Here is a 60311-nt window from a genome sequence, read left to right on the forward strand (position 1 = left end):
GCTTTCGTGATAAGGATTAAATAAGATGAAAATGGAATCTGGGAATGAATTTGATATGCAGCAAGATAATTCCATTGATCAGATCTTTCCAATTAGATAAACTCTAAAGCATTGAAACTAACAAGGGATATGATTGGGTTTAGCATTAAGCTTTAACTGCTCAAAAACCATGAGTAATAAACACATCAGCTCCTCATATTCAAAGCATAGAGATAAGCCCAAATGAAAGTTAAAAGTTGATTGCAGGAGTGTTTCATTCATATCATCCGTTTCTAGGTGCATGACATGGTAATGCATTTAAAATTCATAGAGGTTATACCAGTTACGTCCATGGCCACTGTCATGGTTGCGTCTTCCACTATTGGAGCTACTGCCAAGCCCCACCCCTGCCATTTCAGGGCAGCAGTGGCGGTGCGTGTTGTTGCATTCCAGGCTGTTGCCTACATTAAAAATTACACCAAGTTCAACTTTAGCCAAGTCATACATATGCAAAAGAACCGTAAAAAGATAAAAATGGCAAGCTCAAGGGAAAAGGCATTATAATTTGCAAGCTAGAAATTAAGAAAGTGCAAAGTTTGAAAAAGAAAACAATAATAATTAACAAGCAGAAATGTTAACTAGGCATGCAACTCACAAGTTACAGATTTAACTATTATATGAAAGGGTGATAGGAAATGACATCATCATGCTAGATATGACCTCGCGATTGAAAATAAAGAAAAGCAACAAGTATAACTATTTTAAATACTGCAGCGGAAGTCAATGTGAGATGAGAAACAGAGGTTGGATGAGTAGTAAAGAAAGTCTAGAGAGCATTGAAATCATGATCCCATAAAACAGAGCCCAACTTTTGTCTACACGAGCTGATAAACCTCCTTTCAAGGCATACTAAAGCAAACAAATTACAACCAAAATGCTTTACATACAAGAGTTTTCATGGGGAGAAGGGTTACAAGATCAAGATTCATATACAATGAAATCTATAGGTAAATCATGTATACTATATAGCCCTTTCTTTTTAAACATGCAAGTAAATGCCATCTCTCTTGTAATAAGAAAAAAAACATACCTATGTATTGAGTGATAAAATCAAATAATGCAATGATTAAGATATGGAGAAAGGAGAAATGAAGGACAAATAACATGAGCTTTATGTGAACTCAAGGTTTCCAATGTTGCAACAAAACAAAAATGGGAGGATAGTGAGAAAATCCAGTAATGATCAAATGATGTATTGCCACTAAATTCATTATTCCACAGATAAAAAACAGATGCCATGGAATTATTTGGAACCTGAGAAGCAGCTAGGCATGTCCAAGGGACCAGCCACAGGGGCATTGCCCGCGCGGCATGTTCTGGGGAAAAAATATATAATATAGTGGGCTGGCTTGCCAAAGGCCCATGGAGGCATGGCCCAGAGAGCCTAGGCTGTGCCCTGGGCCAAACCATTCTGCGAGCTAGCATGGCAGGCCATGCCGAATTCGGCCCAGCACCATCAACGGATGTGTCTAGAAGCAGCAAAACAACATGCATTTCTAGGGTCAACCCAGCACACAGTTGGAGCATTATCGTCAAGCTTAAATTTGGGGTTAGACATTTTTAGTCTTAAGTATTCTGCACATGCATGATTATAATACTCAACAAAAGCAAATTTGCAATTCCAACAGAAATTTTGCAGGTCCTGTAAAGTAAAAGAACTTCAATCAATAGCACATACATGTGAGGAAATAAATTACAAACCACTACTATGAGCAGAGAGCAAAAGATTATAAATAAACAACAGCATAACAGACAACTGCAATAAACTACGTTATAATATTAGCAGAGGCACAATATTAAAGATTAAGATGGACATGCCTTCAACAACTCAATAAAAATGACTCCTGGCCCGATCTTTGTCGCAACCTTTCTCATATTCTCCTCACCCCAATTTCTGGGAACATTGCTAAATACCAATGAACAATTTTTGCTTCGCTTCAGCTGTTGAGCACTTTATCTTTTTCCCCCGCAAAAGAAGAAACTGGCTGTTAAAATTCAGAGGTATTTAGCTCCTCAATGGCATTAGAAGCCAACTCTTTAGTTTTGAAGGTCAGAAAAGCATAACCCTTCGCCACTCCTGAATTTTACTCCTCATTACCTGAGCCTGTCAAAAACATTTTGATCGACTAAACATAGAGCACAACAGACAGACTTTGATATAACCCATTGATCTAATCTCTGTGACTTCTCCTACTGATTCACAAAAGCCCCTCAATTCCGGCTGACATGACATGACTCATGGGCATGACCTCTCCATACACAGCCATGTGTCACCAAAAACTTAAACTTTGACTCAGAAATCACATTCAATCATGTTTATATCATATACTTATAAATAAATACTATTTCACCTTTTAAGACATATATGTGAGTGTTACATAGACAATATATGCAGAGAATTCTCAGATTTATATCAATTTGTAGCAACATGCTCTTTCATTTTCTTATCTTAAACAGTCTAGGCTGAATTTTATCATATGCTGATCGACAACATTCATAATTGCAACTAAAAATGGTTCAGTATGCTAATTTGTTGACGAAAGACCTAATTTGGGGTTAAAAATGAGAGGAAAATACAGTGTTTGATAAAAAAAATTTAAATCAAAAAACCCTCAAGCACAGAGTGCATAGAAATGAAAAAGTATAACGGGGTCTTATATATTAGTAAAAAGATTTAAGTTAAACACCTACGCACACATTATATATGGCCAAAAACTCAGAAAATACAACAAATGTTATATTGAGAGTTTCCAGTGCAATCGCTGTCAATTGGATGAATAGGGTCCAATGGGATTGCTGAACACGGTATCACAGATTTTGATGATAATTCCAGTATAGTTCTTTTCGTATTGAGTTTTTTTAATCACCTACTTGTCATTATTACACTGGAATTGAGACTATTAACAAATGTTGTAGCAGTAATGGTATTTGAAGCACTTAAACATGCAGGGATGAGAGACTTCATTAAATTTTTCTTGACCGTGATAGTCTGACTTTTAGCAATCTCATCCAGTATCACCTCCACATTGTTAGAGAAAATGTGCTTGAATAAAGAAAACGTTGGAAAGTTTTGATATATGCCACTTTTACCAATAACTGCAAGCTTCTTCATCTCAGGGGACTCCTTGTCCTGTCTCATTGTTAATGTAGGTATCAACGTGCTAAGGGAGTCAGCATCCATGGATGGGACACTGCAAAAGCTTATAAAATTTAATTAAATAATTAATCACTGGATTTTTTTCTAACACTGTAATAATTCAATTCTATCTATCTAAACAGCAAATTCTAAACTCAAGTTTAACTGCAGAGGAAATCTATGAGAAGATCGGAAGAGGAAGTTGGCAGGCAAATCCAAAATTATTAATTTAGCTTGCTTATGCTATGTAACCACCAAAAATACGGGTAATTGTCCATATGCAAACCCCAGTTATCTTATGAAACTGTAAAGTAGAACCGGATATGTTCATCAAGATTGCAGTGTATCATGAAATTTTCTGCAAAGGGTCCCCTGCTTTTCCACAAACATTTTTATGATATGACATAAACCATTCATAATTAACATAAATAAAGAGAAGCAGTTGTTCAAAAGTTGATAAGAATTGATGAAAAAGAAGACCAAAGTCTTTTACATTTATTCCATCAAAAGCGCATGGAAATGAAAAAGGAAACACAACACTTGATTAACATTTATTAAAAACATTTAAAAGAAAAAAAACTGCAGACATTAGAAAACACAAATTTCCTTGCTCCAGTTGAAGTTGATGTTCCCTCCACCAATTGTCTCTCCTTTCAAGCACTCTGGATCTCCCATAAGAGATAGTATTATAATTCAGGAGATCTCAATATCATCCTCTGAATCGAGTATTTTCGGGTTACTGTCAGTTTTGATCCGTCTGGTCCCAGACAAAGGCTCACTCATAAAGCTTGTGTTGTTGGAGACCTGGCCTTGAATAGTACCCTCTGAATCCTCATCCAATCTTCGCCTCTTTTCTGGTCTGGAACTAGGTTCCCGATCATTACAAGCTTGCACTGGAGGAATCTCGACTTGAGCTTCATGTTCTTGTGCTGGAGGAGGTTGTTCTTGCTCCGGAGTTGGAGGTTGTTCATTCGGAGCTCTTACTTTTTTTTTTAAGAACCTAGTGCAAAACGGACTCCCCTCAATATGCAGACTATCATTGTTGTTCCGAGGGCCAGAATACGCCCATCCCGTGGATCGCACTAGCAGTCCAATTTCACATCTCCTGTCATTGAGTGTGGCCATTTGGCTGCTTGTGCGGAATATTTTGGTTCTCAGATCGTCATTAACTGTAAGAACAGCTTTTCTTTTCCTAGATGTGGAAAAAGGAAAGCAGTTTTTCGAAGGTTCTTCGAACGTCTGAGTTCCAGCAATCTCATTCAGTATCTCCTCCACATCAGCAGCCAACACTTTGACATCGGCCACCAACACATCCCTGTCAGACTGGGGCTTTTTCTCGTTAATATTTTCGTCGATAGCTCTGATAAAAATCCTCAATTTGCCCTGCCATTGATGCATTGGTAAACCTGGGCAGTTTAGAACAGAAGCTTCGAGGAGATTCAACTTCGGGGACAGCTCGTTCAGTCGCTTCACTAACGTGCGCAGTGAATCAAGCAGCTTGCGTCGCTCCATGAATTTCGACCAGGTTGAGAACTGTCACACAAGAAATTTATGACACTGCAAAAGCTTATAAAATTTAATTAAATGATAAATCATAGGTTTTTTAGTGATTCAATTCTATATCTATCTAAACAGAAAATTCTAAACCCAAGTTTAACTACAAAGGAAATCTATGAGAAGATGGGAAGAGGAAGTTGGCAGGCAAATCCAAAATTATTAATTTGGCTTAGACTATGCTAATGTACCCAACAAAAAATATTAATAATAACAATATATATAAACCTAATTTGCATAGGCATGCAGCAAATAAGAAAATATTTTACATACGACAGACTCTCCACTGATTTCTGAAACGCACCCAACAAAATTTTACTTAAGATTCTGATAAATCGAAAAGAAAGTCTGAGAGTAGTGTAAGATTGAACAAGAGAAAAATGTTACATTTTTGTATTAATAACGTAATTCGACTTCAATTAAGAATTTAAACCGTGTGGACTTATTCTACATTAAGAAATAACACCCCCTGTATTTCTACGGGCGTAGCTGTGTCTTTCTGAGGGAAGGTCCGGCCATCCTTGAATTAGAAAAAATGGATGAAAAATTATTTAGACCTCTCCTCAAAGATAAGTTATTTATATCTACCTTTAATTATAAAAAAATTTGGACAAAAAAATTTATAAATATATTACTTGGTTCACCCTCAGATGGGCATGAAATTAGAATTAAAAGAATATACTTGATACAAAATAAAACTCTAAATTTTTTCCAGCATATAACAGCACTGTAATGAAAGCAGACAGAAAGGGCTCCAGAAAGGCATGGTTTTAGTCGTCTGGAAAGGATGATAGTGATTGGGAAGATACCGATTAATACAATTGTATTGGTACAAAATCCATTATTCATTTAATTCACATTATCTACTCTACTAAAGTGGATTATTAGCTTCTCTAAATGTGAATATAAAGCAACAAATCGATTAGAAAAGATAAAAGTTTATGCAAACACTTGTAATCTACATACCTCAACGCCAAGAGTCGATCAAGCTTGAGAGACTTCGGGAGAAATTTGGCGAGAGTATTTATGATAAAACAGGGAACTTAATATATTTTTATTGTATCAAAAGAAGGCCAAAGGACTATTTCCCACCCAAATTTAGGTGTGTTCTTAAAGTCACATCTGCAAAGTCTGAAAAACTCAAAGTCTCACATATCTGTTTAAAATCTAAGTAAGTAAGGGTTAAGAGAAAAATTATTATTTAACAAAAAAAATTTTAAAAACTAAAGTTTTATTACCTTTACCCCCCTCAATTTGAAAATCTCATAATTTTCCCTCACCTAAAGTTTGAAAAATTAGTATTTCCCCCTAGGGTTTGCAAATCATCATTAGAGACTGCAAACTTCGTCGTCTCCGACTTTGTTGGCTCTCCCTTCTAGATTATCTCTCCCTGCCAATCAAATTCCAAGCATTGACAAAATTGATTTCTTTCAATAAAGATAAAATCATTTTTGTTAGAGTATTTTCTTCTTAGACAAAGACGATTTCATTTTTTTAGATGAAGACAACTGTCGGAGGTCTTAAACGACCATGTCATCTTCATCTGAGACACTCCAACGAATATGATTTCGTTTTCTTCAGAAGAAATTGGTTTCGCCGATGCTTGATATTTAATTGGCAAGAAGAGATAAGTAGAGAGGGAGAGCCAATGCAATCGAAGACAACATCTCCGATGACTATTTGCGAACCCTAGGGAGAAAATATTGATTTTTCAAACTTTAGTAAAAAAATTGTGAGATTTCTAAATTGTGAGAGACAAACATAATGAAACTTTAGTTTTTAAAATTTTTCTATTAAATGATAGTTTTACCTCTAACTCTAACTAAAATTTGAAATAAATAAATGAAACTTTATATTTTTCAAATCCTATTGATGTAACTTTGAGAGTGTACCTAAACTTGAGTGGGAAATAGTCTTTTAGCCATCAAAAGAAAGTTGGGCATCAGGAAACGACTCCATTTTTATTTAATGTTCCTTTTACTGTTTCCATTTGGACTGAGTCAACTGCCGATATAAAAGAGGATGAATTCACTTGATTATATGCTATATCTCGCACAGTAGAGGCCATTAGGGCCTGAGCCGGCCCTACAGTAATACGCGGAAACTAACTATAGCGGATAATTCATTAATTTTAATAAAAAATAATTTTTATATTATAATTATTAATTAATTAATTATAAAAACAGTAATACACCAGACTAATTCACAGGTTTTGTGTTTAGGTTCAAGACCCAATTCGATTTATTATAAGAGTGGATCAGACCCTTATGAATTGGGTCATAGATCAATCTAACCCATTTAATACCTCAAGTCATTAAGAAAAAATTGAATAAAAAAATATTTAAACCAACCCTTAAATTAGAAAAAATTAAAAATAAATTACTTAAGTCCACGGACAAAAAACTTTGACCGTAAAACTTGTCCAATAATTGTCATTAATATTAAATTCATTTTAAACATATTTAATATTTAATATTGTTTTACGCCCTTCTATCTTTTCAATTGACATTACCAATAAAAAAACCTAATCTAGATATCATCTCTACTGCACTAGGGTGTCGAAAGTTGTCACCTCTCTGGCATTGAAACTTGTTTGCTCTCCGACGCGCAAAATCTAGATAGCGACGATTGTTTCGACATCCCCCCCAAGTTCTTATCAATCCATACAAACAAACACAATCAAATTGATATCGATATTATGATATGAATTCGAATTGGGAAGGAGGAAGAGATACAACATCGTTGATTAAAAATCAGGAGGTTGATCGAAACACACAATTTCAATAAACTAGATGACATCGTTTTGTAGCTATCAGTTTTGTATTGTCATTTTGCATTTTGTTTGAATTTGCTTTTAATTCAGTTTTAAGCAAATTGTTACTACAGTAGAAAAGATAGCTCACCACGTGGCTGTTAGTTATGAGAAAGAACCCTTTAAAAGTTGCATGTAACGATTTGGAAATGATGAGAAATATACCGTTTATTATCTTCCTTATTAATTCTCTTTGTTCTCTGTTGGTCCTGTATTAATTTTGTATAAGAATTTATTAAGTGGTATCAGATTAGCGATCCAGAGTATGGCTGAAGGTACCTAAACTTAGGAGTTTTGCGGAGAATCAATACAACTCATACAAGAAATAGAGCTTTGCCAGCAACGACTATTGAAGGATTCCATTGATGAGATCAAGAGCTTGATCGGTGGATTAAGTATGCAACAGTCTAGAGACGATAATGGGCAGGGTTAGGCCTACCCATTAAAACAAATTTTCTATTTTTTAGTGTTTTATTTAAAAAATTAAATAAAAAATATTTTTTAATTATTAAAACCAATTACAGTACCTCGATATTTTATTAATACTTCCTCACTTGTGATGGAGAAATACTATGATTATAAAATAAAAAACATTATAACATATTATAAATAAATTTATTTACTTAATGTTTAATTACAAATATAAGTATGATATATGTACCATTATCTACTCATCCTCAACATTAAGATTATTGAATTCTTTAAAGGTATCTTCTGTGACCTGATTCTATAGTTTGAAATTAACTTTCGCCCAATCTTTCATACACATGATTGCATCAATCGTGTTTGGATTTAAATTAAATCATTTATCATCCAGTATGCATCCACCTACACTAAAAGTGAACTCTGATGCTACAGTCAACACCAAAAGGGTTAGTAGGTCTCGAACTATAATGGCAAGCACAAGAAAACTTTCTTGATTTGTTTTCCACCATGTCAAAACATCTAATATCTTATCATCGTACCGTTTAACAATTTCTGAATAATGATCAATATTAATATAATTATAAAACTCATCATAATTTGAACTCTAACCCATAGGCTGCTTACCTTTGTGCAAGAGCTATTATATACATGAATTTATTCTATCTGAACTATTAAAACGTATCTTGGGTTCTGAACTTTTTGTTATCCTTACGTATTTATTTTCATAAATACTATACATTTCCAATATAAATTCTTTAACATCATATAAACAGTGTTGATAATAATAAATTATCATTAACAACATCTAATAAAAGTTTTACTCAACGATATAAAGTAAAGAAATTTCGTTATAATATTTTTAAAATTTTTGTTTCATTTGTTTAGATTTAATTTGGAAAGTATTATTATATCTAAATCTTTAAAAATATGATTGATTTCTAACAAACTATACAAAATTAAACAAATAGTTAAATAGTACACATTTGAGCATTGGTTTACAGTTGTTTTCAATGGCTCTAATATTAGATGTGTATATTATATGCTTACATCCATGATAGAGATGATGAAATTCATGCAATAATACGTCTAATTGTTTATATCTCATCTTTAGTCATATTCAAATCATCTTGAGCTATTAAATTAATAATATAATATACACATCTAATATTAAATGATATTCTATTAAATGAAACAAATATATGATTCAACAGTAATTCAATAACTTTGTCATTATTTTTTATAGTATCAAAAATCATTGTAAAAATAAAATTATTAATTTTATATTCATAAAAAAATATTTATTGGTGCTTGGTAAATTGTAAGATCACTATACAAATATTCTAAATTACTAATTGTAATTACTTTTTTATACAATTGCTAATTAGAATCAATGTAATGGGTAGTTACCTATAGGTATTCTATGTTTTAATTTGTGGTTGTCCATAAGTCTGACGTTATTGAAGTAACACCATTAAAATTACAAAATTTTCTAATAATTTTTAATTTTATTAATTTATTATTTCTAAGAATGATTGACTTAATAGTAGATCTAGAAATTCTTTTAAATGCAGATTGAATACTATTTTACATCATCTATTTTAATATTTTATTTTTAAAGTAAGAAAAAAGTGACAACATACCTACCCATATAGTCTCGCATTTTTATTTGATCGTACATGATAAAACGGATAGGTTACCCTAATTACCATAGGTGCCCACCCATAAAATGGATATGGGTTATAGTTTTTTAAATCCATATCTGTATAAACTTGTACCCATATAACTTTGTATGTTGCAGGCCAGTCGAGTAGACCTGCAAATACCCACAAATCCACTAGAAAAAATTTTAAAAAATTGGGATTGTTGGACTGAAAAAAATTAAAAAAAAAAAAGTGAAATTCTTTCGGTAAAAGTACAAGATTTCCTTATCTTTCAATTGTACTTTTTTAATTTTTAATTTTAAAAAAGAATTACACTCTTATTTCCAATCTCAAGTATAATTATTAATATCTTATGATATATAATATGATATGATATATGTATAAAATGATACGTATTATAAAATATATTGATTTAATATGATATAGTGAATGCATCACTCGATACGATACGACGATATGGATTAATTTACTTTTTTATAGAAAATGATAATGTAGTAGGGGTATAAATGAGAAATTTTAATTTTTTAAGGATAGTTGTGATATTTTCTAAATGATGACATGTCAATTAGAATTTTTTTATTTTATTAATATTTATTATTTTATTTTTTAAAAAACATATTATAGGATACGATACGATATATGATGCAAAAAACTAGGTTTTTGATACACGATATGATACACAATTTGAATACCATGATCTCAAGACTCTTATTTTTCTTTTCATATTTTCAAACAACACTTTCCATCTTGTATTTCTCTTTTCTTGCATCTCCAACTCTTAATTGCAATTTGGAACAAAATTAGATATGTATTTTACAATTTTGTTTATATATATTTTTCATTTTTCTACAAGTATATCTCTATTGTTAAGAATATTAGATGCTTTTAGTGCCATTTGATTTTCAGGTAAGCAATTTTCTGTGTTAAAACAGGACTAATTTTGTTGTGTAGTTTTGTTTAAGTGGCTTTTAAAAAAACATCTCTTTCTCTTTTGTCTATCATTAGATTGCTCTCAATTTTTTATAGTATTTTAGGCACGTTTGATCTCATATTTTGGTCAGTAGAGATTTGTTTGTTATACTTGTAACATGAGATATAGGCTTTCGAGTTTACTATAATATTTATTATTTTTCTGTAGTTATATTATTTCTTTGTTTTGTTGCTTTGGAGAGTTGTATACTCATTCGTGGACTGAAAACAATGTACTATGTTTTTGATATAGTAGATTGGTTTATTTGAGCAAAACCCTGTGATTTTACTTTTCTCATTAAAGACATTTTCACGTTAAATTATAGTGTTTTTTTACTATATTTATTTTTTATTATTTAATGTAATAAAATCATACTTTTGCTAATTGTTTGTTGTCATATATTTTAATCAAGTGGGGAAGAGTTTGATTTTGATATTTCTAGTTTACTTATTTTCTTCCCAACAAATAGTGGCAACAAGAGAAATTCGGTTTTCCTTCTTCTAACATGCATACAAAATGGTTACTTTAACTTTTGATGAAATTTTTAGAATATTTGAAAGGGAACATAGGCGGGAACTATGGGATTTTGGTATGTTGCATATTTTAGATTAAAAAATTAAAAAAAAAAAAAACACAACTAAAATTGGATTTTTATAGCCATTGGATCCATCTCTCTTGCATATCTAAACTTTTCACTTCCACACATTGGTTTTACTGATTTTGCAAACAAGCAGTAACTTAGGCTGGTAGAGGTGTTGACCCTTGTGATTATGGGAATTAAGAGAGACAATTAAGAAAATTTTGTCCTTTGTGGAAAAATTTCACCAAATGCATATTTATTTATTCTGATTATAAAACAATATAATCATTTTAAATATGAAATGTAACCTCATTTCATTTTAAGAATAGTGTCAATTTTGCTTGATATTAGTCTCATACTTAAAAGGAGACAAGCCAAGAAATTGATTTGGAGTCAAAGATTTATTCTGAAAACACAGTTAATGTGTATTAATTTCCGATTAAGAATCCAATCAAACATTAATATATTCTGTATTATTAGTTTACTTATTATTTAAGTTGATTAGGTTGTGACTGAACAATTTGGGAATAACAAATCTATTTGCCATCCATACTAGCTACTAGAAAACAGTGCAACTCAAACAACCCCACACTGGTTACCCCCTCGCATTTTGTATAAAAATTGTCACGACAATCTTACCCAAAAACAAAAAAAAAAAAGGCTTAAAGTACAAGAATGACATTTTGGAGATAATTTTCTCACCAAATCCAGAGAACGCAACCCATCTCTCACTATGCATTATTGTCATTAAACCTTGATCTTTTCCAACAGAGGATATATAAATGCACTTCATTATGTGCTGTTTTTATTGGGTTCATGTTTAGGTATAAGCAAGTGCAGACAATAGTCCGTACAAATAGAAAAGAAATACAGGTTTTACATTATTAGACATCACTCGTTGCCCTCCTCCAATTGATCATTGTCTGTCCCCTTCTCAAAGAAGGCATGGCATTTTTTCAATCCTCAAGTGCTTTTAATTATTGTAAGAACAAAAATGAGATGACTTTGTAAACTTTAATTAATCTAGACAAGAAAAAAAAAAAAGAGACTTCAACTGTTAATAAAATTGATAAAATATTAAAATTTTTAAAATAAAAATTTAAAAACTTTAACTTATATAGTATAATAACAGTGAATCTGGTCACCGATTGAGAGAGAGAGAGACTGAAGAGTCTGGAAACTGAAGAGAGATAGTGTAGTTTATCAAAATGAGAAATTGTTAAAAAATTACAGATATTTTGCCCAGTTATGTAGTCGGGAGACATAATTCAGTACGTCCCTATTTTGTTTTCAACTGAACTGAGACACGGCACATTTCAAAAGCTACCAGTCTCACCCACACATATACTAACACTCCCCGGAGAGAAATTCAACAGAGGATAAAATCCAGTGTCAATTCCAGTCCAACGCTTTTCGTATTGAGTTTTTTCAATCGGCTACTTGTCATTATTACTCTAGAATTCAGACTACTAACAAATGTTGTGGCTGCAATTGCAATTGAACCACTTAAACATGCAGGGATGAGAGACCTTATTAATCTTTGTTTGACCCTGATAGTCTGACTTTTAGCAATCTCATCCAGTATCCCCTCCACATCGCCAGCCAACTGCTTCCCTTCATCCACCCATGTTTTCTCTTCCATGTCCCACTGCCTGTTATTCCATTCATCGATAACTCCCAAAAAAATATTCAATATTTCTTTCCACTGATATACCTTTACATATATATGCCCTTTTTAACAATAACTGCAAGCTTCTTCATCTCAGGGTCTCCTTTTCCAGTCTCACCATTAATGTACGTAGCAACGTGCTAAGGGAGTCTCCATCCATGGATGGGACACTGCAAAACACACAGAAATCAGAAAATCAGAAAATATTTTAAATACTTACCAACCTTAACACACAGAAATCAAATCAGGGACTCTTCAGTGATTCCTGAAACGAAGATTCTGATAAATCCAAGCTAAAAGAGAAAAAAGCAAATTTAAATATTCAGAGTACCTCAACAAAAAACGAAGTTAGAGGGTAGTGTAAGAGTGCCCAAGAGAAAAATTGCGATGAGATTACAATTTTATCATCATGAAATAATCTGTAAGTCAATTCTTAATAATGCAGTTTGACTTCAATCATAAGATTAAAACCGTGCCCCCGGCACCTCCACTAAGTGGTTTAAGTATACCATTTTATAGTTAAGCCTCTATTTTGTCACTTCTATTTTACTCACCAAAAAAAAAAAATTAAAACCGTGTGGAGTGAGGTGATGAATTTGTGTCTTAGTGGTTTTATTTATCAATAGTTTTTCTCTAACTCTGTCATGTCATTCACCAAACAAAAACTTTTGAGCTTTGAATTCATGACTCTTGTCTTTCTCACTTTATCTTCTCCTAATCTCTCTCTCTTTCATTAAGTGTCCATTTGATCCTTTTCCCTCGCCAAGTTCCCATTTTTATGTGATTCCCCATGTCAAACTTCAAACTTGAGACCTGTAAAATTGAAACACCAGATGAGGTGAAGCTCCACACAAGAGTGTTCAAACCCGGAGAAGAAAATGACTCAAAAGATGACAACTTGGTGGTTGTTTGGGTCCATCCTTCCTCAATCTTAGGCGGCTGCCAAGGCTCTGAAAGGCATAGCTATTGGACGCCTTGTGAGATTAGATACATCGAAGAGGAAGTAGGGGAAATAGAGGGATTAATGTTGCACATTAATGTTGAACCGATGGTGGATGAAAATAGTAATCATTCACTGCTTGATAGTTTAAGTTAATATAATGTATGATATAACACACAATTTTGTTACATGATCACTAACATAATCCAGACTTCAAGGCTGAAAATTTTTGGCTAAAAGACTTGTTCCCACCAAAGGTATCATAAAATCTCAAAATTTTATCTTTTAAATTTTTAAAAATCTAGAGAAAAAAATCTATTTTTCAAACTTTAAAAGAAAATTCGAAGAGAAAAATTTTCATATTTTCAAATTGATCAAAAGAAAAATATGACAAAAATTTAGTTTTTAAAATTTTTTTTGTTAAATAACAGTTTTACTTCTAATTCTAATTGAGATTTTTTATAAAAATTTATTCATAAATAAGTGTTTGAGTTTTTAAAGTTGGAAGACAAGATTTTAGGATTTTATTGTATCTTAGGTGGGAACAAGTCTTTTTGCCAAAAATTTTTAGTCTCTTAATTATTTTTATAACATTAAAATGAAATGTTTTATCAATAATAAAATTATATGTATTTATTTTTTATATATAAATGATACACATTTGATGTATATCATTAAATAATTAAGTAATTTTTATTTAAAGATAAACTAATACCTAAAAATATAATAATATTGTATATATATATATATATATATATATATATATATATATATATATATATATATATATATATATATATATATATATATATATTTGTGTATCAAAAAATAAGTATACATAACAATACTCATCTTATCACTTATGCATTTCAAAGGGGTACTAATGGAATTTCAAAGTTTCAAATTATTTCCCTACAATACAAACTGGGGCAAAAATTGTGAAACACCTTTGACCGAAATCAAATTCAATCCCTGCGAAAATAAAAGTAAAATCACATCAGGATTACTGTGTAAACAATTTTTTGATATAATTTTATATATAAATAATAAAATATTATTATATAATAAAATAATTAAAAATTAGATATAAAATAATATTATTTATATAATAATATATTATTATTTATGTATAAAAAAATTAGTTTATGTTGTGGACACGGAGAAATAAAATTAACCTGCTAATTCTTCTTTTTTCGGTTTAGGTTTCTCAAGACCACCACCCAGTCTAACGCTTCCTCTGCTAGGGGTTTGCTGTCTTCTTCCACCTGGTACTTTCTCTTTCTTCACCTATATTTGCATTCTTTTTCATGAATGTAATATAAACAAATATCATTTTTATATGGTTTGCTCCAATTTTTGTTCGTTTAATTCAAACTGAGTGGAGTATAGATGATTTATGAGTTTAGTTTGTTTGATTTCAGTGTGTAATGGATTACAGTTGTCTAGGTAGATCTGATTTTTTTTTTTGTGGTTCTTCCACTTTGAAATTTGGAGTCAAAATTATTTAAAATGTTGAGGCTAGTTATTCCCATGGTGGTTTTGCTTCAGCATATTGAAACAAGCGACGAATTGAAACATTATTAGTTTTGGTTGTTGAAGCAAACACTAGAACTTCTAGTCACTTTTTGTTGTAGGAGTTATCTTCTTGGTAGGTGCTGCAATTAGTATGTTGTTCATAAAAGCTAACCAATGGGACGTTTGTTGATTACTTGTGTTGGATATATATATACTCCAACTGGGATTTAGCTTTTTTGAGGAGTGCAACATGTGTGTATTATCGTATTGTACGATATAGGAAATGGGCATGGATCAAGACGGATATTGAGAAGTAATTAAGTAGACGGTGCTTCATGTGCTTTTTTGTGAGGATTTTAATATTAAATATTTACTTACTATAGCTAACTAATGGGTCATTGTGGATTTTCATTTGTCAACTTTTTTATCTTTTGCCTGGGTTTTAGCATGTTTATAGGCACTAAACTATAATTTTTTTATTGTAAGAAATGATCATGATTGAGATGTCTTTGAAAAGTTATGATATGGTTATGGCTGGTAAAGGTAGATATGAGTTCAATTTTAAAGTTGAATAGAGTTTCTTTAAGATTTTTTCCTGATATTTGACACTATAGTATCATTTCATATTGGCTAGATTAGCTTTGTGGAGATATTATTTATTAAATTTAATGATTATTTAATTAATGCTAATACTTTTACACTGGATTCAGAAGTTGTGTATTTGTAACTAAATACGATTTCAATAACGTTTTATGGCATTCCTAGTATATGCTTTCATGTTTATGAGTGATGTACCTTTTTTTCATCTTCTTTTTTGGATTTCTAGGAGGAAAGAATCTATGCTTTACATTATATTAGAATACATGCTTAAATTTAAGCAACTTTGATATTAGCAGAAGATTCTCCTTACAGTATAGATTGCTATAAAAATTCATATTGTGAATTTAGATGTGTTTAGAGGATACGGAATTGAAGTTTTTTTTCGGGTAGGGAAAAGCTTTCCTAAGAGCCTAACCTTTATGCTGCCATCTTTCAACATTGTCACCAATGTTTGATTGCATATAAGTTATAGAGAAGGAACTGAGGGCTTCTTGCCCTTTTACTTAACTGTTCCCTTGTAATTGTTTTTTGCTGCATTGACATAAATAAGTCCATCTCCGGCAGATCAATTTCTCATTTCTCACATCTTTTTTCCTTTTTTTCTAAATTATTTCCTGTTTTTTCATATAGCAAAATGTACAGATGCTCTTTTAAGTGCTTTTAGAGGAACTTTTTTCTGAATTCTGCAGAGTTTTTTTAATCCTGACAAAGTATTGTAGGATTGTTGATACATCTGGGATTAGTTGTGGGTATTTAGCTCATTTTCATAGATTTATTTGGGGAAATTCTTGAAGCTTGGGAAACATTGTTGTTAATTTTAAAAATATGTAGGTTTTGTCTGTAATTTTGTTAATACTTGATGAAGAATTTTCTTTTCAAGGAATGAAGGGATTTGATATATATACATTTTTGATGAATGAGAGGGTTTAACCTTTTCATTTCTAATATAATCTTTTCTATGTGTGTTTGTCAAAGGAGAGCTTCAATTTATGTTTCTCCTTTCTTTTTTTAAATGAAATTGCAATACTGGTTTTGATAATTATAGTAAAATTAAAATTATCTACATTTTTTAATTTGTATTGCCTTGTTAGCCACAAATGTCGTTTATAACATTCTTACGTACGAAACATACTATTTTTCATACACTGTCAATCACATAAATATCACGGAAATTTGCCCAAGTACATATTCAATATGTTAAGTCACTTTCAAGACTGCTTCACATGTACACTAAATGCTTGCTTGTTAGGATTTTGTCAATTATTTGATCATTTATTAGAATTTTATTTTTAACAGCACTAATAAATCTATTTGTTCGCCTGATTGGAAAATTGCAGTTACTAGTTTATTAGATAGAGAACTTAGGTTGACCAGAATGCAGAACACTGACTTACCCAATGAGGGAAACAAATTTCAAGTCCGGAAATTAGAGATCACTGACAAAAGCAAGGGTTTCATTGAGTTATTGCAGCAACTAAGTGTTTGTGACTCTGTGTCTGACAAGCAATTCGAAGAGTGATTTCAAGAACTCAGTGCTTATGGTGATGATCAGATTGTTTGTGTGATTGAAGATAATCATTCTGGGAAAATTATCGCAACTGGGAGTATGTTCATCAAGAGGAAGTTTCTGAGAAATTGTGGAAAAGTTGGGCATATTGAAGGTGTTGTAGTTGACACCAGTGCGCGAGGAATGCAATTGGTAAAGAAGATAATCAAATTCCTTACAAACCATGCACATGGAATGGAGTGTTACAAGGTAATTCTTGATTGCCGCGTTGACAATAAAGCATTCTATGAGAAATGCGGTTTCAAAGGGAAAGCAATACAGATGGCTCGGTACTTTGTTTGAGAAATAATTTTCTTGATGTTATATTTTTTCATATTTGCACTCATTGAAATAGCGAAACACAAGCTAACTTTTTCTTATTTGAAACACATTCTAATATTTGTGGGTTCTATTGTACTTTAGCGAAACCTGGAGGAAATTTATTGAGCCCCGATCAGACTACTAAAAAATTTTGATGTGTAAATCATCAGATCAAACTAACCGACCAGAATTTGGTTGCCATCTACTTCTAAAGATAAATAACGACAACAGGACAAGGTTAATACATGTTACATTTAAGCTAACAACTTGAACACAAATAATTCTTCCTTTTTCACTTCTCATCGAATCAAGACCCATCCAACATTCTCCAAACATCTGGTTTGAGACTTCATGCCAAAATCACCTCTTTCTCTTGCTAAATGAGCTTCGCCTTTCTGCCTCTTTTTCTGCAACGAGAACATAAAACTCAGATCCAAGCATCTCATGAACGTCAAGATTCATGGTCTTGCTCAAGTTCACTGTTTCCATGATCACTTCTAAAGTTATATTGAAGCCCAATGTAGACAAGACACGAATGGCATTAGCAATTCTGCATATGTTTTGCCTAGTTTCGGGTGGGGTCTGATTTTCAACTTGTTCATCAAGATCCGTGGTAATTCCATCAGATTTCTTTGCTGGCTGTTCAGAATCATTTAATTGATCTGCTACAATCTTATCTCTGGTTTCGACATGTTCACCCACCCAGATAAACCCATTACATCCAAGTATCAAGTCAACTCCATACTCTTCCAGGTGGTGAAAATGTTGTTTCCGTCTCTTCACTAGATAGGGATCAATCTTCAGCATTTGGCCCTTCTCAAGCTGAACGTATATTTATACACATTGATATAAGATACATCAAAATTACGAAAAATCTAAGAGCAATACTATGCATCAAATATAAGATATTATACGTATTCACTTTGAGTATATAAATAGATACATATTTATATGTATCATCACATGATTAACCATTAGTTATCCTTAACCAAAATCACTCAATCTCATAATGACACATAACTGTATACCCATTTATATACGCAAAATTGGTACACATAGTTTTATTGAAAATCTAAATGCTTGTATATAATGATGTAAGCATGGCAAGTCAAGAAAACAGTAAAATAAATCCAACTTATTGTAAGTAAATGAATCTCTTAATCAATATTGTTGTGATCGAATTATGTTACTGTTTGTCAACCTAGAAATCGGTACTTTAGGCATTATTGATTTACAGTTTCTTTTTCTCAAGGGTTATTTTCCTTTTAAGCCAATAAAGAAAACCCATTAGGTTACTCATTTAGCAATATTTTTTATTTGATAGTCTTTTGCCTATATGTTCCTTTCACATGTACATTCTTCTTCTTTATGTTAGATATGTAAATGAAAGCACCAGTGAAGTTTGCAACATGCACGAGTAGAATATAGAAATTAATAAATATAACATACCTTTCCATATTTCTGATTTCTTGCTTGGAGTTGTAAACTGCCATCATTCTGGGAACTACGAACTTCAGCCTGAAAAACAGAAAGTTACCTGTCATATTAGACTATTCGTTCATTTTCCCTTTCTAACAGCACAAAGTATACCAGACAATAAATTAGATTGTAGCAAAGCACTCACACACACAAGATCATTCTCTGTGAAAATACTGCGCATATTTAGTTCATCCACAGCAGTTCTCCGCCTCTACAATAAAGAGAAACCACAATGCAAAATTATTATGGATGTTTGGGGATACCTTGATAAAAACAAACAAAATGTATGCCATTGATATGAACAGACTATTAGGATTACAAGGGATTGATACACAACCCCCATCATGAGAGCAACTATAAGATATACTAAAAGTAGAAATAAATGTATAATCAATCCCCATTCATAACTATGAGACTGTATGCCTTCATAAGCTGAAAACAACACAGAAGACCAAATTCTTCTTTAAACAAATAATATAAAATTGCTACACAGATTCTCTTAGAGCGATTTGTGTGCAATTTTTTTCCGAAGAAATGAAGCTTTTGCTTCAACATAGACTACTAGTAATCTGTCAAATATATCTAAAACGCCAAAGTGATGAGGAAGATGACCACAATCCTTATCAAAACCACCAAAGACTAACAACAAGCCTGATTCAAACTCTTTTAAACCCATACAACAAGATTTCCGATATAAATTCCTAAAGCCATAATTGATAAAACTACAGTTAAGCCATTTAATGATCAGTTATGAAACATAAGAGAGATGAATCTTGAGGAAAAAAACTACAGGTTCCATGACATGACTGAGGTAAAAGCGCAGATTATAATAAAGACATTTTTACCCAAAAGAAAGGAAAAGACAATAACCGTTCACTTTCATAAACCTAATCATTATAGGTATGGTATCTCTTTCTATTTTGAAAAACTAAAAATATATCCAAGGACAAACTATTTGAATGTATATATCACTCAATGGTCCATTAAGCTGGAATTAAACAGAATCTGTTACCTGAATTCCATCAGGTAAATTCATTGAAGAAAGCATCAAAATTGCATCTTGTTGGAAATTTATTTCCAATTTCCACCGCTTCGGAGCAACCTAAAAAAAACCAATGATTATTCAACAAGGTTAGCATATCAAAGAAATTTATTTTTAATACAATTTAATAAATTAAAATTTCTTTTTGGCAGTAATAAAAATGTTGGAAGGAGCACTATTAGTCAGTATTACCTCAATAACACGTCCTATCACAATGTCTCCAGTCTCTGGCTTGTATCTAGAAAATAATCAACAGCTAAGCATTAACATCAAGTTTCACTAACTGATTCATTTAAAATACTAATTATGCCTAGTAAATTTTGATTACCTGGAACGTAAAGTCCGCACATATATCAACTTGTTGATTCGCTCAACTACTCCACAAACTGTTGCAACCAGCTCACCCTTACGATCTGATGTTCCATGGCCCCTATATTCCATTTAACCCAAGAACAAATAATTATATAATAAGAGAAAAGACCCCTATCTTTTATCAAATCCAGATAATATATATAATCATAAAAGAAAAGAATTATGAGAGTGGGAACAAATGCTAACTTCAGAATGCCATTTTCGTAAATGTGGATGCTATCAGCAACTGTGACACAGGAGTTAGAGTTGGACTTAGAAGAGAAAGACTCTAGCTTTTCAAGAGCAGTTTGTAGTCTTATCTTTTGGGTTTGATTCAGTGAAAGCTGCAAATTCCTCATCTTCAAGCTTTTATAATTTAGAGAGCCTACAGGGTCTGCTTGGTTGGATGAGATGAAGAGAGAGTGTTATTTTATATAGAAACGAAAGAAAAATTATTTAATTAGATTTCAAATAAAGAAAGTAGATTCTCTAACAATCATATTAACTTTTTCATTTGCTTTCTATACAATTTTCACGCAATGCAAATGCCACCAAGAGCTAAGCTTCATCATTCTTTCACAAACAAATGGCTTCCATCTTAGTTCTATTGGTTTCCCAAAAGCTCCACAAGATTTTAATTCCAACTTGACATGTAGGATAAAAAGAGATGACTCAAACAAGTGTTATGATATTCTGTTTCCCATCTTATATTAATGAGTTATGGCCAAATTTAAAAAAGGTAATCACACAAATGGATATGAACATTCAAGAGGAACTGGAAAGTGCATAATGCAATACTACTCAAATAACATAATTTAAACTAATTTGTGGACTTGTTCCAATCCGCCAATTGAGAATTACAAAAAATAAAAATCATAGTAAAAACCTCATAAATCATTCCATAAGTCAGTGTTTGGCATCCAGGTCAGACCTATGTTCTCTACCTGGTAAACTAATAACTTCAATTTTTCAATCAAATTAACAAATAGATCGTACTAGTGCTATTAAAAATAAAATTCTCATATAGGATCAAATACTTAACAAAATGCTAACAAGCAAGCATTTGGTGTACAGGTGAAGCAGCCTTTGCAAGTGCATCTAGATATTGTCTATATACTTGGGCAAAATTTCATGATATTTATGCAATTGACAGCATATGAAAAATAGCATAATTTCTCAAAAAAAAGATAACACATGAACGGAAGAACTTGTACTAGCATATGAAAGTGTGAAAATATCAATCTACAGAACCATCAAATGAGCCCATAAAAACACTACTGAACACTACATAGTTAGAATGTTATAAACTACATTTGTTGCTAACAAGAAAATACAAATTTAAAAATGCAGATAATTTTACTTTAATGATCAAAACCATTGTTGCATTTTCAGAAATTAAAAAAAAAAGAAACATAAATTTAAGCTCTTTCCCTTAACAAACACACATAGAAAAATTGCTTTCAAAATAATTAAATAAATGAACCTTCTTATTCTTCAAAAAGTTGTATATATCAAATCCCTTCAAAAGAAAATTCCTCATTGAATATTAACAAAATTACAGACAAAAGCTACAAATTTTAAAAAATCAGCAAGAATGTTTCTCATGCTTCATGAAATTCCCCATATAAATCTATTAAAAATGAGCTAACTAACCACAACTAACTCCATATGTACCAACAACTATATAGCACCAAAACAAAAACGCTGAAACACATTTTCTCAAAAATATTAAAAAGGGACACTTGGGGAAACATATAAATATGAAAATATAAGGGTTTTTTATAAATACAAAAATTTTTATAAAAAATACAGCAACCTATATATATATATTTTTTAAATACAGCAACCTCACACTTTTTCCACTGCTTCCAAGAAGTATTTGCAAACCTACATTAAAGCAATATATGCAAAGAATCATTCTGCATATAATTAAAACGAGCATTGATAAATCAAGACTAACCATTAAATCAGAATTACAGAAATTTCCACATTGGATAAACAAAATCAAATAGTAACCATTAAAAAGCAAAAGAACTCAATGCATTACCTAAATCAGAATCAAAACAACTAATCACACTAACAGCTCACTGACCCAACAAAACTCAAACTCAACAGAAAGACAAAAACTCTCACATTGGTAAAACCAAACCAAAACTAAACTAAACAAAACAAAACAAACATTGGGAAGCAAAGGGACTTTACAAAGTACCACCGCACATCACCGCCCTAGGAAGCCCTAGTCTACATCCAATTTAATTGAGAATATATCATCTTATTTAGACTTCATGCAAATATTTATCACCCAAATCCAAATGCAGAGAGGCTGAAGCCATGGAAACAGTCATCAGGACCACAAAATCACAAGCTCAAAAGACATAACCCAACAAGCAGAAAGCAAAGGAAAGCAAAAACAAGTACTAAATACTAAAGAGAAGAAAAAAAAATTTGCATTCTCTACAGCACTCGTATTATCAGATTCTAAATCGGATGAAAAGTTCTCATTTCTCAATCGGATATGAAGAATAACGTCCCAGATTCGATGCACTGATGAAGACGGCTGTTCTAGACTTCACCGAGAGTTTGAGACGCCAAAGAGGAGGAGAGTTCGTTCTGTCGATGTACTGATGAAGCCAAAGTGCCGAACAAATCATCTATTCACCGACGAACGGGGGACGAGAGTTCACCGATACTTCGAAACGCCGCCGAGGATAGGAGTCGAGACGCTGGAGACGGAGACAAGCCGAGAGGCCTGGGACGGAAAGGAGTACTTAAGACCTACGAAATTTAAAAAAAAACCTAACCTATCGTATTAAGAAATGAGGTGTTAGGTTAGGTATTTTTTAAGGCCAAACGACTATTTCCCACCCAAGGTATGTTGCAATCTCAAGTTTCCACCCTTTAACTATGGAAACACCAAACACCCACTTATGGCCGGTTAAATTTAACGAAACCCTAATAGTGGTAAGGGTAAAATTGTCATTTTCTCTATAATATTAAAAATAAACTAAAATAAAATCTACTTTTGCCCCCCTAAACTTTAAAAATTAAAATTTTCCCTTAGCCTAAGTTTTAAAAAATCGCAGTTTCACCCTAGGGTTTCTTTTTGAAATCTCCGGCTCCATTGCCGACGGCCTCTCCCTTCCGAAGTATCCTCTCCTTCCGGCGATCTCTTTCCTCTCATTTGGATGTCTGATTGGCATTAGAGAAGCCGTGGAAGAAGAAGAACTTCGTCGGGGAAGACAAAATTCTTCGTCTTCCCAGTCGTCATCGTTTGGGAAGACGATTTCTCTTCCCAAACGACATCTCTTTGTGCCGAATGGGTTGGGGTAGAGTTGAAGGGGGCCGTCGGTGGAAGAGAAACCGTCGGGGGGGGAAGATAGTCGGCGATGGCGTCGAAGAAAGTGAAAGGGTTTGGAAATAAACCCTATGGGGAGAGGGGGGAGAGGGGGGATGCGATCTTTTCAAACTTAGCTTAAGGAAAAAATATTAGTTTTTAAACTTTTAGGGGGGGAAATAAGATTAAATTTTCAGGGGTTAGGGTTTCGTTAAATTTAACCGGTCATGGGTGGATGTTTGGTATTTCCATAGTTAAAGGGTGGAAACTTGAGATTGCAACATACCTTGGGTGGGAAATAGTCGTTTGGCCATTTTTTAATCCTATATTCGAAAATTTAATATACAATATTCACAAGGGCAAAGCAGAGAATTTTGTAAACTGTTTTTTTATTTATAACATTAATTGGGATTAAATTAACCGCGTCTCAACATAATTTCTCAACATCTTAACTATAATCCCAGATAGATACCTAAATAACAATCAATATTAGGATTAACTGACAAACATTAGCACCTAAAAAGCTTTTTTGAAAAAAAAATAAAGCAACATAAGACTTTTCTAGGTCTTCCTGATTATAAAATAAAACAGTTCTACCTAAATCTATTTCACATGGTATAAAGATATACCAATTACAGGGCAGTACATGAACACACATATTAACTATGTGTTGAGCTACAGCATCAAATATAAAGTAACCGGAAAACAACAGAAACTATCTCTTGAAACAAATGCCTATGGTTCTACACAATAAAGGCACAAATTAACATGTGTTTTACATAATTTAGCACCAGCATCAAATTGGCTCAAGAAAATGAGAGTTAGTAAAGTTGCATGATCGTGAATAGAATGACAACCTTCTAAACCATTCTAAAAAAAATGACCATCCAAAGCTAGAAACTTTAGAAGTAAACAAGTATCGATATCCAACCGTTAAAAATCCTTAGACTGAACAACCTGTCTTCATCTGTCATTCATTCTTCGATAACTGAATTTCCAAGCTACTATAAAACTTTTGTTTCACTACCTAATATTTGAAGGCATGCCCTCATCTAGTAGTTCATAAACCAATATCCATGGGCATACACAAGGATATCCTTAGAATAACAGTAATGGAACCGATTTTTCTGTTTTGTTTGCTTTCATTGTTTATACATCAGCACTCTAACGATTTCTCCAGATATAAAAGGAAAAATAAAAAGCCCTACAATGCGCAATTTGGAGAAATTGAAAGGCGAAATTTCGAGTACACCAGATAAATTCATTAAAAAAATGATAAATTTGAAGAGTAATAAGACTTACAAAAAAACTGGAGATAAAGCCGATCGACGACGATGGAGATTTGTTGAAGCTTATAAACACGGAGAGAACTGTTATAGAGCGATGTAGAATTATTTTCAAATATATTAGCCGTGCGATTGCGTTAAATATGAGATTAGGGTATATCTGATCGGAGAAGGAACTGAGTAAGAACGGAGCGAGAGTGCAGGACTGGCGAGAGAGAAGTTAAATGCAGGATTAAGAAGCGGCTCCCACCTGGATCAGTTGAGGGTCAGTGTACGGATTCAAGTTCGACCCGTTTAGACCTCATTATGTTGGGCCGTGCCAGCTAAATCTTGCTTAACAGCCCAATACTATTTCATAATTTAGTTGAACATAAGTTAGTTATTTTCATTTCAAGCTTCAACTCAAGTCAAATAAAAAATTTACTGAATTTAATAAACTTAAGCTCAAACACTATATGTATGTTATCGAACTGAACTCAAATCAAACGTTATTTAATTTGACTTATTTGTAACTTGATTTATTATTTAGAGAACTTGAATTCGAAAAATATATTTAGAGAACAAAAATTTTAAAATAATATCTAAGGGGCAGTTAACAATTGTTATACATAGTTATATAATGAAATCCATGCTTCTAAATTTTATTTAAATAAACAAATGACTCAAATTTAAAAACTTTAAAATGCAAAAAAAAAAAAAAAAAAACAAAAACTGAAAAAATTCTAGAAAACTGCGAAAGATTAAAAAACTTATAAAATTTAGATATATTAAATTTTAAAAAAAATCTTAAATAATAGATCTTACAATAGTTGGTGTATATATACATATATTTTTTTTCACAATGAACTTTAATAAATTTATTATCATTAATACTCTTAAATATTTTAGGCACAACTGTTTATTCAATGTCATATTAGATAAATAAGTAATGTATCACATATGAATTTTTCATGCGATGCACAATCATGTGTGATAAATTTAAACTCATGCATGTGGTTTTAGTTTGTAAAAATTATGAAAGATACATTATCATTGGAAATTAGGCCGTTATCTTATAATTTTACCATTATGTTCTTATCTCATATTAAAAGAGAGAGTGCTTTTGGCGTAACTGAGAATTTCAACAACAAAAATCGTTTCCCTATGAAGAAGAAGAGAGGAAAAACTTAGCATCGAATTTGTCTAGCTAGGAGAACAAGTAGGAGGCTTATATTATCATGTTTTATCGATTCTTGAATGAATTCTTAATAATTTGATATGATCACGTATGATATTATGAAATTGTAATTTGTTTGTGATAATGTATGTATTAAGATATTGGAACCATGGTTAGATGAAGTGTCAAGAATGTGTAATGGATTTGTGTTATGATTAATGAATAAATTAGTAGATTTTATCATAATTTTATTGAGATATTGACAAGTTAGTAATTAAGGGTGTTTAAAATTTTTCAAAAACTAAACCAAATTAGTAGTTAAACAGTAAATTAATCTAAAAAACACAATACCTGTAAAATCAGTTTGAATATTATGAAATCAGTAATTTCAATTCATTTTTTGTTAATTAAAATTTAAAACTAAATTAATTAAATTTTTAAATTAAATAAATTATAAAAAAATTGTTTTATGTTAAAAATATCACAAAACAAAAGTCAAACTTAAAAAGCAATTAAAAAGTCTATTGACATTTTGTATTCTCTTGAGGCGGTATAAGTGTTTGTGACATGTCGTTGTTCTTTATTCTTTATTTCTTATAAGTCTTGCTAATTGCCCACTCACCCTTAATTGATTTTCATTCCCAAATACTCAACTCAGTCTATGAAGTCGATGACAACTCTCTTGCCTCTTTCGACAATGATTCTCTTGCCTCTTCTGTCTATGACAATTTTTCTTCTTGTTTTCTTCAACTGAACCAAGCTTTAGTTCATCTAATTAAATTGAACAATTTACTAACAAGATAATAAAATGACATTAAGACTAAAAAAAGTGGATTGTTTATCACTCACACTGAATTCTATACTACTGGTCTAATTTGTTGTTACTCACATTAAATTAATAAATAACTTCATTTTAATATTCCAATTATCATAATAACTTCATTTGAACAAAAAATAATCTCGCTAACCATGTTCATGATCTCATTAATCATATTCCAACATTTTATTGTCCAACATTTATGCACATATTAAACTACATAAAAAAAAAGTTCTAATACTCTTAAAAATGAATAAACCAAGACACTGATAAAGTAAACGATATATTATTATTCTTGCATTTCCAGAATTCTTTTTTTCACAGAACTTCAAAGATTTTATCCTTTTCATTCTAATTCTAATCTTTTCCTTTAATAAAGAAGTTTCCCACAATTGGTATCAAAACCTCGTTTCAAGCCTATGGTTAACAAGGTGGAGAATAGAACGGAAACTGTGGAAAAAGAAATCAAAGAGTTGAAGAAGCAGTTTCAAAAGTTGGAGTAGAGGCTATCTAAATTTTCATTCAAAAAATTAGAAGAGACATTTTCGAAAATTTAGCAATAAAAGATAAGTTGTTTGTGATTGAAGAGAAACAGACCACGCCCGTTGAACAGAAAACAGTTAATTCCAGTCACCACCAAAATCAACATTACTGCCAGTCCCAAAATAAGCCCCACGAACAACATGTGACAAATTCTGCAACCTCATACTGCAACAAACTACGAAACAAGAGTACCTAGGCCTCTTTGTCAACGGACTAACGAAAGAGGTGAAGTTGCGGTTGTGGGTGCACCAACCATCGGAGCTCTGTCGAGCAATGACACTAACCAAAACCTCACAGACGAAATAAAAGGAGAGATGTGTCAGGTTGTGATGGAAGCCTCATGTCCAGAGTTTATTTTCGCAAGCCCAAAACAAAAATCCAGAAGGGCAGCCCACAAGATGATCCAGCTGGAAGTATCATGAGATGCAAGGCCGATGAGGATATTCTGGAAAATTCAGATGAAATGCTGGAAGTGGAGAAAGTGCAACAAGTGGCTGCAAGTGTCCCTGGTCATTTCAAAGGAAATGGGTTAGTGGGAGAGGCCAACGTGTGCAGAAGATTGAGCAAGAAATTAGGCAGCCATGAGGAAAGTGGAGGAGAAAGGCTGCCTATAAATACAAGTATGAAGAGAAGAGACGGGGTGAAGAAGACTTGAGTTGATTAAATTCTTAGGAGCTCTTTGTTAACTTAATTGCTTTAGTGTTCTGTTGCTGTGTCCTTCTATTTGTTGTTGTTCTGTTGCTTTAATTAATTGAATTGTTCTTGCATTGGCTGATTTAATTTCTGTAATCATACATTGTGATGCTGTTATTTCCCTTCACATTAAGTATTGAATTACAATTGGTTTGATTTACATTCTGGAAGTTGTGGATCTTATTTTGACACTTCTCCTGTGAGAGATATGCTATCTTGAGTATTCTGGAAATCTATTTGGAGGCATTCTTCTGCTGGAATTCTCTGTTCTACAGGTCTGAATTTTCTATTCTGCAGGTCTGCAACAGGTTGTCGCTTCGGCATCTTTAATCCCTTCACTAGGGATTAAAGATGGTTATAGCTATACACAATGAGAACTCATTGTGTTATCTTCTTTAATCCCTTCACTAGGGATACGATCAAACTGCCAAGATTTGAGTTGACATGTCAGATTGCTGCCTTTCATGTTCCCCAACATCTGCTGGACGAATGAAAACATTACTCATTAAAACACAAGGCTGATGTCTACTGCAGTAAAAAAGGTATAGCTTTCGTGATAAGGATTAAATAAGATGAAAATGGAATCTGGGAATGAATTTGATATGTAGCAAGATAATTCCATTGATCAGATCTTTCCAATTAGATAAACTCTAAAACATTGAAACTAACAAGAGATATGATTGGGTTTAGCATTGAGCTTTAACTGCTCAAAAACCATGAGTAATAAACACATCAGCTCCTCGTATTCAAAGCATAGAGATAAGCCCAAATGAAAGTTAAAAGTTGATTGCAGGAGTGTTTCATTCATATCATCCGTTTCTAGCTGCATGACATGGTAATGCATTTAAAATTCATAGAGGTTATACCAGTTACGTCCACGGCCACTGTCATGGTTGTGTCTTCCACTATTGGAGCTACTGCCAAGCCCCACCCCTGCCATTTCAGGGCAGCAGTGGCGGTGCGTGTTGTTGCATTCCAGGCTGTTGCCTACATTAAAAATTACACCAAGTTCAACTTTAGCCAAGTCATACATATGCAAAAGAACCGTAAAAAGATAAAAATGACAAGCTCAAGGGAAAAGGCATTATAATTTGCAAGCTAGAAATTAAGAAAGTGCAAAGTTTGAAAAAGAAAACAATAATAATTAACAAGCAGAAATGTTAACTAGGCATGCAACTCACAAGTTACAGATTTAACTATTATATGAAAGGGTGATAGGAAATGACATCATCATGCTAGATATGACCTCGCGATTGAAAATAAAGAAAAGCAACAAGTATAACTATTTTAAATACTGCAGCGGAAGTCAATGTGAGATGAGAGACAAAGGTTGGATGAGTAGTAATGAAAGTCCAGAGAGGACTGAAATCATGATCCCATAAAACAGAGCCCAACTTTTGTCTACACGAGCTGATAAACCTCCTTTCAAGGCACACTAAAGCAAACAAATTACAACCAAAATGCTTTACATACAAGATTTGTCATGGGGAGAAGGGTTACAACATCAAGATTCATATACAACGAAATCTATAGGTAAATCATGTATACTATATAGCCCTTTCTTTTTAAACATGCAAGTAAATGCCATCTCTCTTGTAATAAGAAAAAAAACATACCTATGTATTGAGTGATAAAATCAAATAATGCAATGATCAAGATATGGAGAAAGGAGAAATGAAGGACAAACAACATGAGTTTTATATGGACTCAAGGTTTCCAATGTCGCAACAAAACAAAAATGGGAGGATAGTGAGAAAATCCAGTAATGATCAAATGATGTATTGCCACTAAATTCATTATTCCACAGACAAAAAACAGATGCCATGGAATTATTTGAAACCTGAGAAGCAGCTAGGCATGTCCAAGGGACCAGCCACAGGGGCATTACCCGCTCGGCATGTTCTGGGGAAAAAATATATAATATAGTGGGCTGGCTTGCTAAAGGCCCATGGAGGCATGGCCCAGAGGGCCTAGGCTGTGCAGTTCTTTTCGTATTGAGTTTTTCCAATAGGTCATTCCTCATTATTACTCTAGAATTGAGACTATCAACAAATGTTGTAGCAGCAATTGTATTTGAAACACTTAAACATGCAGGGATGAGAGACTTCATTAAATTTTTCTTGACCGTGATAGTCTGACTTTTAGCAATCTCATCCAGTATCACCTCCACATTGTTAGAGAAAATGTGCTTGAATAAAGAAAACGTTGGAAAGTTTTGATATATGCCACTTTTAACAATAACTGCAAGCTTCTTCATCTCAGGGGACTCCTTGTCCTGTCTCATTGTTAATGTAGGTATCAACGTGCTAAGGGAGTCTCCATCCATGGATGGGACACTGGCAAAGCTTATAAAATTTAATTAAATAATTAATCATTGGTTTTTTTTCTAACACTCTAATAATTCAATTCTATCTATCTAAACAACAAATTCTAAACTCAAGTTTAACTGCAAAGGAAATCTATGAGAAGATCGGAAGAGGAAGTTGGCAGGCAAATCCAAAATTATTAATTTAGCTTGCTTATGCTATGTACCCACCAAAAATACTGGTAATTGTCCATATGCAAACCCCAGTTATCTTAAGAAACTGTAAAGTAGAACCGGATACATTTATCAAGATTGCAGTGTATCATGAAATTTTCTGCAAAGGGTCCCCTGCTTTTCCACAAACATTTTTATGATATGACATAAACCATTCATAATTAACATAAATAAAGAGAAGCAGCTGCTCAAAAGTTGATAAGAATTGATGAAAAAGAAGACTCCATCAAAAGCGCATGAAAATGAAAAAGGAAACACAACACTTGATTAACATTTTATTAAAAACATTAAAAAAAAGAAAAAACTGCAGACATTAGAAAACACAAATTTCCTTGCTCCAGTTGAAGTCGATATTCCCCCCACCAATTGTGTCTTCTTTCAAGCATAAGATATAGTATTATAATTCAGGAGATCTGAATATCATCCTCTGAATCGTGTATTTCGGGGTTACTATCAGTTTTGATCCGTCTGGTCCCAGACAAAGGCACACTCGTAAGGCTCATTGTGTTGGCGAGTCGACCTTGAATAGTACCTCAGAATCCTTGTCCAATCTTCGCCTCTTTTCTGGTCTGGAATTAGGTTACGGATCATTGCAAGCTTGAACAAGAGGAATCTCAACTTGAGCTTTATGTTCTTGCGCCGGAGGAGGTTGTTCTTGTTCCGGAGTTGGAGGTTGTTCTTGTTCTGGATGTGGAGGTTGTTCATTCGGAAACTGAAGAGGGATACTCAGAATATCAGTTTCACCCAGCATATCAATTTCAGCCGAACAGAGCATCCAATCTCTCAATTGAAGTCCAATTTCAGGTCTCCTGTTATTGAGTGTGGCCATTTGGCTGCTTGTGCGGAATATTTTGGTTCTCAGATCATCATTAACTGGAAGAACAGCTTTTCCTTTCCTACATGTGAAACAAAGAAAGCAGTTTTTTGAAGGTTCTTCCAACGTCTGAGTTCCAGCAATCTCATTCAGTATCTCCTCCACATCAGCAGCCAACGCTTGGACATCGGCCACCCACACATCGCAGTCAGATTGGGGCTTTTTCTCCTTAATCGTTCCGTCCATAGCCTTGATAAAAATCTCCAATTTGCCCTGCCATTGATTTATTGGTACACCTTGGCCAATTAGAACAGAAGTTCCGAGGAGATTCAACTTAGGGGACAGCTCGATCAGTCTTTTCACTAACGTATCCAGTGAATCAAGGAGCTTGTCTCGCCCCATGAATTTCGACCGGGTTGAGAACTGCCACACAAAAGAAATTTATGACACTGCAAAAGCTTATAAAATTTAATTAAATGATAAATCATAAATTTTTTAATAATTCAATTCCATCTATCTAAACAACAAATTCTAAACCCAAAGTTTAACTACAAGGGAAATCTATGAGAAGATCGGAAGAGGAGTCTGCAGACAAATCCAAAATTATTAATTTGGCTTAGGCTATGTTAATGTACCCAACAAACATATTAATAATAACAATATATATAAACCTAATTTGAATAGACATGCAGAAAATAAGAAAATATTTTAAATACTTACCTTAACACACAGAACTCAAAGCAGGAACTCTTCACTGATACTGATTCGTGAAACGCACCAAACAAAATATTTGTTAAGATTCTGATAAATACAACCTAAAAGAGAAAAAAGCAAATTTAAATAGGCCAAAGGACTATTTCCCACCCAACCTAAAAGAGAAAAAAGCATATTTAAGAAAACCTGGGAATGCAGCATACTTTGGGCGGGAAATAACCCTTTGGCCATTTAAATATTCAAAGTGCCTCAACGAAAAACAAAGTCAGAGTCAACAAGAAAAATATGGGTAAAATTGGGATGAAATTACAATTTTATATACACCATGAAACATGTTGTAAGTCAATTAAGAAGTAAAACCGTGTGGACCCATTCTACATTAGGAATTAACCACACCATGGACTTGATGGTCAGACTTCGTCTTAGTAAGGTAGGGCAAGACTTGTCCTTAAATTAAAATAAATTGAATACAAAAAATTAAATCTACTCTTAAATTAGAAAAAATGAGAATAAGTTACTTAAACCCCACAGACAAAAGAATTTGACCGTAAAACTTATTCAATAGTTGTCATTAATATTATACTCATTTTTGTTATGAAATGACTTTCCCTGTGTAAAGATTATCAGCACATGAAGAAAGGAAAGCTTGGGATATGGATTGGAAAATGTTTCGATGCATTAAACGACAGAAGAAAATGCGTATAGAAAAACATTAAATGAAGGGCTGTGGTAATTCAATAAGTCATTTTTTCATTGGTTATAGGGTGGTGGGAAACGTTTGTAATTACACCCTCCCACCCCACAGTTATGGGTGTGCATTTGTAACTTCTTAGTAAGTTTCATCTTCTCTTATCTTTCTTTTATCTTTTTCCCTTTTTTTAATAATTTATAATATGTTATCAATACCATTAATTCAGTTATATTTTAATATTAATTATATTTCAATTATGTCATTTTATTTGTATATCATAAATATGGATAACTAATTCATATCCAACTTTATCTCCAATCTCCAACTGATTATCAACCATACGTGCTTGTGTTAAAGTCTAATTAAGACCTCACCATCTGTCTTTCCCGACGAAGTTCTTCGTCTCCCAAGACGTCTCCGATGCCGATCGGATCTCCAAATGGGAGGAAATGAATCGCCGACAGGAGAGGATGGTTCGGGAGGGAGACGTCGTCGCCAACGGAGCTGGAGAAGTCGTCGGAGATTTCAAAACCAAACCCTAGGGTGAAATTGTGATTTTTTAAAACTTAAGCTGAGGAAAAATTTCAGTTTTTAAAGTTTAGGGGGGCAAAAGGAGATAAAAATTTCAGGCGTTAGGGTTTGGTTAAATCTAACCGGCCATGGGTTGGTGTTTGGTGTTTCCATAGTTAAAGGGTGGAAACTTGAGAAAACATCAAACCTTGGGTGGGAAATAGTCATTTGGCCTTATGATAAACTATATATTCAAAGTAGATATTATCTTATAGTGAATCGAATTATTGGATTATAATATTATAAATGATATTAAAATCATTCATTGTGTTTGTTTGAAAACTAGTGGGTACAAAACATCCTTAAAAACCAATCTTTTTAAATAGAATTCCTAGACATGTATATAATCACGCAAATAACTATTTATTATCCTAATCCTAACTCTATTAGAAAAAAATAGAATAATAATTTTTAAACTAAAAAGTTTATAGAAATAGAAATTTCTATTAACTCAAATGGTGAACGGAGTTTGATTACTCTTCAAAGTTGCTCTAACAATTATAATAGGAATTTTGATTCTTTGATGTGTTACAAAATGAGGGAGAAAAGACCTGTTTATAGTATTTTCAGTCAAATGAAAAAATATATTTCATAAGACTTTTGCAATTCCCACTTAATGAAAAAAAATATATAATACAGTGGGCTGGCTTGTTAAAGGCCCATGGAGGCATGGCCCATAGGGCCTAGGCTGTGCCGTGGGCCCTACCATTCTGTGAGCTAGCATGGCAGGCCATGCCGAATTCGGCCCAGTACAATCTACGAATGTGTCTAGAAGCAGCAAAACAGCATGCATTTCTAGGGTCAACCCAGCTCACGGTTGGAGCATTATCATCAAGCTTAAATTTGGGGTTAGACATTTTTAGTCTCGAGTATTCTGCACATGCATGATTATAATACTCAACAAAAGCAAATCCGCAATTCCAACAGAAACTTTGCAGGTCCTGTAAAGTAAAAGAACTTCAATCAATAGCACATACATGTGAGGAAATAAATTACAAACCATTACTATGAGCAGAGAGCAAAAGATTATAAATAAACAACAGCATAACTTACAACTGCAATAAACTACGTTATAATATTAGCAGAGGCACAATATTAAAGATTAAGATGGACATGCCTTCAACAAGTCAATAGAAATGACTCCTGGCCCGATCTTTGTCGCAACCTTTCTCATATTCTCCTCACCCCAATTTCTGGGAACATTACTAAATACCAATGAACAATTTTTGCTTAGCTTCAGCTGTTGAGCACTTTATCTTTTTCCCCCGCAAAAGAAGAAACTGGCCGTTAAAATTCAGAGGTGTTTAGCTCCTCAATGGCATTAGAAGCTAACTCTTTAGTTCTGAAGGTTAGAAAAGCATAACCCTTCGCCACACCTGAATTTTACCCCTCATTACCTGAGCCTGTCAAAAACATTTTGATCGACTAAACATAGAGCACAACAGACAGACTTTGATATAATCCATTGATCTAATCTCTGTGACTTCTCCTACAGATTCACAAAAGCCTCTCAATTCCGGCTGACGTGACATGATCATGGGCATGACCTCTCCATACACAGCCATGTGTCACCCAAAACTTAAACTTTGACTCGGAAGTCACATTTAATCATGCTTATATCATTTACTTATAAATAAATACTATTTCACTCTTGAGACATCAATGTGAGTGTTACATGAACAGTATATGCAGAGAATTCTCATATTTGTATCAATTTGTAGCAACATGCTCTTTCATTTTCTTATCTTAAACAGTCTAAGTTGAATTTTATCATATGCTGATCGACAACATTCATAATTGCAACTAAAAATGGTTCAGCATGCTAATTTGTTGACGAAAGACCTAATCTGGGGATACTAATGAGAGAAAAATACAGTGTTTGATAAAAAAAAATTTAAATAAAAAAACCCTCATTCAGAGAGTGTATAGAAATGGAAAAGTATAACGGCGTCTTATATATTAGTAAAAAGATTTAAGTTAAACACCTACGCACACATTATATATGGCCAAAAACTCAGAAAATACAACAAATGTTGTATGGAGTTTTTCCAGTGCAATCGCTCTCAATTGGATGAATAGGGTCCAATGGATTGCTGAATTCGGTATCACAGATTTTGATGATAATTCCAGTATAGTTCTTTTCGTATTGAGTTTTTCCAATCACCTACTTGTCATTATTACTCTGGAATTGAGACTATTAGCAAATGTTGTAGCAGTAATGGTATTTGAACCACTTAAACATGCAGGGATGAGAGACTTCATTAAATTTTTCTTGACCGTGATAGTCTGACTTTTAGCAATCTCATCCAGTATCACCTCCACATTGTTAGGGAAAATGTGCTTGAATAAAGAAAACGTTGGAAAGTTTTGATATATGCCACTTTTACCAATAACTGCAAGCTTCTTCATCTCAGGGGACTCCTTGTCCTGTCTCAATGTTAATGTAGGTATCAACGTGCTAAGGGAGTCAGCATACATGGATGGGACACTGCAAAAGCTTATAAAATTTAATTAAATAATTAATCATTGGATTATTTTCTAACACTGTAATAATTCAACTCTATCTATCTAAACAACAAATTCTAAACTCAAGTTTAACTGCAAAGGAAATCTATGAGAAGATCGGAAGAGGAAGTTGGCGGGCAAATCCAAAATTATTAATTTAGCTTGCTTATGCTATGTACCCACCAAAAATACTGGTGATTGTCCATATGCAAACCCCAGTTATCTTAAGAAACTGTAAAGTAGAACCGGATATATTCATCAAGATTGCAGTGTATCATGAAATTTTCTGCAAAGGGTCCCCTGCTTTTTCACAAACATTTTTTTGATATGACATAAACCATTCATAGTAAACATAAATAAAGAGAAGCAGCTGTTCAAAAGTTGATAAGAATTGATGAAAAAGAAGACCAAAGTCTCTTACATTTATTCCATCAAAAGCGCATGAAAATGAAAAAGGAAACACAACACTTGATTAACATTTATTAAAAACATTAAAAAAAAAAAAACTGCAGACGTTAGAAAACACAAATTTCCTTGCTCCAGTTGAAGTCGATATTCCCCCCACCAATTGTGTCTTCTTTCAAGCACTCTGGATCTCCCATAAGATATAGTATTATAATTCAGAAGATCTGAATATCATCCTCTGAATCGTGTATTTCGGGGTTACTATCAGTTTTGATCCGTCCGGTCTCAGGCAAAGGCTCATTGTGTTGGCGAGTTGGCCTTGAATAGTACCTCCGAATCCTTGTCGAATCGTCGCCTCTTTTCTGGTCTGGAATTAGGTTCCGGATCATTACAAGCTTGAACTGGAGGAATCTCAACTTAAGCTTGTGCCGGAGGAGGTTGTTCTTGTTCCGGAGGTGGAGGTTGTTCTTGTTCTGAGGTGGAGGTCTATGTAGCAAGAAAACGGAAACGGAAAAACGTGAAAACGCATTTTTTAAAAAATATAGGAAACAGAAACATGAGAAAACTTATAAATATAAAAAATATAAGAGTTTTTTTATAAATACTAAATTTTTTATAATAATAATACATAAACTTGTATAATATAAAAATAAATAATAAAAAAAGAATGAAGAGAAAAAATACTATAAAATAGAATCATAGAACCTATTGTAAATTGTTCTTAAGTAAACGGATGTAGATATTTAAGTAAAAAACAACAATACACACCAATTTATATTATATGTCGGGGAAGAGATGAGTAATACATCAAAAAATAGAGAGGAGATGAATTCAATATGAGATTTAAAGATATTTTCGGTTTAAAAATATAAAAGATATGTGTTTAATCGATTTTATCTTTTTTCTTCTAAAATAAATGTGTTTCAAAATTTTTCAAAAATTTTGAAATGATCCGAAACGTTTCCTACAAGTTTCGGGGTGTTTAGAAAATGGAAACGTTTTCGAAACGTGGAAACACATCTTATTGTAAGTTTATGTGCTACTTAGGTGGAAGTTGTTCATTCGGAAACTGAGGGATACGCAGAGCCGAACAGGGTATCCAATCTCTCACTTGCAGTCCAATTTCACGTCTCCTGTTATCGAGTGTGGCCATTTGGCTGCTTGTGCGGAATATTTTGGTTCTCAGATCATCATTAACTGTAAGAACAGCTTTTCTTTTCCTAGATGTGAAACAAAGAAAGCAGTTTTTTGAAGGTTCTTCCAACGTCTGAGTTCCAGCAATCTCATTCAGTATCTCCTCCACATCAGCAGCCAACACTTGGACATCGGCCACCCACACATCGCAGTCAGACTGGGACTTTTTCTCGTTAATCTTTCCGTCGATAGCCTTGATAAAAATCTCCAATTTGCCCTGCCATTGATTTATTGGTACACCTTGGCCATTTAGAACAGAAGTTTCGAGGAGATTCAACTTAGGGGACAGCTCGATCAGTCTTTTCACTAACGCATCTAGTGAATCAAGGAGCTTGTCTCGCCCCATGAATTTTGACCGGGTTGAGAACTGTCACACAAAAGAAATTTATGACACTGCAAAAGCTTATAAAATTTAATTAAATGATAAATCATGAGTTTTTTAATAATTCAATTCCATCTATCTAAACAACAAATTCTAAACCCAAGTTTAACTACAAAGGAAATCTATGAGAAGATGGGAAGAGAAAGTTGGCAGGCAAATCCAAAATTATTTATTTGGCTTAGACTATGCTAATGTACCCAACAAAAAATATTAATAATAACAATATATATAAACCTAGTTAGTTTGCACACGCATGTAGCAAATAAGAAAATATTTTAAATGCTAACCTTAACACACAGAAATCAAAGCAGCGACAGACTCTCCAATGATTTCTGAAACGCACCAAACAAAATTTTACTTAAGAAAGTCTGAGAGTAGTGTAAGATTGAACAAGAGAAAAATGTTACATTTATGAATTAATAACGTAATTCGACTTCAATTAAGAATTAAAACCGTGTGGACTTATTCTACATTAAGAAATAACACACCCTGTATTTCTACGGGCGTAGCTGTGTCTTTCTGAGAGAAGGTCAGGCCATCCTTGAATTAGAAAAAATGGATGAAAAATTATTTAAACCTCTCCTCAAATTACATAAAACGATAAAGATAAGTTATTTATATCTACCTTTAATTATAAAAAAATTTCAACAAAAAAATTTATAAACATATTACTTGGTTCACCCTCAAATGGGCATGAAATTAGAATTAAAAGAATATACTTGATACAAAATAAAACTCTAAATCTAGTGTAGAATTGAATTAGATCATCACTCAAACACCATATTTCTCTGTTTTTCCAGCATATAACAGCACTGTAATGAAAGCAGACAGAAAGGGCTCCCAGAAAGGCATGGTTTTAGTCGTCTGGAAAGGATGATAGTGATTGGGAAGATACCAATTAATATAATTGTATTGGTACAAAATCCATTATTCATTTAATTCACATTATCTACTCTACTAAAAATGGATTATTAGCTTCTCTAAATCTGAATATAAAGCAACAAATCGATTAGAAAAGATAAAAGTTTATGCAAACACCTGTAATCTACATACCTCAACGCCGAGAGTCGATCAAGTTTGAGAGAGATCGGGAGAAATTTCGGGAGAGTATTCCTGATCAAATAAGGGACTTAATATATATATTTTTATTGTATCAAAAGAAAGTTGGGTGTCAGAAAGCGACTCCATTTTGACTAGGGTTCCTTTTTACGGTTTCCATTTGGACTGAGTCAACTGCCAATATAAAAGAGGATGAATTCACTTGATTATATGCTATATCTCGCACAGTAGAGGCCCTTAGGGGCTGAGCCGGCCCTACAGTAATACGCGGAAACTAACTGTAGGATAATTCATTAATTTTAATAAAAAATAAATTTTATATTATAATTATTAATTAATTAATTATGAAAACAGTAACAGACCAGAGTAATATACAGGTCTTGTATTTAAGACTAAGACCCAATTCGAAATTGGGTCGTGAATCAATTCGACCCATTTAACACCTTAAGTCTATACTCATTCTTAAATTAAGGAAAAATTGAATAAAAAATATTTAAATCTACTCTTAAATTGTTTCGATATTCCCCCCAAGTTCTAATCTATTCATACAATACTCAATCAAATTGATATTGATATTATGATATGAATTCGAATTGGGAAGGAGGAAGAGATACGACATCGTTGATTAAAAATCAGGAGGTTGATCGAAACACACAATTTCAGTAAACTAGATGAGATCATTTTGTAGCGATCAGTTTTGTATTGTCATTTTGCATTTTGTTTGAATTTGTTTTTAATTCAGTTTTAAGCAAATTGTTACTACGGTAGAAAAGATAGCTCACGTGGCTATTAGTTATGAGAAAGAATCTTTTAAAAGTTGCATGTGACGATTTGGAAATCATGAGAAATATACTATTCATTATCTTCTTTATTAATTCTCTTTGTTCTCTGTTGGCCTTGTATTAATTTTGAATAAGAATTTATAAAGTGGTATCATAGCGGCGATCTAGAGTGGCTGAACGTACCTAAACTTAGGAGTTTTGTCTAGAATTAATACAACTCATACAAGAATCAGAGTTTTGCCAAGAACCACTATTGAAGGATCCCATTAATGAGATCAAGAACTTAATCGGTGGGTTAAAAATGCAACAGTCTAGAGACAGTAATGGGCAAGGTTAGGCCTACCTATTAAGATAATTTTTTTATTTTTTTTATTTAAAAATTTAAACATAAATTATTTTCTAATTACTAAAACCGAGGACAGTACCTTAAACATTTTATTGATAATTCCTCACTTGTGACGGAAGAATAACGTAGTTATAAAATACAAAATATTATAACATATTACAAATAAATTCATTTATATAATACACAATTACAAATATAAGTATGATATATGTATCATTATCTACTCGTCATTAACGTCAAGATTCTTGAATTCTTTGAAGATATCTTCTGCGACCTAATTCTATAATTTGAAGTTAACTTTCACCCAATTTTTCATTCACATGATCGCATCAACTGTGTTTGAGTTTAAATTGGATCATTTATCATCCACCATGCATCCACTTACACTAAAAGCGGAATCTAATACTACAGTCAACATCAAAGGAGTTAGTAGATCTTGGACTATGGTGGCAAGCACAAGAAAACTTTCTTGCACTATGCCAAAACATCTAATATCTCATCACCGTATCATTTAACAATTTTTGAATAATGATTGCTGTTAATATAATTATAAAACTCATTATAATTTGAACTCTGACCCACAGAGTTCTTACCTTTGTGCAAGAGCTACTATATACATGATTTTGTTTTATTGGAACTATCAAAACTTACCTTGGGTTCTGGACTTTGTGTCATCCTTACATATTTATTTTCATAAATACTATACATTTCCAATATAAATTCTTTAACATCATCTTTGCAATTAACAATTTTGGTAATAATAAATTATCATTAATAACATCTAATAAAAGTTTTTCTTAGCTATATAAAGTAAAAGAATTTCATTCTAATATTTTCTAAAATTTTTGTTCCATTTGTCTAGAGTTATTTTAGAAAGGATTATGATATCATAATCTTTTAAAATATGATTGATTTCTATCAGACTATACAAAATTAAACAAGTAGTTAAATAGTACATATCTGAGCATTGGTTTACGGATGTAAGCATATCATGTTTATGGTTGTTTTAACATTTATTTTTAATTTTTTTCATCTTAACTCTATTGATTTACATAATTCATGATATGCTTACATCCGTGATGGAGATGATAAAATTTATGCAATGACATATCTAATTGTTGATATCGCATCTTTACTCATACTCAAATCATCTTGAGCTATTAAATTAATAATATAACATACATATATAATATTAAATGATCTCCATTTAATAGAACAAATATATAATTCAACATTAATTCAATAACTTTGTCATTATTTTTGTAGTGTCAAAAGTCATTGTAAAAATAAAATTATTAATTTTATATTTATAAAAAATATTTACTAGTGCTTGGTAAATTGTAAGATCATTATGTGAATATTCTAAATTTTCAGTTGCCATTACCTTTTTACACAATTGCTAGTTAGACTCAATGTAATTGGTGGTTGTACATAGGTATTATATGTTTTGATTTGTGGTTGTCTATAAATCTAAAGTTATTAAAGTAACACCATTAAAATTACAAAAATTTTCTAATAATTTTTAATTTTATTAATTCATAATTTCTAAGAATAATTAACTTAATAGTAAACTTAAAAATTTTTTTAAATACAGGTTGAATACTATTTTACATCATCCATTCCAATATTTCATTTTTAGAGTAAGAAAAAAGTTCGTAAGAAGTGACAACATACCAAACCATATAATCTTGCATTTTTAAATGCAGGTTAAATACTATTTTACATCATCCATTCTAATATTTCATTTTTAGAGTAAGAAAAAAGTTGGTAAAAAGCAACAACATACCTTACCATATAATCTTATATTTTTATTTGATTGTTTGTGATAAAATGGATAGGTTACCCTTATTATCACAGATACCCACACTCGTACCTATATAACCTTGTATGTTATGGGCCAGTCGAGTATACCTACAAATACCCACAAATCCACTTGAAAAAATTTTTAAAAAAAATTGAAATTGTTGGACTGAAAAGAATTTTAAAAAAAAAAGTGAAATTGTTTTGGTAAAAGTGTAAGATTTCCTTATCCTTTAATTGTACTTTTTCTAATTTTTTATTTCAAAAAAGAATTACAATCTTAATTTCAATCTCAAGTATAGTTATCAGTATTTTATGATATACGATATAATATGATACAGGTATAAAATGATACGTATCATAAAATGTATCGATTTAATATGATACAGTGAACGTATCATTCGATATGATATAATACATATTACCGATATAGATTGATTTACTTTTTTATAGAAAATAATAATATAATAGGGGTGTACTTGAAAATTTACAATTTTTTAAGGATGGTTGTACTATTTTATGAATGATGACATGTCAATTAGAATTTTTTCTTATTTTATTAATATTTATTATTTTATTTTTTAAAAGATGTATAATGTGGTATAATACGATATACGATGTAAAAAACTAGGTTTTTGATACACGATATAATACACAATTTGAATACCATGATCTCAAGACTCTCACTTTTTGTTTCATATTTTCAAACAACACTTTCCATCCCATATGTCTCTTTTCTTGCATCTCTAACTCTTAGCTGCAATTTGGAATAAAATCATATATGTATTTTACAATTTTGTTTAGATATATTTTTCATTTTTCTACAAGTATATCTCTATTGTTTATAATATTAGGAATTGATAAAAGTGAATAGTATTGGGCTTTTGGGTCCCTTCCTATGTGTAGAAACCCAAATTTATTTAATGAAAAAGTTTTGGCCAACTATATTTGTAAATTTAGTCAAAATAAGAGTTCAACATATACTTATAAATAATACACTAAAGTTAGAATAAAAATAAGAGAAAATGAGACAAAAAAGTCATCTTGGGTTTTTAGTGCACGTCTGTGGGAGATTTTCTTATTTTCTCAATTTTATTATTGAATCACTCTAATTTTTGGACTGCTAGTAGAAGACTCATCATTCTTCATTATGTACAGTGGAGACCATCGTTTGATTTTTAGGTAAGTAGTTATCTTTGTTGAAATATGACTAATTATGCTATGCAGTTCCATTTAGATAGCTTTTAGAGAAACATCTTTTTCTCTTTTGTCTATCATTGGATTGCTCTCAATTTTTGATAGTATTTTAGGCACATCTAGTGTCATATTTTGGCTAGTGGAGATTTGTTTTTTATGTTTGTAACATGAGATATAGGTTTTTGAGTTTGCTATGATACTTATTATTTTTCTATAGTTGTATTATTTCTTTGTTTTGTTGCTTTAGAGAATTGTATATTCATTCATAAGCTAAAAATAATGTATTATTTTTTTGATATAGTGAATTAGTTTATTTAAATAAGGCCTTGTGATTTTACTCTTCACATTAAAGAGATTTTTATGTTAAATTGTGGTATTTTTTTTACTATATTTGTTTTTTATTGTTTAGTATAACAAAATTATATTTTGGTTGATTGTTTGCAGTCATATATTTCAATCAAGTATGGGAGAGTTTGATTTTGGTATTTTTAATTTAATTATTTTCTTCCCAACAAATAGTGGCAACAAGAGAAATTCGTTTTTCCTTCTTCTAACATGCATACAAAATGGTTACTGTTAACTTTTGATGAAATTTTTAGAATATTTGAAAGGGAACATAGGTGGGAACTATGGGATTTTGGTATGTTGCATATTTTAGATTAAAAAATTTAAAAAAAAAAACACAACTGACAAGAAAAAAAATGAGATGACCTTGTAAACCTTAATTAACCTAGACAAGAAAAAAAAAAAGGAAAGAGACCTCAAGGGCTAATAAAGTTGATGAAATATTAGCATTTATATAGTCGGATGACATAATTCATGAGGTCCCTATTTTGTTTTAGACTGACAAGTGAGACACGGCACATTTCAAAAGCTACCAGGTCTCGCCCACACATATACTAACACTCCCCGGAGAGAAATTCAACAGAGGATAAATCTAGGGGATATTAATTAAAATAGGCAAAAAAATTTTCGCTTATACCTTTTTAGGCAAACACACAGTAGTTTTATTTTTATAAGAAATTTTTTTTGTAACTTCAAAAATACCCTCCCAGCCCTGTAGGTGTAGGCGCTGGAAGGAAGGTGTGGTACACGCGGTGCGTATGCAGTGCGTACGGTGCGTGCCCAGTGTGCAGTGCGTACAGAGTACGTGCACCCTCATATAATATATATAAACAACTGCGCGCACACTTTTATATATATATATATATATATATATATATATATATATATATTATATATATATATATATATATATATATATATATTAAATAATATAATATAATATAATATTTTAAAAATATAATAAATAAATATATATATATATTAAATATTATAATATTTAATATAATATATATAAATAATAATAATAATTTTTAAATATATATAATAATATAATATATATTTAAAAATGATTATTATTATTATTATTTATTATATTAAATATTATAATCTTTAATATATATATATTAAATAATATAATATAATATTTAAAAAATAATAAATATATATATATTAAATATTATAATATATAATAATAATAATAATAATTTTTAAATATATATTATATTATTATATATATTTATTATATTAAATATTATAATATTTAATATATATTTATTTATTATATTTTTTAAATATTATATTATATTATTTAATATATATATATATATATATATATATATATATATATATATATATATATATATATATGGGTGTGCGCACTCCTCACGCACCGTGCGCACTAGACCTTCCTTCCAGCGCCTACACCTACAGGGCTGAGAAGGTATTTTTGGAGTTACAAAAAAATTTGCTTATAAAAGTAAAACTACTGTATGTTTGCCTAAAAAGGTATAAGCGGAAAAGTTTTTGCCTATTTTAATTAATATCCCTAAATCCAGTGTCAATTCCAGTCCAACTCTTTTTGTATTGAGTTTTTCCAATCGGCTACTTGTCATTATTACTCTGGAATCCAGACTATTAACAAATGTTGTGGTTGCCATTGCATTTGAATTGAACCACTTAAACATGCAGGGATGAGAGACTTTATAAATTTTTGTTTGACCCTGATAGTCTGACTTTTAGCAATCTCATCCAGTATCCCCTCCACATCGCCAGCCAACTGCTTCACTTCATCCACACATATTTTCTCTTCCATGTCCCACTCCCTGTTATTCCCTTCATCGATAAACCCCAAAAAAATATTCAATAGTTCTTTCCACTGATATACCTTAAGATATATGCCATTTTCAACAATAACTGCAAGCTTCTTCATCTCAGGGGTCTACTTTTCCAGTCTCACCATTAATGTACGTAGCAACGTGCTAAGGGATTCTCCATCCATGGATGAGACACTGCAAAACACACAGAAATCAGAAAATCAGAAATATTTTAAGTACTTGCCTACCTTAACACACAGAAATAACAGGGACTCTTCAGTGATGCCTGAAACGCAGATTCTGATAAATCCAACCTAAAAGAGAAAAAGGCAAATTCAAATATTCAAGGTGACTCAACCAAAAAAAAAAAAGTTTCAGAGTAGTGTAAGTTGCACAAGAGAAAAATTGGGATGAGATTACAATTTTATATATCATGAAACAAGCTGTAAGTCAATTCTTAATAATGTAATTTGACTTCAATTATAAGATTAAAACCGTGTTCCCCGCACTTCCACTAAGTGGTTTAAGTATACCATTTGACAATTAAGCATCTATTTTGTCACTTCTATTTTACTCACCAAAAAAAAGAAAAAAAATTAAAACCGTGCGGAGTGATGATCAAAATTAGAACCCTCCCGGATTTTTATGAGCAGACTTGGCTTTGTGAGGGAAACCCAGACCTCTTACATTATAAATAATTGAAAAAAATTTATTTAAATCCACTCTCAAATTACAAAAAACTTGGGTTGAAGTCTCCCACGACATACCAACATAATATTCTAAGTCAAGAAGGTGATGAATTTGAATCTTAGTGGTTTTATTTATCAATAGTTTTTCTTTAACTCGTCATGTCATTCACCTAACAAAAACTTTTGAACTTCGAATTCATGACTCTAGTCTTTCTCACTTTATCTTCTCCTAATCTCTCTCTCTTTCATTAAGTGTCCATTTGATCCTTTTCCCTCGCCGAGTTCCCATTTTTATGTGATTCCCCATGTCAAACTTCAAACTTGAGTCCTGTAAAATTGAAACACCAGATGAGGTGAAGCTCCACACAAGAGTGTTCAAACCCAGAGAAGAAAATGACTCAAAAGATGACCCCTTGGTGGTTGTTTGGGTCCACCCTTCCTCAATCTTGGGCGGCTGCCAAGGCTCTGAAAGGCATGGCTATTGGACGCCTTGTGAGATTAGATACATCGAAGAGAAAGTAGGAGAAATAGAGGGATTAATGTTGCACATTAATGTTGAAGGGCTGGATTTAAGTTGAGCCGAGCTCTAGCTTGACGCGATTTGTATATAATAGAACTTGAATTCAAGCTCGTAGAAGTCAAGCTCAAACTCGGCTCAAATTCGGTTTGGCTTGTTTCGAGTTCGAATTTTTAACTATTTCGTTATTAAAACAACGTCGTTTTAATATATATTAGTCAAAATGACATCGTTTTGTATCAAAATTTTTAATTGAAAAATTTGACAAGTAGCTTGAGTTGGAGCTCGACCGAGCTTGTATAAGATGGCTCTTTTTGGGCTCGTTCGGGCCAAGCTTGAGCTGGAGCTCGAACGGATTCGGTTCGAATCCAACTCTAGTTGAACTGATGGAGGATGAAAATGGTAATCATTCACTACTTGATAGTTTAAGTTAATATACAATTCAAAAAATTAGATATTCAATATACGATATAAAACACAATTTCACTACATGATCAGTAACATAATCCAGACTTCAAGGCTGAAAATTTTTGCCCAAAAGACTTGCTTCCACCTGACATAAAGTAAAATCTCAAAGTTTTATTTTTCAACTCTCAAAAAATTTAAAGAAAAATAACTACTTTTTAAACTTTGAAGAAAAATTTGAGGGAGAAATTATGATATTTTTAAATTGATGAGAGGGAAAATGTGATAATAGTTTTGTTTTTCAAATTTTTTTATTAAATGACAATTTTATTTTTAACTCTAATTGAGATTTTTTTACAGAAATTTGTTTATAGATAGGTGTTTGAGTTTTTTAAAATTTGAGGGTAAGAATTTGGCTTTTACTATACCTTAGATGGGAACAAGTCTTTTGGCCAAAAATTTGTAGTCTCTTAATTATTTTTATAACATTAAAATGAAATGTTTTATTAGTAATAAAATCATATGTATCTATTTTGTGTATATAAATTATGTACATTTGATATATATCATCAAATAATTACGTAATTTTAAATTAAAGATAAATTAATATCTAATTACATAATAATGTATTATATATATATATATATATATATATATATATAGAAAACAAGTATACTCATTTTATCACTTATGCATTTCAAAGGGGGATTAACGGAAGTTCAAAGTTTCAAATTATTTCCCTATAATACAAACTACGGCAAAAATTCTGAAACTCCTTTGACCGAAACCAAATTCAAGATCTGCGAAAATTAAAGCAAAATCATAAAAGAGGTATTATGTATAAATTTTTGTAAGTAATTTTAAATATAAAAAATGGTACATTATTATATAATTAAATAATTAATAATTAAATAATTAAAATAAAAAAAATATTATTTATATAATAATATATTATTATTTATATATAAAATTATACATAAACCAAATTAATTTGTCTATAAAATTACGAGCATGGTGAAATCAATGAAACCTGCTAATTCTTCTGTTTTAGTTTAGGTTTATCAAGAACCCCTCCCAATCTAACGCTTCCTCTGCTAGAGATTTGCTGTCTTCTTTGACCTGGTACTTTCTCTTTCTTCACCTATATTTGCATTCTTTTTCATGAATGTAATATAAATAAATATCATTTTTATATGTTTTGCTCCAATTTTTGTTCGTTTAATTCAAATTGAGTGGAGTAGAGATGATTTATGAGTTTAGTTTGTTTGATTTCAGTGTGTAATGGATTACAGTTGTTAGGTAGATTTTTTTTTTTGGTGGTTCTTCCACTTTGAAATTTGGAGCCAAAATGATTTAAAATGTTGAGGCTAGTTATTCCTATCGCGGTTTTGCTTCAGCATATTGAAACAAGCGACGAATTGAAACATTATTCGTTTTGGTTGTTGAAGCAAACACTAGAACTTCTAGTCACTTTTTGTTGTAGGAGTTATCTTCTTGGTAAGTGCTGCAATTAGTATGTTTGTTCATAAAAGCTAACCAATGGGACGTTTGTTGATTGCTTGTATTGGATATGTATATACTCCAACTGGGATTTAGCTTTTTTGAGGAGTGCAACATGTGTGTGTTATGGTATTGTACGATATAGGAAATGGGCATGGATCAAGACGGATATTGAGAAGTAATTAAGTAGATGGTACTCCATGTGCTTTCTTGTGAGGATTTTAATAGTAAATATTTACTTACTATAGCATATTTTTTTGTGAACTAATGGGTCGTTGTGGATTTTCATTTGTCGGCTTTTTTATCTTTTGCCTGGGTTTTAGCATGTTTGTAAGGACTAAAGTATAATTTTTTTATTGAAGTGTCATATAATGTAAGAAATGATCATGACTGAGATGTCTTTGAAAAGTTATGATATGGTCATGGCTGGTAAAGGTAGATAAGAGTTCAATTTTCAAGTTGAATAGAGTTTCCTTAAGATTTTTCCCTGATATTTGACACTATAGTATCATTTCATATTGGCTAGATTAGCTTTGTGGAGACACTATTTATTAAATTTAATGATTATTTAATTAATGCTAATACTTTTACACTGGATTCAGAAGTTGTGCATTTGTAACTAAATACAATTTCAATAATGTGTTATGGAATTCCTAGTATATGCTTTCATGTTCATGAGTGATGTACCTTTTTTTCATCTTCTTTTTTGGATTTCTAAGAGGAAAGAATTTATGCTTTATGTTATATTAGAATACATGCCTAAGTTCAAGCAACTTTGATAGGGGCAGAAGATGTGTTTAGAGGATATGGAACTGAAGTTTTTTTTTGGGTAGGGAAAAGCATGTCCAAAGAGCCTAACCTTTATGCTGCCATCATTCAACATTGTCACTAATGTTTGATTGCATGTAAGTTATAGAGAAGGAACTGAGGGCTTCTTGCCCTTTTACTTAGCTGTTTCCTTGTAATTGTTTTTTGCTGCATTGACATATATAAGTCCATCTCTGGCAGATCAGTTTCTCATTTCTCACATCTTTTTCCATTTTTTCTAAATTACTTCTTGTTTTTTCATATAGCAAAATGTACAAATGCTTTTTTAAATGCCTTTAGAGGAACCTTTTTCTGAATTCTGCACAATTTTTTTAATCCTGACAAAGTATTGTAGGATTGTTGATACATCTGGGGTTGGTTGTGGGTATTTAGCTCATTTTCATAGATTGATTTGGGGAAATTCTTGAAGCTTGAGAAACATTGTTGTTGATTTAAAAAATTTGTAGGTTTTGTTTGTAATTTTGTTAATATTGGATGAAGAATTTTCTTTTGAATGAATGAAGGGATTTGATATATATAAATTTTTGAAGAATGAGAGGGTTTAACTTTTCATTTCTAATATAATCTTTTCTATATGTGTTTGTCAAAGGAGAGCTTCATTTTATGTTTCTTCTTCTTTTTTTTTTTAAATTGCAATGATGGTTTTGATAATTATAGTAAAATTATCTACATTTTTAAATTTGTATTGCCTTGTTAGCCACAAATGTCGTAAATAGCATTCTTACTTTGAAGTCTTCAGTGGTGTTTTCATGGGATCATTAGATGGTTCTGTGAATTGATATTTTCACGTTTACCTATGCTAGTACAAGGTTTTTTGGTTCTTGTGTTATGTTATTTTTATAGAAATATACTAGTTTCCATGCACTGTCAATCGCATGAAATTTTTCCCTAGTACATATTCAATATGTAAAGTCACTTTCAAGACTGCTTCACATGTACACTAAATGCTTGCTTGTTAGCATTTTGTCAATTATTTGATCATTTATTAGAATTTTATTTTTAACAGCTCTAATAAATCTATTTGTTCGCTTGATTGGAAAATTGCAGTTACTAGTTTATTAGATAGAGAACTTAGGTTGACCAGAATGCAGAACACTGACTTACCCAATGAGGGAAACAAATTTCAAGTCTGGAAATTAGAGATCACTGACAAAAGCAAGGGTTTCATGGAGTTATTGCAGCAACTAAGTGTTTGTGACTCTGTGTCTGACAAGCAATTCGAAGAGCGATTTCAAGAACTCAGTGCTTATGGTGATGACCATATTGGTTGTGTGATTGAAGATAATCATTCTGGGAAAATTATTGCAACTGGGAGTATGTTCATCGAGAAGAAGTTTCTGAGAAATTGTGGAAAAGTTGGGCATATTGAAGATGTTGTGGTTGATGCCGGTTCGCAAGGAATGCAATTAGGAAAGAAGACAGTCAAATTCCTTACAAACCATGCGCATGAAATGGAGTGTTACAAGGTAATTCTTGATTGCGGTGTTGGCAATAAAGCATTCTATGAGAAATGCGGTTTCAAAGAGAAAGAAATACAGATGGCTCGGTACTTTGTTTGAGAAATAATTTTCTTAATGCTATATTTTTTCATATTTGCACTCATTGAAATAACGAAACACATGCTAACTTTTTTTTATTTGAAACACATTCTAGTATTTGTGGGTTAAATTGTACTTTAGCGGAACCTGGAGGAAAAATATTGAGCCCCGATCAGACTACTCAAAAATTTTAATGTGTAAATCATCAGATCAAACTAACCGACTAGAATAACTAATAACAAAATTATTAGAATTTGGTTGCCATCTACTTCTAAAGACAAACAACGAAAACGGGACAAGGTTAATACATGTTACAATTAAGCTAACTACTTGAACACAAATAATTCTTCCTTTTTCACTTCTCATCGAATCAAGACTCATCCAACATTCTCCAAACATTTGGTTTGAGACTTCATTCCAAAATCACCTCTTCCTCTTGCTTAAAGAGCTTCGCCTTTCTGCCTCTTTTTCTGCAACGAGAACATAAAACTCAGATCCAAGCATCTCATGAATGTCAAGATTCATGGTCTTGCTCAAGTTCACTGCTTCCATTATCACTTCTAAAGTTATATTGAAGCCCAATGTAGACAAGACACGAATGGCATTAGCAATTCTGCATATGTTTTGCCTTGTTTCGGGTGGGGTCTGATTTTCAACTTGTTCATCAAGATCCATGGTAGTTCCATCAGATTTCTTAGCTGGCTGTTCAGAATCATTTAATTGATCTGCTACAATCTTATCTCTGGTTTCGACATGTTCACCCACCCAGATAAACCCATTACATCCAAGTATCAAATCAACTCCATACTCTTCCAGGTGGTGAAAATGTTGTTTCCGTCTCTTCACTAGATAGGGATCGATCTTCACCATTTGGCCCTTCTCAAGCTGAACGTATATTTATACACATTGATATAAGATACATCACAATTATGAAAAATCTAAGACCAATACTATGCATAAACTCTAAACTGTTTACATGAAAAATCTAAGAGCAATACTATGCATCAAATATAACATATTATACGTACTTACTCTGAGTACATAAATAGATAACATACTTATATATGTCATCACGTGATTAACTATTAATTTATTCTTAATCAAAATCACTTAATCTCATAATGACACATATAACTATATACCAATTTATATACTCAAAATTGGTAAACATTGTTTTATTGAAAATCTAAATGTTTGTGTATAATGATGTAAGCAAGGCAAGTCAAGAAAACAGTAAAATAAATGCAACTTATTGTAAGTAAATGAATCTCTTAATCAAAATTGTTGTGATTGAATTATGTTACTGTTTGTCAACCTAGAAATCGGTACTTTCTAAAGCTCATCACCGAGTTAGCAGGAGTCCAACTGCTGCATTGCTGCCCATGTTTAGGCATTATTGATTTACAGTTTCTTTTTCTCAAGGATTATTTTCCTTTTAAGCCAATAAAGAAAACCCAGTAGGTTACTCATTTAGCAATATTTTTTATTTGATAGTCTTTTGCCTATATATTCCTTTCACATATACATTCTTCTTCTTTATGTTAGATATGTAAATGAAAGCACCAGTGAAGTTTGCAACATGCACGAGTAGAATATAGAAATTAATAAATATAACATACCTTTCCATATTTCTGATTTCTTGCTTGGAGTTGTAAACTGCCATCGTTCTGGGAACTACGAACTTCGGCCTGAAAAACAGAAAGTTACCTGTCATATTAGACTATTCTTTCATTTTCCCTTTCTAACAGCACAAACTATACCAGACAATAAATTAGATTGTAGCAAAGCACTTACACACACAAGATCATTCTCTGTGAAAATGCTGCGCATATTTAGTTCATCCACAGCAGTTCTCCGCCTCTACAATAAAGAGAAACCACAACACAAAATTATTATGGATGTTTGGGGATACCTCAATAAAAACAAACAAAATGTATGCCATTGATATGAACAGACTATTAGGATTACAATGAAGGGATTGATACACAACCCCCGTCATGAGAGCAACTATAAGATATATTAAAAGCAGAAATAAATGTATAATCAATCCCCATTCATAACTATGAGACTGTATGCCTTCATAAGCTCAAAATAACACAGAAGACCAAATTCTTCTTTAAACAAATAATATAAAATTGCTACACAGATTCTCTTAGAGCGATGTGTGTGCAATTTTTTTCCTCAGAAATGAAGCTTTTGCTTCAACATAGACTACTAGTAATCTGTCAAATATATCTAAAACGCCAAAGTGATGAGGAAGATGACCACAATCCTTATCAAAACCACCAAAGACTAACAACAAGCCTGATTCAAACTCTTTTAAACCCATACAACAAAATTTCTGATATAAATTCCTAAAGCCATAATTAATAAAACTACAGTTAGGCCATTTAATGATCAGTTATGAAACATAAGAGAGCTGAATCTTGAGGAAAACAACTACAGGTTCCATGACATGGCTGGGGTAAAAGCGCAGATTATAATAAAGACATTTTTACCCAAAAGAAAGAAAAAGACAATAACTGTTCACTTTCATAAACCTAATCATTATAGGTATGGTATCTCTTTCTACTTTGAAAAACTAAAAATATATCCAAGGACAAACTATTTGAATGTATATATCACTCAATGGTCCATTAAGCTGCAATTAAACAGAATCTGTTACCTGAATTCCATCAGGCAAATTCATTGAAGAAAGCATCAAAATTGCATCTTGTTGGAAATTTATTTCCAATTTCCACCGCTTCGGAGCAACCTAAAAAAAACCAATGATTATTCAACAAGGTTAGCATATCAAAGAAATTTATTTTTAATACAATTTAATAAATTAAATTTTCTTTTTGGCAGTAATGAAAATGTTGTGAGGAGCGCTATTAGTCAGTATTACCTCAATAACACGTCCTATCACAATGTCTCCAGTCTCTGGCTTGTATCTAGAAAATAATCAACAGCTAAGCATTAACATCAAGTTTCACTAACTGATTCATTTAAAATACTAATTATGCCTAGTAAATTTTGATTACCTGGAACGTAAAGTCCGCACATATATCAACTTGTTGATTCGCTCAACTACTCCACAAACAGTTGCAACCAGCTCACCCTTACGATCTGATGTTCCATGGCCCCTATATTCCATTTAACCCAAGAACAGATAATTATATAATAAGAGAAAATACCCCTATCTTTTATCAAATCCAGATAATATATATAATCATAAAAGAAAAGAATTATGAGAGTGGGAACAAATGCTTACTTCAGAATGCCATCTTCGTAAATGGGGATGCTATCAGCAACTGTGACACAGGAGTTAGAGTTGGACTTAGAAGAGAGAGACTCTAGCTTTTCAAGAGCAGTTTGTAGTCTTATCTTTTGCGTTTGATTCAATGAAAGCTGCAAATTCCTCATCTTCAAGCTTTTATAATTTAGAGAGCCTACAGGGTCTGCTTGGTTGGATGAGATGAAGAGAGAGTGTTATTTATATAGAAACAAAAGAAAAATTATTTAATTAGATTTCAAATAGAGAAAGTAGATTCTCTAACAATCATATTAACTTTTTCATTTGCTTTCTGTACAACTTTTCACGCAATGCAAATGCCACCAAGAGCTAAGCTTCATCATTCTTTCACGAACAAATGGCTTCCATTTTAGTTCTATTGGTTTCCCAAAAGCTCCACAAGATTTTAATTCCAACATCACATGTAGGATAAAAAGAGATGACTCAAACAAGTGTTATGATATTCTGTTTCCCATCTTATATTAATGAGTTATGGCCAAATTTAAAAAAGGTAATCACACAAATGGATATGAACATTCAAGAGGAACTGTAAAGTGCATAATGCAATACAACTCAAATAACATAATTTAAACTAATTTGTGGACTTGTTCCAATCCGCCAATTGAGAATTACAAAAAATAAAAATCATAGTAAAAACCTCATAAATCATTCCATCAGTCAGTGTTTGGCATCCGGGTCAGACCTAAGTTCTCTACCTGGTAAACTAATAACTTCAATTTTTCAATCAAATTAACAAATAGATAGTACTAGAGCTATTAAAAATAAAATTCTCATAAAGGATCAAATACTTAACAAAATGCTAACAAGCAAGCATTTGGTGTACAGGTGAAGCAGCCTTTGCAAGTGCATCTAGATATTGTATATATATTTGGGCAAAATTTCATGATATTTATGCAATTGATAGCATATGAAAAATAGCATAATTTCTCAAAAATAAGATAACACATGAACGGAAGAACTTGTACTAGCATATGAAAGTGTGAAAATATCAATCTACAGAACCATCAAATGAGCCCATCAAAACACTACTGAACACTTCATAGTTAGAATGTTATAAACTACATTTGTTGCTAACAAGAAAATACAAATTTAAAAATGCAGATAATTTTACTTTAATGATCAAAACCATTGTTGCATTTTAAGAATAAAAAAAAAAAGAAACATAAATTTAAGCTCTCTCCCTTGACAAACACACATAGAAAAATTGTTTTCAAAATAATTAAATAAATGAACCCTCTCATTCTTCAAAAAGTTGTATATATCAAATCCCTTCAAAAGAAAATTCCTCATTGAATATTAACAAAATTACAGACAAAAGCTACAAATTTTAAGAAATCAGCAAGAATGTTTCTCAAGCTTCATGAAATTCCCCATATAAATCTATTAAAAATGAGCTAACTAACCACAACTAACTCCATATGTACCAACAACTATATAGCACCAAAACAAAAACGCTGAAACACATTTTCTCAAAAATATAAAAAAGGGACACTTGGGGAAACGTATAAATATAAAAATATAAGGGTTTCTTTATAATTACAAATTTTTTTATAAAACATACAGCAACCTATATATATATTTTTTTTAAATACAGCAACCTCACACTTTTTCCACTGCTTCCAAGAAGTATTTGCAAACCTACATTAAAGCAATATATGCAAAGAATCATTCTGCATATAATTAAAACGAGCATTGATAAATCAAGACTAACCATTAAATCAGAATTACAGAAATTTCCACATTGGATAAACAAAATCAAATAGTAACCATTAAAAAGCAAAAGAACTCAACGTATAACCCAAATCAGAATCAAAACAACTAACCACACTAACAGTTCACTGACCCAACAAAGCTCAAACTCAACAGAAAGACAAAAACTCTCACATAGGTAAAACCAAACCAAAACTAAACTAAACTAAACGTTGGGAAGCAAAGCGACTTTACAAAGTACCACAGCACATCACCGCCCTAGGAAGCCCTAGTCTACATCCAATTTAACTGAGAATACATCATCTTATTTAGACTTCATGCAAATATTTATCACCCAAATCCAAATGCAGAGAGGCTGAAGCCATGGAAACAGTCATCAGGACCACAAAATCACAAGCTCAAAAGACACAACCCAACAAGCAGAATGCAAAGGAAAGGAAAAACAAGTACTAAATACTAAAGAGAAGAAAAAAAAATTTGCATTCTCTACAGCACTCGTATTATCAGATTCTAAATCGGATGAAAAGTTCTCATTTCTCAATCGGATATGAAGAATAACGTACCAGATTCGATGCACTGATGAAGACAACTGTTCTGGACTTCACCGAGAGTTTGAGACGCCGGAGAGGAGGGGAGTTCGCGCCGTCGATGTACTAATGAAGCCAAAGTGCCGAACAGATCATCTATTCACTGAAGAATGGAGGACAAAAGTTCGCCGACACTTCGAAACGCCGCCGAGTACAAGAGTCGAGACGCCGGAGACGGAGACGAGCCGAGAGGCCAGGGAAGAAAAGGAGTATTAAAGACCTGCGAAATTTAAAAAAAACCTAACCTATCGTACTAAGAAGACGAAAGGCAAAGTTTGGTGCTTTTTAAAATTTCTACCTAATAACTTTTGAAAACCCAAAATCCCCCCCTATCAGGTGTTAATTTAAACAGGTTCTGTTAATCTATCATTTAAATGACTATTTTACCCTGAATCAATTGAATGACCAAAATACCCTTCAATTTAAATAACAATTTTACCATTTTCAAATAAAATAACTAAAATACCCTCCAATTTAAATTATTAATTTATGTGTCATTAACTTATTCAACTGAAACTACCAATTTACCCTTTGCCATTAAATGATCAAATCAGTCCTCCAATTGTTAAATTCAGTGAGAACTCAAGAAGGAAATACAAATAAGTTTTTTACACAGAAGAGTAAGACGATTACACAAGAGAAAAAGAAAAATATCTTAAGACAAGGTTTTCAAAATCAGATCCAAATAAAAATCATTTTAAATATTAATTTCAATCAAATCGAATAAATCGTTTGAATCGATGGATTAAACCAAAATTACAATTTAGTTGTAAAATCTGTATGTGTATAATATTACTTTGTTTACTACTTCCCATACAAATACCCTTTAATTCTCATACATTAAGAAAGAAAAAAGTGAACCCCTTATTAATCAAAACTCTTTCCTTTGAACAGAGAAAAGAGAAGAAAGAAGGAAGAACCACCATGCAGTTTTAAATTTGAAAAACTTTCAAAAGTTTTCACAGCCTTAATTAAGCAATTGATCCAAAAGTTTACAAAGCCTTACAAAACACCAGCTTCCCGTCGTTGCCTGAGAAGTCGCCGGTCACAACAGCAACGGAAACTCGCCGTCGTCAGCCACCGTCTGAGCCGGAGAAGTCGCCTTGAAACGTTGCAAATATAGCCGTAAACTGCTGCCTTGTGAGCCTGCAAACCAACACCCCTCGGCGGAAGCGTCGTCGTCGGCCGTCGTCAGGCACCGTCGTCGGCAAGGAACAGGAAATTCGTTGGAGAAATTCGTCGGCTGCAGCAACTGAGATTGCGTCTGCGTGCACTGCAAGAACAGGGAAAAAAAACAGTGATTTTATATGCAGATGAACCGGTATCTGCCTGGACCGGTTTGGACCGCGGTTCAGGAGAGAACCTGAGGTTCAGCCGCGGTCCAACCCGATTTCAACACTGAAACGGTTTGGCCTTCAACAGCACTCCACTCCAGTGCCGGTTCACGGACCGACCGGTTCGACCGTCCGATCCGGTTTTTAAATGCTTGTCTTAAGTTGTCCAAGACCGAAAGAAACCCGATGAAACTGCTACTGTGCTTCTACAACCCACACAATATAGCCTAGACCGGAAGAAACCCGATGAAACTACTACTATGGTTGGTGTAGTCCTCGTCGTCGTTGTTACTAAAACCGACACCATGAAACCGCTACCATTGTCGTTGGTGTTTTTGAAGTTATCGTAAGTTGTCCAAGAAGCGAACGAAACACACTGGAAAGCTCTTCTACACTGTCTGAGGTATTGTCGTCGTCTTAACGGTCGTCGTAAAGCGTTTAGTGATTGTTTCACAACTTTACAACTGAAAATTTTCAGAGCATGTCTTTCAAGACGACGGAAAGGAAAATGAAAAGCCGAAAGACTTGATTTAGTTCTTTTAACTTTCGTTTAAATTTTAGAACACGTGGTGTTTCCTCATTCGCTATCAAACGAATAAAAAAATTTTATTGGTCCACATTTTTCAAAATTTTGAGTAAATTGACCAAAAAATCCTCGAAGTGTCTCAATTTTATTGGCTAAAGCATTTAAAATGGACCCAACAGCTGTTGATTTTTGTCCAAAAATTTTCAGCCATCGATCTGAGATGTTTTGCTCATTAATACTGCCTGACACGAATTGCATTTTATTCACTTGCATTGCGCCACCGATATTTCAAAAAAGCAGTTGTTTTTGGGTCTGTAAGACACGTGTTCAACACAAGTTTCGCCACAGCAACTCGTTCCATAACATTGCTGATCCAATTCGTCCAACACGCCAAAATTTTGGCTGACACAGACTAAATGCTCCACCTGTCACAATGGAAGGAGTTAACTTAAAAATAAAATCTGAAAACCTGCTGCCTCATTAAATTCTTTACAGTAACTTTTTGACAAATAAACAAATTTTTTTTTTTTTTTATAAGTATGAATATTTTATTCGTTTAAAGTGTTATCCAACTCAGTGCGTATTTACTTTATTACCCTTCACACTAACAATTTCCGTCAATTGTAACGTCTAATGGGTGGGATTTTGGGTTTTGTAAAGTTAACGGGTATTCTTGTAAAAGAAATACCAAATCTAGGGTAGGAACAAGTCCTTTGGCCTACTAAGAAATGAGGCGTTGGGTTAGGTATTTTTCAATCCTATATTCGAAATTTTAATATACAATATTCGCAAGAGCAAAGCGGAGAATTTTGTAAACTCTTTTTTTATTTATAACATTAATTGGGATTAAATTAACTTAAATTTTTTAATTAAAAAAGCTAAAGGACTTATTTCCATACAGTATTATGTTTTCCAAAGTTTTCATCTCTTATTTTTTAAAATCTCAAACACTTATATATGAATAGTTAAAATTAATAAAATTCTAACATATTAAAATTTCATCTCTTTTCACCCTCTTAAACCCTAAAAATTAACAATCTCTTCCTTAGGCTAAGTTTTAAAAAGTAACAATTTCATTCCTAGGGTTTTTTTCATTATTCGACACTTCTCTAATGACATCTCTTTTCTTTTCCTCCAACAGTCTCTTCCTCCAGTCAATAATCCTTAACCCAACAGAAGGATGATGTTTAATTGGGGAAGACGACGACAAAACATCATCTTCCCTAAAGAAGATGAAACATCGTCTCTCCCAACAAAATTGGTTCTTTTTTTTCAATGTTAATCGACATCATCAAAAGGTCCAAATGAGAGAAGTTTGGTCACCAAAGTGAAAGAAGACACCAGGAGCTCTTTGTTGTTGACAATGGCACCGGAGATTTGGAAACTATACCCTAGAAAGAAAATGTCATTTTTAAAACTTGACTTAAAGGAAAAACTTTTAGTTTTTAAAGTTTATAAGAGAAAAGAATATTAAATTTTAATTTATTTTTAATATTATAGATAAAATAATGATTTTACTCTTAAAACTGTTAACTTTAATCTCCTATAGGCGAGTATTTGAAATTTTCAAATATATTCCTATTTTATTTAAATTTACATAAACATTAACCCTAAATTTCAAAATTATTGAAATTTTTTTTAATTTCAAATAATTGTTTGTTTGAAATATAAATAGGGATACATTTGAATACAAATAATTGAAGTTAGGCTGTTAAAAAAAAAAAAGTAAAATATTAAAGAAAATAAACATAATTA

The 60311-nt window shown here is 32.1% G+C and overlaps 6 protein-coding genes and 1 pseudogene across 16 annotated transcripts; 2 read left to right on the top strand and 5 right to left on the bottom strand.

The window, feature by feature from the left end:
- Nucleotides 1-3617: 3617 nt before the first annotated feature.
- On the bottom strand, nt 3618-5720 carry LOC123217551. The gene is made up of 2 exons (XM_044638636.1): nt 5696-5720; nt 3618-4708 (listed from the first exon to the last, which is right to left on the bottom strand). The coding sequence occupies exon 2, from the start codon at nt 4685-4687 to the stop codon at nt 3869-3871; it is 819 nt and encodes a 272-aa protein (XP_044494571.1). The 5' UTR covers nt 4688-4708; nt 5696-5720; the 3' UTR covers nt 3618-3868.
- A 9341-nt stretch (nt 5721-15061) lies between these two features.
- Nucleotides 15062-17857, top strand: LOC123217602 (annotated as a pseudogene).
- Nucleotides 17804-25477, bottom strand: LOC123217521 (exosome complex component RRP4 homolog). Of its 5 annotated transcripts, none has more exons than XM_044638625.1 (9): nt 25278-25477; nt 23173-23416; nt 20849-21035; nt 20619-20720; nt 20483-20528; nt 20261-20350; nt 19400-19459; nt 19219-19287; nt 17804-18591 (listed from the first exon to the last, which is right to left on the bottom strand). In XM_044638625.1, exons 3-9 carry the CDS (start codon nt 20998-21000, stop codon nt 18130-18132), a joined length of 981 nt encoding a protein of 326 aa, XP_044494560.1. In that variant the 5' UTR covers nt 21001-21035; nt 23173-23416; nt 25278-25477; the 3' UTR covers nt 17804-18129. The 5 variants fall into 5 exon arrangements, with proteins under 5 accessions (XP_044494560.1, XP_044494531.1, XP_044494547.1 ...); XM_044638596.1 differs by having other exon boundaries at nt 19394-19459; nt 25278-25473; XM_044638612.1 differs by having other exon boundaries at nt 19394-19459; nt 23173-23437; nt 25278-25473.
- A 5901-nt stretch (nt 25478-31378) lies between these two features.
- Nucleotides 31379-32685, bottom strand: LOC123217586. 2 transcript variants are annotated; one of them, XM_044638685.1, is made up of 2 exons: nt 32544-32628; nt 31379-32272 (listed from the first exon to the last, which is right to left on the bottom strand). In XM_044638685.1, the coding sequence occupies exon 2, from the start codon at nt 32223-32225 to the stop codon at nt 31590-31592; it is 636 nt and encodes a 211-aa protein (XP_044494620.1). In that variant the 5' UTR covers nt 32226-32272; nt 32544-32628; the 3' UTR covers nt 31379-31589. The 2 variants fall into 2 exon arrangements, with proteins under 2 accessions (XP_044494620.1, XP_044494613.1); XM_044638678.1 differs by having other exon boundaries at nt 31380-32246; nt 32544-32685.
- A 3989-nt stretch (nt 32686-36674) lies between these two features.
- On the bottom strand, nt 36675-39509 carry LOC123217561. Of its 5 annotated transcripts, XM_044638665.1 has the most exons (5): nt 39338-39482; nt 38572-38616; nt 37752-38295; nt 36885-37194; nt 36675-36847 (listed from the first exon to the last, which is right to left on the bottom strand). In XM_044638665.1, the coding sequence occupies exons 3-4, from the start codon at nt 38246-38248 to the stop codon at nt 36924-36926; spliced, it is 768 nt and encodes a 255-aa protein (XP_044494600.1). In that variant the 5' UTR covers nt 38249-38295; nt 38572-38616; nt 39338-39482; the 3' UTR covers nt 36675-36847; nt 36885-36923. The 5 variants fall into 5 exon arrangements, 3 of the variants coding, with proteins under 3 accessions (XP_044494600.1, XP_044494581.1, XP_044494591.1); XM_044638646.1 differs by having other exon boundaries at nt 36675-37194; nt 37752-38269; XM_044638656.1 differs by lacking the exon at nt 38572-38616 and having other exon boundaries at nt 36675-37194; nt 37752-38269; nt 39338-39474.
- An 8722-nt stretch (nt 39510-48231) lies between these two features.
- Nucleotides 48232-51209, top strand: LOC123217636 (glucosamine 6-phosphate N-acetyltransferase-like). Of its 2 annotated transcripts, XM_044638735.1 has the most exons (3): nt 48232-48360; nt 49521-49643; nt 50614-51209. In XM_044638735.1, exon 3 carries the CDS (start codon nt 50652-50654, stop codon nt 51123-51125), a length of 474 nt encoding a protein of 157 aa, XP_044494670.1. In that variant the 5' UTR covers nt 48232-48360; nt 49521-49643; nt 50614-50651; the 3' UTR covers nt 51126-51209. The 2 variants fall into 2 exon arrangements, with proteins under 2 accessions (XP_044494670.1, XP_044494662.1); XM_044638727.1 differs by lacking the exon at nt 49521-49643.
- A 43-nt stretch (nt 51210-51252) lies between these two features.
- LOC123217627 (exosome complex component RRP4 homolog) lies at nt 51253-56930 on the bottom strand. Its single transcript, XM_044638720.1, has 8 exons — nt 56673-56930; nt 54358-54544; nt 54128-54229; nt 53992-54037; nt 53770-53859; nt 52899-52964; nt 52724-52792; nt 51253-51989 (listed from the first exon to the last, which is right to left on the bottom strand). Exons 2-8 carry the CDS (start codon nt 54507-54509, stop codon nt 51528-51530), a joined length of 987 nt encoding a protein of 328 aa, XP_044494655.1. The 5' UTR covers nt 54510-54544; nt 56673-56930; the 3' UTR covers nt 51253-51527.
- Between the last annotated feature and the right edge of the window lie 3381 nt (nt 56931-60311).

This window comes from Mangifera indica, chromosome 1 (assembly GCF_011075055.1).
Source record: "Mangifera indica cultivar Alphonso chromosome 1, CATAS_Mindica_2.1, whole genome shotgun sequence".
In the NCBI taxonomy this organism is placed as follows: Eukaryota; Viridiplantae; Streptophyta; class Magnoliopsida; order Sapindales; family Anacardiaceae; genus Mangifera; species Mangifera indica.

Coding starts and splice junctions, on each gene's coding strand:
- LOC123217586 (XM_044638685.1), bottom strand. CDS start 32,225: ATGGGGCGAGACAAGCTCCTTGATTCACTGGATACGTTAGTGAAAAGA.
- LOC123217636 (XM_044638735.1), top strand. CDS start 50,652: ATGCAGAACACTGACTTACCCAATGAGGGAAACAAATTTCAAGTCTGG.
- LOC123217551 (XM_044638636.1), bottom strand. CDS start 4,687: ATGGAGCGACGCAAGCTGCTTGATTCACTGCGCACGTTAGTGAAGCGA.
- LOC123217561 (XM_044638646.1), bottom strand. CDS start 38,248: ATGGGGCGAGACAAGCTCCTTGATTCACTAGATGCGTTAGTGAAAAGA. Junction 37,195..37,751: donor AATGAACAACTTCCACCTAA/GTAGCACATAAA, acceptor CTTGCTACATAG/ACCTCCACCTCAGAACAAGA.
- LOC123217521 (XM_044638618.1), bottom strand. CDS start 21,000: ATGAGGAATTTGCAGCTTTCACTGAATCAAACCCAAAAGATAAGACTA. Junction 20,529..20,618: donor GTGCGGACTTTACGTTCCAG/GTAATCAAAATT, acceptor ATTATTTTCTAG/ATACAAGCCAGAGACTGGAG. Junction 19,288..19,393: donor CAGAGAATGATCTTGTGTGT/GTGAGTGCTTTG, acceptor TCTGTTTTTCAG/GCTGAAGTTCGTAGTTCCCA.
- LOC123217627 (XM_044638720.1), bottom strand. CDS start 54,509: ATGAGGAATTTGCAGCTTTCATTGAATCAAACGCAAAAGATAAGACTA. Junction 54,038..54,127: donor GTGCGGACTTTACGTTCCAG/GTAATCAAAATT, acceptor ATTATTTTCTAG/ATACAAGCCAGAGACTGGAG. Junction 51,990..52,723: donor GAAATCAGAAATATGGAAAG/GTATGTTATATT, acceptor ATATACGTTCAG/CTTGAGAAGGGCCAAATGGT.